We start from the raw sequence: 69,532 nt of genomic DNA on the forward strand, positions 1-69,532 counted from the left end.
TGATTATATTATCTTCCTCCAAGAAAAATTGTGGTTAGAAATAAAAATTTAAAGAAGGCGTCCATTCTTCTCAAAGAGACTAGTTTAAATTAAAAGAAGTATAAAAAGACTCAAAATCTCGGTCTCAAAGTATACAGGGTGGGCCAATGGAAACTTCCCACCCCAAAGAACAGACTCTATAACTATATTTTATTCCGAAGGAATAAAACACAGCATACTTTTTGACAATGATTATAGTCAACATTATAATTTATTATTAATTTTTTTGAGACATTCTTGATCAATTTCAAATTACCAATATCTCTAAAATGACCTTAATGAAAATACGTTTGGTAACGTAATGTTTGTCGGCTCTGTCATATCTTAATAATTGAGTCATTTGATCTTTGAACTTGTTCCGATTTATTCGTTTCTGTCTTACTAGCTAATATAGATCAAACAATAGTTTCTTCAAATAATACTTATATTGACTCTGAAATTATTATTTATCTAATTGTTAATAGAAAATTCTTAAACAATTATTTACAAAATGTAGACATGCAGTTCTTGGCACTTTGAAATATATTGTTAATCGTTTTATTTGTCATATTTAATTACCGAGTTGATTACATTTCATATTTTCATGTTTCTGTTTTAAATAAAATCACGAATTTTATATTTATTATATGAGTAATTACTATATTGTTCTTTTTACAACAAATAAATATGCGCCTTAAGATTATTTTTTTAACTCTGATATCATCAAAAGATGCAACAATTCTGTTTTTCATTAATTTGTGGAATGAATTCGAAGAACAAACGTCTTAGTCATCGTTAATTTAAACTAAGATGCTTCTCTATTACCATAGATTTACGTAATACATTGTGGCAACATACGGCATGTAGGCAATGCTTACTAATTTGTCGTAGGCCACAGAATATTCAGAAATAAATAATAGTAACAGTAATTAGCAATTAAAAAACATATAACATAAACATATATATAACCTATCCTCGCTGTTAAAGTATCATTTAATCTACCCTTACGGTTAAAGTACTATTTTATCTACTATTTTTGATGCAGGCAATTTTAACAGTTGCTATGGAAAAAAGCCTTTATTTTATTGAGTGTTTTTATGATCTGAAACAGCCAACTAGGAAGAAGAATCATATAATAAAAAAAACTCTTTTAATATATGTATAGTTCGTTGATTCATTTTCTAAAATAATATATAATTTTTATATCTTTCAGAAAATTTTATCCTAAATAAAATAACTACCTTTTGATTTTAAATCTTTAAAGATGCGGAATAAAGCTTCATATGGAGATGATGCGGTTGATGTAACATTGAAAACAAAATGACGTATATGTGCAGGAGTGTGATTTTAAAAGCTGTTCGAACTTAAGATATGTTTGGACAAGAAACTAGAAATATCTCTCCTTTTCTTCGAAAACTTCTACCATTTTCTTACTCCTGAAGTTATGACCGCGGTCTTACAAGCACCGAGAGGAAGGCGGGGGAGTTGGTTTGTTACTGCCGTAAATCCGTCTCGGAATAAATTTAAAAAGACGTAAAAGCGATCCGGGACTCCCTTCGGGCCGTTTAAAAAGTTCTTTTCAAAGAAAAATGTCGCGCTTAAAAGCGGCCGGCTGACTGACGGAGCCTCCGTAGCAAAGAAGTCGACGAACTTTAGGAAATCTCTCTCCGCATTTTATTCTTTTCAGGCAGTTAATGTTTCAGAAAATGGTTTGTGACTCTTGCGCTGCTGCAAAAGCAAAGTTAGTTTTGCAGGTAATCTTGATGTGAAAAGGTGCATTTTGAGTAGGAAGATGAAATTTAAGTAAAGGTCTTTGAAAGAATTAAAATTAATATTCTAGTTCTTTAAATTGTCATTTTTAGTTCAAGTTTATTTTTTTTAAACTCTAGATCAATGTGGGACTAACACTTCGTATGCATATTTGCGCATATTTTTTTTATATTTTCACTATATGCGCATATTTGAAGTGAAACTTCTTACGAACTAGCTATTAAACTGATTTAAAGGACATGTTTGAAAAAGTGACATATAAAGCTTTTTATATGTTTATTACTGCAACACAGAATATGTAACCCAAAGCATATAAAATATCAAATAAATAAAAACAAATCAAAAAACAACAACAAAACTAACTAAATTAAAATAAACAATGTAAATAGAAACATGAACATGTTAAAATTATTTTCCTTGCTTTAGCATGGGCGAAAGTTGACACAATATTACCAATGTCTATTGAACCGGCAACAGCAATACGTAATAAAGTATCTAACAGAAATCTTGATATGGATTTTTTAAAAACTGTGTAAACTATGTAGTTAATAAGTAGCGTAACAAATAAATGAAAATGTATTGTTATAAAATATAACATATTCACACATACAAGAAATAACAGGAGAAATCAAGATTAACAGGACTGTCAAAAGTAAACGGCACAATTTGTGGATATTTGCCATGAGCGATCGATTTGTGCCATTGTATTTTATTCTGTCTCGTTTCTCAAGAAGTCGAAACGCCTTTTCTCTGCCATCGCAACGAATCTGCAGCATCAGATGTTGCGCATACGATTTATTTATCTCTCGGTCGCATCGCGAGTTCAGGGCTGCGAGCAGGCGACTGACCAGCTCTTATCGCTCTTGGCGCAAGGTCGCTAGGTGTCGAGTCTGGGCCGTACGGGGGACAGGTTCTTTGTTTGCATCGCCCTTGGCTATCTTTATGACGAAAAGTACTAATAGGCCGGGAACCAATGACCGTCTACAGTATTTTTTCTTACAAAAATTGGTACAATATTCAAGAATCTGCCTTTTCCGTTTTGGTAAAACACTAACCCACATAATTCGCAAACACCGTGAATTTTAAATACGATCAAATTTTCAGACAAGCTTCGATATCCGTTTTGATTCTAACGTAGCATATTTTACAAAAATGTTTTTTTTTTTTATTTTTAGATTTTCTTTTCAGTAAATTCTAATGAGACTCAGCCTCTTTATTCTCGAAACTAAATATATTATAAGAATATATTGCTAGTACTGCATTTACACAATGACTGGAAAATGAAGCCAGGAATAGAAATACGAATATCAATCTTGCATAAGTCTATCCTTTCTGTTCAATAGGATTTTCGTGCGCACGCGCCGAATAAAACGATCTGATTCGTCTACTTCATCGCTGAACGCTGTCACCTGCGCGCGCACAATTTTAAACTCTAACATTAATAACGTATAATATATTATTTTATTGGTGTGGTATTTATTTCAACCTGTTATTTCAGATATACATCATCTCTATCCGTTTCTTTGTTTTATTTTAAATATGTCAGAGACTAAATTAAAATTTTAAAAGTTAAGGAATAGTCAGACGCTAAACTGATTTACGTGGTAGATATAGAAACTTGGAAAACTACTTCTATTGGTTATTATGAAAATAAATCAACTAATCGCGAAGCATCTCTCACGCTTGCGTAGTTCAAAACTGTTGAACGAAGAGGACCGACTTATGTAGATTTTGTATTTTAAGTATACTTCCTATCTCAAAAATTACTTCAATTTCTGTCTCTTACTGCGTATAGTCTTATGGGCTACATTTGTTGGAAGTCATAGACCTGAGCATTTACTTCTTCATAGAAGTGGAAGATATTCATAAAATTTTATAATTTAATCCATATAAAAATTCCAGCGCCGTGACTCTCTGTTCGCGTCGAATTAAATCATTTGTAATGGTACGTGATGATAAAGCAAAGCAAGAATTTCCATTAACATACAACTGGATAAAATTTTCTCATTTATGTCAGCATGAGAAAATGGCGATATTATTATAAGAACTAGGTAATATTTGAGGGGTAGTTTTATCTCCTTGGAATTTGACTTTCCAAAATCCGTTTGCCAAAAATAAGTTTTGTACGTCAAGCAGTTTAAGTAGAATCGTGGTTATGAAATTACCCAACTTTTGAACACCCTGTAAGGATTTTTTAAAAAATTTCAAAATACAAAACTAAAGGAAGTATGCTTGGTCCACTGAAAGACTAACTGTTTTTTAAATAACAAAATATTGTAATATTTGAGTTTCTAACTTTGAATTTGAGATTCGAGAAATCCGTTTGCCAAAACGTCAAGCAGTTTACAGAATCGTTGGCTACTCATTGGTCATATTTATGAAACAACCTGTATAAATTTATAAAATGAAAATATGTAAAACAACAAATAAAATATACGTGTTTAAGAGTTTCTTCCGAAAAACTCACCGGTTTCTAAATAAATAATATTTAATATTTGAGGAGAAGTTTCATTAATTCTTAGAAGTCGAGTTTCGAAAAATCCCTTCTATCGAACCCTCTACACCCTAAAATAATCTATTTCCAAAAAAATCTGTTTTTTACGTCAAGGCTTTAAGCAGGATCTTGATTAACACCATTAGATTTTCAAAAACACTTGTATACATTTTAAAAAACTTTAAAAATACGTTAAAGAAACAAAATAAATATCTGTGTTTGCTGTTTTTCGGAACTTGACCGTTTTTAAATAAAAATATTGTAAATATTTTTTTTTATTTTAATTGATTTTTGTTTGAATTTCCAAAAATCCCTTCTTATCGAACCCTCTACACCCTAGAATCAAATAACCCAGCGCCAAAACCGGTTTTACGTTGAGAGGGCTGCCTGGTTATGGATCTGGATTAATCAGTGGCATGCCAAAATGCTTGCTGATCTACAATGGCCATTTCTATGGATCATAACTCACACTCTTTTGCTAATTGTCCATGTTCAGTTCTTCGTTAGATACCGCACACTTCCTCTATTATGCTAGTCTACCTAGATTAAATATTATTTTTTGGTATTTTTTTTTTTTATATTTAAGAGAGAGTATTTCTAAATTCTAAAAACATTAATTTCCATAGAATCTATTCAAAATGAATACTTAATTTGAATCATTTAAATGAATTCTGTAATAAGCTTCATGCAACTTTTCCTCTAAAAAATGGTTACTTTTTCACAATATTTAAAATCTACATGGAATTTCACGTCTAGATCAGAGCCAAATTAATAATGATATGAAGTTTATAAACTAAAAAACATTTTGTTTTCACCTCTCCGAACAAAAGAATCCGACCGAATCAGAATAAAAAATAGGCGATTTCGCAGTACAGAATAAACATCTTACAATGCGCCTTTCGACGCTCTTCTTCCGCACAACATTCCTCTGGCCAATTCTCGAACTCCAAGAAAAAAAAAAACGGTCAACATGAGTGAGAACCAGTCTCCCTTTCCCTGGTACATATAGTTTAAGTCAGTGGACAAGTATATCTTTTTAATAGAAAACCATCACTCGGCGACTTGAGCTCGGTTGGTGTTGCGGAATTCCCAGAAGATAGGAAAGATTAGATACGGAGGTTGTTGGGGAATGCAACCAGATATTCTTGCCTCTCTTATTACTTTCTTATCACTCTACCTTATTACTCTGATTTTATAGAAATCCTCAATCCAACTGAGTTGTAAACCTTCATTCTAAAATTCAATTAAGATTTTTTTAAAAAAAAATTCTAAATTAAAGATAAGCAAACGTTGGGGTTCAAACTCCAGTGCATAAAGATGTGGATGTAGCATTGAGTCGTTTACTTGCTGTTCTGTTTAGTTAAATAATTCTTGCTTCAATAATTTCTATGTATTAACAAACTATATATAAAACTGTATAATACGTACATCTGAATACTTTTAATTAGATTTCTCCTTCGTCGAAGAAATTGTCGTTCCATTTGTTCCCTTCATCAACTGCACAGTTTGAAGTCATTTTAAGACTCTCCCCAGATGGTACATCCGGGTTGCATTGGTTCTTTTATAAGCTGGTCGATGTCAGTTCACTAAATCTGCTAGTTTATGTCATGTTTTGATTTCTTCTATAATTTTTATGATTAAATTGTGTTTATTTTAAATAAACATAAAAAAAAATATTTTGTTTCTTTAGTTTTGCTATTAGTTTTGTGAAGTTTTCTTAATTCCCTTTGGCTGCCTTGATCTCTGATTTTGTTCTAGTTTCGTAAGTGTGCATTTTGTTTATTAGTTGTCAAATATAGTTGTTTTTATTATTTTTTATTTTTGATTATAACATTTTATTAATTATTTATCTTATGTTCAGTTCTTTTGTTTTTGGTATACCTCCTGTTGGTCTTAGTCTATGTAGATTAAATATAATTTGTAGTATTTTATTTGTTGTCTCTTGTAGCATGTTAATGCTTTTTTCTATCGTATCCACGTATTAATTAAATATTATATTCTTAGATGAAACTAACGCATTGTATATTGGTTTCTTAAATTTTGTTATAATATTTGGTACAATATTTTTTTATACTCTTAACTTAATTAACTTAATTATTTTTTTATGTTTCTTTTTAGTCTCTTTATATGTGTGTCCCATTATAAATTTGGCTCTTATTTGGTATATCATTGGTATAACGTATGTTTAACAGTGGTGGCAAGTTACCATCTTGAGGTAGGCCAATTTGGAGCTATGCTACTGTTACTTTCTATGTCTCCATGCTATTTTGTAAAAAAATGATCTATAAATTTTCCAGTGACTTCAAGTTTCTTCTAAAGACTATGTACCTTTAAGTAATTATGTTTTTATTCCTCTATAGAATTTTAGATTTCTCAGACAGAACAAATTCTCGCATGTGTTCTAACCCAGACCCAGTTTTACGATCGTTTCTGTAGATCACTGCCCGTTTTATTGTTCTTAGTCTTTATTACAACCACACCATGCTATGCAGCTATTAAAAACGCAATGGTTCATCACTTGGTATACCATAATATATTTTATTTTTTTTTATTATTACTTGTTTTTAGTATATTAATAAAGGTTTTCTGTTATTATAAAAATCCTATGGGTACTTAGAAGAATTATAATTTTATTCCTCTCCCATCTGATCAATTAGGTTTCATGGTCGTCATTTACCACATTGTTCTTGTGCTTATATTTTTTTTTAAATGTCACCTAAATAATCCTAGCATCAATTCAGATACAAGTTTTTTTGCATGTCGCTATGATCAAAAGGTGTTTTCTATGCTATGATCAAAGTCTCACTTATTTATTTATTTAAGGTATGGTATATTAAGATATTAAAAGTAATGTATATGACAAAAAGAAAGAAAAAATTACAAAACGAACATTAAATCAAAATCTCTATATCATCTATTGATCCTTGCAGTTGCCAATAGGAAATCTTTTGGTCTGCCGTTATAAGCCGTTTCAAGGCATTCCTCCACGATATGGTTTGATTTTTGCCGCACTCGCAGGTGGGGCTTGGACTTTAAAGTATAGGCGCATCTGCCATGCTGCGTTCTAATTCTATTTAGCGTGCACCAGGTTTTCCTGAGTAAGTCAAAACCTGGTGGTGGGATGGTGATGGGGCATGTTACTGTTTTGTTTCGACGTCCATTCCTGATACCAAGCGTCGGTGATGCTCCATTCGTCTTCAATTACATTTAGCAGTTTTAGTCCGTATATTCAAAAACTTTATCTAGCGTCGTTTTTAGTTGAGTAGCTTAAACAGTCCTTACGTAAAATATATTCTAAAATCAAATAATTCACACAATAATATCTGGTCAAAATAGATAATAGTCTTGGAAAATTAGACAAACATTGTATTCTCTCTTCTATTTTCATCCATTTTTCTGAAATGCCTCATATGTATGGAATTGTAGTTGTATACCAGGGGTTCTCAAAAGTGTCTCACCCATATAATTTTTTATTTTTCAGATAAATTAACGAGGATTTGGTGTTAGTATATGACATATATTAGGATTAATTGATGTATTCACTTTTTTCAGTCACCCTGTTTCACCGGAAATGACTACAACTTTTGATTTTAAATGACACCTCGGTATACTTTACTTTATTTGGTAGAAAATGATTATTCTGAATGAATGTTCAATTTCCACTCTAGCGAGCCACATGGCTGCGTTAAAACAATTAATTTTTATCAAGGAGCCTTGGAAAGTAGATTTGATCGTCTAATGTTTTTCTAAGTGTTTTTCCTGGCTGATTAAAATATATCCAAATCGTAATTTTAATCATATAACTCAATTTTTCAAATAACGATAGCTTATTAGCATATTTAAAAAAAAATTACGAATAATTTGGTACCACACACTTGGTATTTCGAGTCAAACTATCGTTACATTTAATGGCCATAGCACTCTATATTGAAATTCTAAATGCTATATTTTTAAAGAAAATGTCAAAAGTTTAATATATGATATGTCATTCTATTCCAGAATATAATTTCTAAATGGAGTAAAAAAATACCGAGTCATTTAAAATTAAAAGTTGTAGTCATTTCCGGTAAAGCAAGCGACCGGAAACACTAAATACGTCATTCGGTCTTAATTTATGTCATATACTAACATACTGAATCTCGTTTTTTTTTTATCTTAAAAATAAAAAAGCTAATTTTAAATTTCGTTTAATGTTTTCTAAATAAAAATATGGTTTGTAGCGTTTTAATAATGTTTCTATTTTCCTGTTTATAATTGTCCAAATAATCAATAAAGTAATTTTTTTTCATTGATGAAATACGTAGGCTCTTTTTAAGAAAGCTGTAAAAGACCTACATCCATTTCAATACGGATTATCATTTTCAAATACAATTACTCAAATAAATCATTTTAAGACGAACTTCCATCCAAGTAAAAGTTAGCCAACACAGTTCGAAAGCGAAAAAACTACGTCATTAAGCAGACGTATTAAATAACCAATAATATGAAACTTGACATTGTTTAATTAGGGACTTCTGAATAGCTCCTCGGCCCATTAACAACAACTTCGAAACTGAGGTTAAGAGCGGTCTCTCGAACCACTGCCGACAATCAATTATCATCAATTAAGTCCGAAAAAACGAATAGTGAAATCGGTACTTTTCGTGACGGAGTCGAGGTCTCGCGAACCGCCTAACTGTAAATCATTTAAATTGACTGCTAAACAATAAGAAAAAAATGATTAACCAGTAATAATGTTGAAGCCGACCGTCGTCGACGACGATGGTGTTTGAAGAGGCCTATAACAGTCGTCGACTAGTCAAATTAGACAGCTGAATGTCAACAATAGTAAATTTAAAACGACTATATGGCTTATACAGATATGCTTGGATAATAGGTGTATATAAAAGTGATTTATTTGTAGACAGAAAAGATGCAATCTTTCTTCATATAGGTTCTTAAACAAGAAAATAGTAATAGAACCTTGCAGAACGAATTGCATTGGCTATATAAGGGCCCTATTATGGCTCAGCTGTACGCTATCGAAAGATGATAGTCAAGCAGCGTTAAAAGCGATCAACTCAGTATCAATCAATTCGAAATTAGTCAAAGAATGCATAGAGAAGCTGGAAGAAATTAGGCAAGAAAAATAAAGTCCCCACTCTGGGTGCCTGCTCACCAAGGGTTAGGCAATGGAAAAGCAAATGATCTAGTTAGAAAAGAAGCGAACACTCCACTAACTGGACCAGAACCGTTTTGTTTCAAGGGTAACCAACTAAAAGTAGAACTAAGAACTTGAAGACTCCATCTTCGCAACCTGAATGGGAATCTTGCAACGGTCTAAGACACTCGAAGAAGTTTCTGAGGGCTTACGTTCAAGAAAAATCTGCCTGGATTTAAGTAAGAACAATCTTCGGAATTGTCACGGAGTTTTTAACAGGACCCTGTCTCTTCAATGAACATCTCAGTAGATTGTGCCATAGAACAGATTCTATGGGGAAAAAATGGGAAACATCTCAGGAACACCTCACATCCGACTGAGTGCACTGAGACGACAACCATTCGTGCCATGAACTTTGGTCGGACTGGATATTGGAGATGGAGAACTACTCTCTGTAAAACCCGACTTTTGTCAAAGCCATTATCAAACAAGAAACTCAAGGTATGGGACACACAATAGATCTGCAAGGTCGCAGTGATTAAAAAAAAATAAAAAAAAAAATTCTAATTCTAAAATGGCTCAGCCGCAGTAGTGTCTTGTGTTGTGTTGAGTGGCTCTACATTGAGAGACTACTGAACACATGCCCCTCCCATGCTGTATTAACATTTTCGGACAATGTTATTACACATTTTGAAATTGTCACACCAATAAAAGCAAACGCCCAGTTCAACTCCTTTTAACTACAGATAAGTAAAGGACCATTTATCTCATTAGATTTTTGACAATGGAAATACGTATGTTACGTGGCTAAAATTGATACCTCTTGTTTTGCTGTTATTTTGTTGGTTAGGTGTCAGTTTGTGGTGGTGGTTGTGCTGTTTGTTTCTAAAATAGCTGGCTAGTTTTAAAAATAAATTAAAAAAAAAAAAAAAAAAAAAAGACATTTTATGTTCTTTAGAAACTCCTTGATGATTAGATGAATAAAATAAATTACCGTTGGAAATTATTCTCAAAATATCTGAAAGGAATTTATTACGAGGCGCTTATACATATATAAACATACATACCTACATATATGTCCATATAGAAAAAATACATGGTAATTAGATTAGCACTTCACATTATTTAAATCTGAACCATGCAAATATTTCCAAGGATGTATTAAATTTTCCTTATGTGACAAATTTGTAGGCCGAGTCCAGATGTTCAGCGTTTTTCTATGAACAGTTTGCTAAGTTCCATTTTATTTAATCTATTATTACAATATTCCCACGTAATTATGATATAATGAGGCCCAGCAATGTGTCAGATGTGTCAAGACATTAAAAACAAGCTATTAAGTCGTTTTAAAAGTTTTTATTCTTGTTCCTATAAATTAAAAATATCGAAATGTTTGAAATGAACAAATTAAGTTTTAAATTACAGGAGACTCAATGATTCTTTATCTTTTTAAGTAAGATTTTGAATGTATACCTCTCTATTTGTTATTGTTCTGTCTCTTTATTCTTTCATTGTAATTTTATTGCTATATTTCACATAACTCACGGAAACCATGATTTGTATACCTACTTTAAAATTGATTGGTGTGGGGCCAAATAGAAAATTAATTTAACAATACTTAGTTATATAGGTACCTTCACATATTAATTTTTCAGTGGTTCTTAATTAAAATTTGCACTTCAAATCAATCGCAATTCTACTAAAAGGTTCTCTGTCACCTACCTGTCTCTTCAATGAACAGCTCAGTAGATTGAAGCTTTTCAAGAAACAACGGCAAATGGTAGATTCTGTGGGGAAATGTGGAAAACAACAGAACACCCTCATCAATGAGTACATCTCGGGACGACAAATATTCGTGCCAACGACAACATTCGTTGGTACGGACTGATATCGGAGATGGAGAACTAACCTCTGTAAACTGTCTCAGATAATTGTTGTCTTTTTAAAAAAAGACCTAGGACCTGAGACTGTAGGATTAGTTATAACCTGTACAGTAAACAATAAGTCTGTAAGGTCTTGGTAATTAACTTTCTCCCTCATAATACAACTTACTACAATCTACAACAGAAAACTAGAAAGAAAACATAGACCATTATCTCTTTCATACTCTGCCTACAATTTATTGATTTTGGTGTACTAATACATCACATCTAAGCAGCGATTTATATAATTCAGTTTATGTATTTTTGAAATACATTGAGCAACGCACTATTCATCACCCTTGTCACATCTTAATTGAGCCATATGCTCCTTGAATCTCAATATGATTGATCGATTATCTATCATTCCACTCTGTATTTTGATTCTTCTAATGGAATTAAATATACAATGTAGTATAATCGATCCGATAAGAAATCAAGTGTTCAACAAACACTATTCACTTCTCAGTTAAAGACTTATCAGTTTATGAGAAACCCTAAAAATCTCTGTCTATTTTTGCGTGAGCAAAAAGAAGTGTGCACCCTGCCGTTAAAGTCTGGCCCAGGTACTTGAAAAAAGTAATATATCAGTTGGTATTCAATAGATAGAAAACAGAACGTCAACCGTAGTTCATTAATTTTACGTCAAAATACATTTGTCTATTGAAAGTATCCTGTCAAATGTGACATATTGTTTTCATTAACCTTAAACAGTATGAGACAACTAGTATTCTACAAGAAATATTGACGTAAAGCCTTTTAGATAAGTTTAATAAAATATGTAAACACCCAAAATCAAATGTTGGTATCTGTTAAAATAACAAAAAAGTACCTAATATAGCACTAAGTAATTATTATCTATTTTAAGTATCTCTATTATGAACGATTTAGTTTCAGTGATAAACAGATGTTAAAAACTCCCCAATGATGCTTGATTTTAGCTCTTTAATAAGCCTCTAACTCTACTATCAATTAGTGACAAGGCAATATGGCAAAGAAAATCACAAAAAGAATCTTAAGGGTCTATTACGCTGTACTGTTCTGGTCGCTCTTAGGGGTCGGGTAAAGTGGGTGTGGTATTGAAGGAAATATATATATTTCAGAAATCTGGCCTTAAGGTTTAGCCCTATCCTGTCGTCTTAAGCCACATTCAAAATTCCAAACACAATGCTTTGGATTAAGGCTTGATTAAGGTTCGCAGAGTCTCAGCATTTGCCATAAAATAGCGAGCAATTTGTTACAAAACCATATAAATTATATATCACTGTAATCACAAAACTTCAATCTATTTCGTATTGCAACGGAATTTTAAATTGCGTTCTTTATTTTCGAGAAAATTTCTTCCAAACATAAGGAATATTTTATTGACGTTTGACCATCATCAAAATCTTAAAGATAAAGAAGTTGTCTAAAAATGTTCTACAATACGGATATGGTATAATCCTTTATCTCTTTTAATTCCCTTCGTCATTTGTGTAAAATATCTAGCCAGTTTGACATAAAACGTTAAATGCCGAACGCTTATTTTGCTAATATTTCGGACTAGTGAATGGACTCTTTAAGTTTTTACTCTTTATATTACAATATTAAAACCTGAAAATATAAAAAGATAAACTTTATGATCTACTTTCTGATTTTCTTTTCCTACACATCCTATACATATGTACTGCTAATGCAAGTACGTACGTATAGGTATCTAACGTAAATATTAGCAGAATTCATCCACTTGGAAAAAATCTGTATATTACCACAATTCCTTGCTGCCACTGTTAAACATATACTGTTTCTTGTACACGAAAGTTTTATTAGCTGGAATAACAAATTATAATACAAAAAATTTTTTTTTACAAAATAGAAAATAAACACACATCACCTCGAAGCAAACATGGCAATGTCGACTGTAGAACGCTGCATCGGACGATTTTAAATTGTACAGCTTTCGCTGAGAAAATTGTACTATTACAATAATTAGTATACAATAGAGCTTGAATACGTAAAATAAATGACAATGTACAGTTGGCAATCATGCTAGTTGGGTTGTTTTTTAGAGATTGTTCCAATGACTTACTACGGCTCAACTTTCGTTTAGTTGAAATCTGTTATATAAAAAATGACTTTTTTAGAAGGCGTCAGGAGTACAAATATACAAAAATTTTCCTGTGGAAATGCGTCATTTTCATTTTCGGACTTTAGTATACCCGAAATCTGTTACATCAAAAATCAAAACTAATCTTCAAGGGAATTTTTAGACATTTTTCTAAACATAAAACACAAAAAAGTGCCTGCGGAAATTTTATTTCTATTTTTACATAAAAAAATCGCTTTAAATCTTAGAATAGCCGAAATCAGCTTTACATGAAAATGAACTTATATTTGTTTTTTTTTTTTTTTTTTTAATTTAAAGAAATACAAAAAATTCCCAGAAATGTGTCAATGTCATTTGGTGCACTTTGTTTTTCACATTTTAGTTTAGAAGCCATGGGACCCTGGAGCGAATAGGGGTGATGGGTGGGATAAAACATCTTTCAAAGGAATAACAATTCTTGTAGAATAGAAAATATAGGTTCTTGTAAAACTTAAAGGACCTCGGAATGTTGCACTTATTCTTGTTTTTTATTAAAGCTTTACGTAAATAAGGCTGATTCAAAACAAAAAAGCATTGGATCATGTAGTTTTCTTTTATATTTTAATAATTAACTGTGATTTTGCAAAATATTAGATTGGTTAGCATTTGGGTTGCTTTGGTTAGCTTTTCTTTGTGGATGGTGTTAATCTGTGGTTTTTATATTTTAATAATTAACTGTGATTTTGCAAAAATATTATTAGATTTTATTATTAGATTGGTTAAAGGATTTTAATAATCTTTTAATTGATTTTTGGTTCAAAAAGTGCTTCATCCTAAGGATATTTTTCTTTAAACTGTTCTATATATTGCGGGACTTTCTGCCACAAAATGCTAAATATTGCTATATTCGTGGCTACTTATATTTTACAAAACCCGATAATTTAATCAGAAAGTTTTTATTTTCCCCAATTCGTGAATGCTTCTAAAAGGCAAAAATATATTTGTTTTTTATATATAACTGATTTCAGCCATTCTAAAGTCTAATAAATTTCCTTAGAAAATGAAACCAGCTTATTTCCGCAGGGAAATTTTGTGTTTATATGTTCAGAAAATACACACACCGGAAAAATCTAGGGATACTCATTTCATTAAAGCTAAAAATAAATGTTTTGAATAAAACAAACCACCATATTTTTAGGCTGATTCTTTCTACTTCGATTGAAACCAAGTAGTCACACTAGTTATTTCTAAATTTGGATATTTGCAGAAGTGTTTTGTGCATTTTGTCAAAATGTATAAAAAGCACCTAGTATCAATTGTTCGAATTTAACTTGTACTGGCTATGTTTTTCGGATAACTGGCCAGAATTCATTCAAATAACACTGTTTAGTATTAAACGACATTATGGAATGTAGACATCTTAACAGAGACGAAATGCTATGGGCCATGGGTATGCTCGAAGTTGGAATGCGCCAAATCGACTTAGCTAGAGCATTAAATGTAACGCAAAGTGTAATATTTCGATTAAGTGCACTCTATCGTGAAAGTGGTGATGTTTCTGAAAGGCACACAGGGCATCTTCGCATTACTACCCCTCAGTAAGATCATTTTTTACAAATAAATGCTCGACGCTGACCGACTCTTACAGCACCAGAGCTTATTTTAATTCTCCAGGAAACACATAATATAACAGTTAGTCCTGACACTGTTCGTAATAGATTAAGAGAGGTCAACTTAAGAAGCAGACGCCCTGTATATTTCCAAACCTTAACGAGAGGAAATATTGTTAGGTAGAGAGTTACGATATTTGTAGGCTCAAGATCATCGCTTGCTCAAGTTCAGTGGTCGAATGAAAAATGGGCCAATATTCTCCTCACGCATGAGTCACGCTTTTGAATTCATCCGGATTCGAGAAAGCTTAGGGTATGAAGAGAACCAGGAAATCTTATCATGTTCACTAAGTGCACCCTTATCGAGGTGGAACAATTATGGTCTAGGGAGGAGCCCAGTTAGGCAGAAAAACCGATCTCGTTTTCTTGAAAGGTTTCTAACAGGAATCACATCGTGATTTAATTCTTGAACCTGCCATGTTACCATATACCAATGATTCTGGGAGAAACTTCATTCTCATGCATGACAATGCACGGCATCATACAGCCAGAGTGGTAAGTGAGTTTATCAATGCTCATCAATTAAATATCATACCCTGGCCGGCACAATTTCCTTACCTCAACCCCATCGAGTACGTATGGGACGCGGTCCAAAGAAGAATTTTGAGAATGGGTACGCCTCGTGAAACTCGTAGGGATCTGGTTCGGGCCGTGAATGGAGCGTGGCAGGCTGTACCCCAAGAAGAGATCGACAACCGGATCAGGAGCATGGAGAGACGATGTAGGCTGTAATGAACAGTAGAGGAGGCTATATCCTTTATTAAGTAAAATTGGTTTTATCTTTTTTTTTTTTTTTTTTTTTTTAAAAATGTGTATTTTTGGAGTCCAATAAAAATCAAGGTAAGTTTGAAAAATTCGGTAAATTTCCCATTTTATTTCCAATACGTCCGGTAAACTATTTGTTTATTTTTAATTTTATTAAATTCTATCAGAGATGCACAATGGGTATCACTGACGATGGATAAAATTAGAGTATCCCTAGACTTTTCCGTTGTGTGTATTAAAACAAACGCAAAAAGGTATTTTTTATAGCAAATTTCAGTTATTCCCTAGGCAAGGAAATTTGGAAATACGTGCATTTCCGCAGGAAAAATTCCTGAAAATTCCTATGGTTCACAGCAGCTTTTAAAGACAAATTTTTTTTTATTTTTTTAACAGATTTCAGCTAAAACGAAAGCGACCTTGGCTATATCTATTCCTACTAAGTCAAATAAAAGACTCCTTTACAATACTATAGTAAAAATACTATAGCAACGAAGTATGGCCTATAAAACAGAGCAAGTAAAAAATTATGGTAACAACATAAATAGATTTTTGGACGAGAGCCGCTGGAAAATCAACGAACAAACGTCAAGAATAAACGAATACGGGAAATAATGGGAGTTAAATTTACGATAGTTAATGATATAAGAAGCAAATAGTTGATATGGTACGGACATGTACAAAGGATATCAGAACACAGTTTTTCCAAAACATCTGCTGAAATGGATATCCCAAGGGAAAAGAAAATGAAAAAGTAGACCCCGAGAATGCCGGAAAAAAGAAGGAAAGGAAATGTAGATTTTAGACACTCCCTTGTGTAGGGAAACCCTTGTGTAATTACCAAAGGTTCCAACCTACTAACTGTAGTCTAATGTTGGAAAATATTAAGTTGTTGTTTTGTTTGTATTGAAGTGTACCTGGCAGTCGAATATTGCAGGTGTCTAGTATATCCTACAATCCGATTGTTGTACAACAAACAGTATTATTCGTCATTGTGCAACAGCCCTAGATCTCGTAGCGAACCAGCGAAGCCGCGATCCGCGCGGAGTACGTTCACCCGTCGACGTCCTAAGGCCGCGTTCACACCGCTGGCGCCGTTTAATGGTCGAAAACGACGATGGTCTAGGTCGCCGAGGACGCAACGAAGCCGTTTTAATTGTCGAACGGTCGTCGGCAAAGAGATAAATCGTCGGCGCTAGCGAGACTCTTCGATTGCGTCTTGTCGTTCCGTACAAAGCGTACACGAACGTTATTGTCTTTGTTCGGTACTGCGCTTAATCTTGCGACGCGCGTTTTCTTCTTCTCATCATCATCGGCGTCCTGCGAGATAATATCACGTTCGTAGCTCACACTGATAAATTGCAGTTTTAATACGGCTCTATAGATGCTATTTCATGAGTCGCTCCCTCTCCTGGGAAATTTTAAAGGATGATGCATCTTTGATTCTTGGTGTCTCTGAAGCAGTTTGTTTGTTCTGGTTTGGATTACGCATCAATCAAAATAAGCGCTCGGTATATTTCTAATAGTGATGGATAACCGTTGAGCGAAAATTCGCTAGAATACTCGATTATTGAAATAACCGACATCGCTCGATTATGAACGAGCGATGCAAGTGACGAAAGCGACGAAAGCAAGCGATCCTAGAATGAAATAAATTGATTTTCGGTTTTAATGTGACATACTCGATAAAAAGCCGAGCGAATTTTTTACATACATTGCAGGTAGCAAATTTATACGACGTTATCCGTTGCGTATCTGAGTGACAACCTACTAGTCGCTGGTCGCTTGGTACTTGCCATTCAGCACTGAAAGAATATGTTACGAGTACAACAAGCGACGAGCGAAAACCCGTATTTTTAAAAACGAGCAATATTTCGCTCGAGCGATCGCTCAATTATTGAAATCGCTTGAAACCCGAGTACTCGATTATTGAAATTAATTGTTTTTTCCCATCACTAATATTTAGTGCCATACCTGCAGGCTTACTTGTTGGAGGTAGCAAAATACTTTTAATGTAGAAAATGTAAGATTCAAAAAGTTAAGAACAAGAAATTATAACTTAACTTTTCTTAATGCTGCACCCTGTATATTTTAGGTCTTTTTTTTAAAAAAGACCTAAAAAGGTATTTTTTCCAATTTCAAATATTATATCTACTAGTTCATATGAAATTCCCATTTTCCCAACAGAACCTGCAGAATCTACTGAGGTGTTCGTTGAGGAGAAAGTGTCCTGTTAGAAACCCCGTGACAATCCGAAGATTGTTCTTACTTAAATCAAAGAAATCTTGATTTTTCTTGGTCACATATATACAGGGTGAGTCTTAAATAAGTGCAGATATTTTCAGCGCTGGTATATCTCGATAAAAGAAATACATTTTCTCTTTACCGTTTTTCAAATAAGTCCAAAATAACAGAGTTATTTTACTTTGAAAATTTCCAAAAAAAAATTTTGCCAAAATTTTGAGAACCACTAGATCTTTTCTGGATTTTCTTTCTTATAAATTTAATCTACTACCTATGTTGCCATCATGATACAATAAACGGAAGATATTACGCATGTAGTGGGCGTAGCTTAACAGAAAATTACTACACGGGTGACGTCATGCGCGCGGAGAACAGGTTTGCTACCGCCAAGGAGCTTAACTTTCGTTTATTGTATCGTGTGTTGCCATATTATCAAGAAATTATATTTTTTAACTAAAAATTAAAAAAAAATTCCAAAATTTTTTTGAGAAAATTCAAAATTTTCGATTTTTTTTGTTCGGGAAAAAAACCTCATAATCGTGTTTCAGAGGACGAAATATACAACCTTTAAAAATATTTGCATTTATTTAAGACTCGCTCTGTATAATACATACAAGTGGAAACGTTGTGTAAAAATTCAAGATCAAATGTCAGTTCAAGAAGATATTATTTTACATTCGTTTGTTCTTGTTGAAGTTTTTTGACACCGATCGCGCGCGCTATTTGTGATATATTAAAAGTCCTGAAGGGGGCGATTTCCTAGCGACGGCGACGTCTGGCGTCCACGTCTCACCGCACACTGGTTCGTTTTTTGGACGTACGTGGCTCAACCTGTAGGTATATCAATGAAAAGTAATATATCGCTTTATAGGAACAAACCAGTGCGCGACGTCGCTAGGAATATTAATTCAGACCTTTATAAGCGTTAAAATTACAATATAAAACATATAAATAGTTTTCAAAACAAGAAAACATACTTATATGGAACTGTATTTAGAACTGGAAAATGAAAAATGCAAACTTATTTTCTTATAGGCGTCTTTTTTCTTCTACATTTTAATCGCATGCTCTTCTATATAAAATAATTATGAGCGTAAAGGTATTTAAAACGATTTCTTTTAAACATTCTTTACTTTGTAATAGCGCTTTTACGGTCGCGCGTATACAAAAAAGAAGCATTTTACCGCGGCCAGCGGTATAAAGCCGCCTTTACAAAGTCGCACGGCCAAGCGACTTTCCTCAGATGGAAACGACGAGTTTCGAGGAATTTCGTTTACAGCAGTAGCAGGCCACTCGTACAAATGGGTCTAAAGGACGCGGCTACTAGGGACATTCAAAAAAAGATCGATATATTGAAATGTCGATACAGGAGTATAAAGTTTTCTTTTATACGCATTTTCATATTTGACACTACGGAATATTCTTAATAATCTGTGAATAAAAAGATTAACGAAGGAGCATATCAAAAACTTAGGTCTGGTTTATCAGATATACAGGAGGCTCGAACTGTATTCCGGAAACTTCGGCAGCATATTCTGCAGATAAAAATAAGTCAAAAAAGTTCGTACAAATGTATGTCCTAAAATGCTTAGTTTCGGAGATACAGGGTGTAGAAGTTTTCATTTTATTTCGATTTTTCCAAATAATTTCTGAAGTAACGTCAATATTTGGATGAAAATCGGTGTCTGGGAGTTTTTTGGCATGAAAATTTTGATTTTGATGTCAATATGACTCCTCTACTTGAGGGCGCCACCTACATATTTTTTTACTGGTTTGAAGAGTATTAACTTTTCGTCAGTACCTGTATAAAACTACTGAGTGAAAAAAATATACATTTACGACTTTTTTTCCCCCAAATTTATAATTCCGTCAAATAACTACCAACTCAACATGTTTATTTTGTTGTCAATAATGACATGTATTGACTATTTCCATTCTATATATCTTGAGTACTGTTGCTCGTAGCGATTTTTACCAAGAGTCATTTTATACGTAAAAAATCACGGAAATGTATATTTCTTCACTAAGTAGTTTTATACAGGTACGGACGTAAAGTTATTACCTTTCAAATCAGTTAAAACACATGTAGGTGGTGCCCCCCTACAAATAGGAGTCATATTGACATCAAAGTTCAGAAATTATTTAGAACGACGTTACGTTACTTGATGGCGTTACTTCAGAAATTATTTAGAAAAAATCGAAATAAAAATGAAATTTCTATACCCTATATCTCCGAAACTAAGCATTTTAGGACATACGTTTATACGAACTTTTTTACTTATTTTATCTGCGGAATATGCTGCCAAAGTTTCCGGAATACAGTTCGGACCACTCTGTATAGACTTAAATACTGGTTTATCAGTGCCGATGCCGTTCTAATTTTATTCAAACGTTGTTGTATTATTTTACGTTGTCAATAAATGTTGGTCGTTATTAAAATTCCTATAAAAATATAAAATTCTAATAAAAAATAGTTAAGTTATAATAATTATTTATTAAATTAACTCAAACATCCGATATGCTACTGAAGCAGGTAAGTCAAAATGACGTATCTAAATTCTTTGACGATCTTTGACAAGTAGTAAATAAAAGCAAAAATAATGCATGAAAAAATATGTAATTAGTTAATTTTAAGTGAATTTCATAAATGGTCGGTTTACTACACGTATGTATATTATATAGTCACGTACTAGTGAAAAGTTATTCCATTATTTCCCTCAATTTTTTGACTGAGATCTACCGCACGCTACACAACCAACTATTTTACAGTCTTTTTTCGATAAATCGCAATAGTAGCATTTAAGTTCTGCCACAAAAAAATCTTTTACTAAAAAGATTTACTACCTCTAAACAACTACCAGTTGTAGAATAAATAATAAGTAACATAAAATAGGCTGAGCAAAGTCTGACAAATCCACAACATTTCAAATCACATTCAAATGTGTCAAATGAATCGTCAAACAGAACTGCCAGGGATACCTACCCTAGGCCCCCATCTCCGTCTACCATGCATGGTTAGCATTATACTCATTCCTTAATCTTTTTATTCCAGTAAATAATAGCAGAGATAATAGGTACATAATATGTATTTACTATACAGGGTGACCAGATTTGTTTGTCCTGGGTTTGTCAGGTATTGTGTTTTTTTTTAATACTTAGGACATGAGATCGGTATTAGAAGGGATAATCAGACACGAAATTTTACGAAGAATAGGTTTGTCGTGGACGGCATTCATGAACTAAAGCTGGATTCAAGTGGCACAAAATAGAAAGAAATGGCTAGAGTTAAGGGATGCTTTTGTTCAGCAGTGGACGAAATAAGCTAAATGATGATGATGATATAGAGTCTAAAATATATGCAAATATTTTAATGGCTGGTAGATCTCGAAAAAAGGAAATATATTTTCTCTTTGTCATTTTTCAAATAAGTCCAAAATAGCCGAATTATTGTATATTGAAAATTAAAAAAAAATGATTAATTAAATTTTGAAAAAACAACTGTTTTTTCCTTCCATTAGATTTAATCTACTAGATATATTATTGACATGTTGTCAAGATATTTGATGTATTAAGTGAATGTGTAAATGCATTACAAAATTAGCTTATGTGGTAAAATATCGTAAATTGAAATATCGATATTTTCCTCCTGACAGGGACATTCCTAATAACTACCGTCTGCTTCTGTCGAATTTAAAACGGGTCGATGGTATGTTTTTTTTGGTTTTCATGGGTGGGTACGCCGTTTAGCCCAAGTTTGATTGACGGGTTCTCAAGGACGGGGTTAAGGACGAGAACCAGAATTACTGAATGACTATAATTACTTGGTGCTTATATTATTTATTTTTAATACGAAAATGTATGTAGATACAGTTTATTCAAAGCCAGTATACACCAGACAAGTACATGAGGCATTGGTAGGGTTCCCAACTTGAGCATCGGCGATTCCGGGACAATTATTTTTAAGCTTTTAAATAATTGAAACAAAACAGTAAATATTAGAAATTAAAATATATTATGTGTGTAGTGTGCCCCTTTATTAGTGCCCAGGTCCCGGCCAAAGGCAAAAACTTTCGCCGGGACAAACTTTCTGATTCCTGGTTAATCCCGGCCAAACCGGGACGGTTGGGAACCCTAGGCATTGGACGTAATACACAGTAATACTACAATAATTACTATTCACCTGCAACCCTCATATACCCTCATATAATTGTTTGCATTTGGTGCATATTGGGATTGAACAAACTTTAGAGATGTAGATGCAAAATTGAATCGTTTAAGCTAGCGGCTCTCGTCACACTGAACACTGAACTGCTTAGATCTTTTTGTAAAAGACTATGTGTATAAATTGTTCAATGACACCAAAGTTGTTATAAAGCTTGGTTTACGATCGACTTCACCTCACTGGGCGTTAAATTAAAATTATATACTTTCAAAAGATTTTTGCCATGCACATTCTAGATGCATTTCTTTAGTCTACATGAATTAACGTTCTAAACTTGTTGGTTATTTTTAAAACATTGAAGAGATTGAAATAAATTTCAGTACACAATTATACCGTACGATTAAAAAAAAAACGGCGTTAGATGGCTATGACATGAATATCGCTCTCATTTTATATGTAAATTTATATGGAAAATGTCATCGATCGTCATCGCCAACTGGACACCTTACAGCTGGCTATACTGGGTGTTTCAAAAAACATGTGCCATCTCTTGTGGGGAGATTCCTCACGTAAAAATAAGATTTATTTTTCGTATCAACATAGGTCCGATTCTGCTTTGTTTCGTAGCTACACGGTGTTAAAGTTTTAATATTTTTTTGATTTCTTATAATTTTCTTCCAAGTACTTTTAGCGTCTCGAATGAAATTCTGAGGGTAAAAGTTACTATAAATGCGACATATTTTAAAGCTAAAAAAGTGTCGACATATTTACCAGGGACGTGCATATGGGTTATCACTTTTTGAAAAAAGTATGTACGCCACTGATATTCTCTTGTTAGCGAAATAGTGTAAGCAGTTTAATGCCGATTAAAAAGTGTCTCTTGATATTTTGTCGATTTCGGCTTCCTTGATGGGATAAACACAATTTTATGAATTTGCCTTGATCCAAGTCTAATAGCAACCTTTGAAAAATTTTAATTTCATTAACTTGCGAAACTTTTAAATAAATACTCATTGATTCCTCATCAAAAAATATGAAAAAAAGTTCCGTAAACATGGGTATGAACATACCTAATTTTAGAGTTACAGGATTTTAAAAATTTTTATAATTAGTTTTTTTGTAATTATCTTAAACACCATTATTTTTTTATTTTAAATTGCTGTAGGTTGGACTAATAGTAATAATATTTAATGAATCAAGTAAAATATATAATTTATTATTTTTATTTTTATTTTAATTTAATTAATCGTGATTAATACATTATGATCCATTTCTCCCCCAATGTTTTAGCTATTTTTTTAACATCCTTTCTTCATCTATTTCAAACGACCATGAACTTAAAAACCACACTTCCATCGCAAAAATTCGTTTCTGCTCTTACATATATTACGTTTCAACAATTTTCGCACCGTGGTGTGAATTAAATTATGCAAAAATCCTAATAGTGTTTTTTCTTTCAGATGACCACTCAGACTACGGCAGTACAGTCAGCGGCAGCACGGGCAAATCCCCAGGACCCATATTCCCCGCCCCCACGTTCACGTTTCCTGGTCAGCCGCCCCCCGGAGCGGTGCTCACCCACAAGGCGGCCGTGTACTACCATCACCAGCTCAGTTTACAAGAGGACCAGGGTATTGACATGACACAGGTACCTATTTGATATCAATATTTACTTTACTGTATATACAGATAATAGTTACCTACTTGTTTGAGCTTCTCCATTGGTCGGCACAAAAAACGGACACACCTTAAAATTTCATGTTATTTAAAGTTCAATCTATTTTGTTCTAATAAGGATGGCTGCAACGACGTCCCGTAATCCTGCGGTTAAAACATAACCAGCTGGTTTTATACAGGGTGTTTCAAAAAATATGTGCCATCTCTCGTGGGGCGATTCCTCGCGTAAAAATAAGATTTATTTTTCATATCAACATACGTCCCATTCTGCTTTGTTTCTTAGCTACAGGGTGTCAAAGTCTTAATAATCTTTCGATTTATTATAATTTTCTTCAAAGATCTTTTAGTGATTCGAATGAAATTTTGAAGATGAAAGTTACTATAAATGCTACATATTTTAATACTAAAAAAGTGTCAATAAATTCATGAGGGACGTGCATATGGGTTATCCCTGGAATATTTTTCAAAAAAAAACATGTGTGCCACTGACTTTTTTCTTTTGATATTAAAATTATGTAGGCTATTTAATGCCAATTAAAAATTATCTCTTGATATTTTGTCGAATTCGGCCTCCTTGATCAGATAAACGCAATTTTATTAATCAAAATTAATAAATTATATATTTTGCCTAATTTATTATTAAATATTATTACTAGTAGTTATTATTACTATTAGTCCAACATACAGCAATTTCAAATAAAAAAATAATGGTATTTAAGATAATTACAAAAAAACTAATTTTAAAAAGTTTTAACATCCTGTGTATCTAAAACTATGTATTTCCATACCCATGTTTATAGGAACTTTTTTTCATAATTTTTGATGAGGAATCAACGAGTACTTATTTAAAACTTTTGCATGTTAATGATAATTTGAGATTGTTATTAACTTGGATCAAAGTCCATATTTCGCTAACAAGAGAAAAAAGTCAGTGACGTACATGTTTTTTTAGAAAAATATTCCAGTGATAACCCATATGCACGTCCCTGGTCGTTTAAAATATGTAGCATTTATAGTAACTTTTACCATCAAAATTTCATTCGAATCACTAAAAGATCTTGGAAGACAATTATAATAAAGATTATTAAGAATTCGACACCCTGTAGTTAAGAAACAAAGCAGAATGGGACATTGTTGATAAGCTTAAGGAAAAATAAATCTTATTTTACGTGAGGAATCTCCCCATGAGAGATGGCACATCTTTTGAAACAAGGTATATAAAACCACCATGTTTTAACATCAAGATTACGGGACGTCGTTGCACCTACTCTAAGCCTATTTTGATATGATTTTTACGCAATATATAGCTAAATTATTTGCCTTTTTAAATTAAAAATTAATAAATCTTTGTGTCTATTATAAGAGGAAAACGTTATTTGAGCCGCAAAGTTTGAAACACCCTGTGGAATGGTTTAACAAAGTATGAATTTAAACCATTTTATCATCAAGGTGCATCTTTTTTCGATGGTTCGTTTTTGATTTATCTTAGTTACTTTATTTTTTATTGAGATACTTGCTTTGAAGAAGACATTATCGATTTATAGCAATTTCAGAATTAAAAGCATACCTTTGATTTTGATCCTCAAGTTAACATACCTATGAAATAGTGGTTAATGCTTTTTTAATGTCACTATCATTGGAAATGGCATATTATTACTGTCTGTTGCTAGCATAGGTTGCTAGTTGCTCTAGCAGAAATGGTTTTAAGTGCAGAAGTAGATCTCTACCATGTTCAATTAAAACAACAATATCCCCGCGTAACTTCTGAACTTAAAGCCTCCAAGTAAACGCTGCCAGAGAACTGCCAATAACAATAATAATATGGCTTTTCAATGACAGTTAACATTACAAAATAAATAAAGACTATTTCATAGGTATATTGATTACAACCAAAAGCAAAGGCATGCGTTTAATAAGAAAATTGCTGTAAATCGTTACTAGTTTTTAAATATTTTTAACAAAATGAAAGGTCGGAGATGATTAAAAACAAAGTATCAAGAAAATATGCATCTTGATGATAAACAAAAATAACAACATTTAAAATTGACTAAGTAAAGAAAAAACTCAATTTTAGTGAGGATGCAGTCAATAATCGCCACATAGGCTAATAAAACTTACTTTTATTTCATTTAAGCTTGAGAAATTTATTCCCATCATCTGGATAGTTTCTAAAATGTATAAAAAAGGCATTAAAATTTTGCAATTATTGTATAAAAACAAACTTACGAACGAGTCAATTAACAAAATAACATCGTTTGTACAATAAGACTTTACAAACTAACATCATTGAACATTGGAATCACAAAGAATTTCCTTTATAAAAAATATTATTGAAAAAAAAAAAAAAAAAAAAAAAAAAAAAAAAAAAAAAATAAATTGCTACATTGCTGTTTCGAGCTCGATCAAACATTAACTAGAGTAAGTCTACTAACTAAGACATAAGGCTCGTGGTATATTTATTAGTAAGAATTACACACAAAACTCTTGGATTATTTACATGATGTAACTTATCCTTCCTTCTAGTCCCCAGGTCGAGATAGTCCAGGTTCTTCCAGTGGGAGCGCGGGTTCTGGGTCCAGACATAGTACCGCTTCCCTCGACAGCGGCAGGGCGTCGTACCATCCTCTGAGCACGGCAGGGAGAAGTACCATAGGTTCTTCGAATAGCCCCAGGTGTTCTTTTTGAGTTCGTGATCTGATCGGATCTGATCCAAGGCAGGATAGAGAGAATGATCCATCAAGGAGTACCAGTACGTATTACAATCAAATATTTACTAGATATGGATTATATATAAAATAGATATTTTGATGTTATTGATCTATCACCCAGTTATTTATAAAAAATATACTAAAAACTCTGTTTTACTAATAACCTAAAAATTTGGGTTTTTCAGGGCAGAAAACATACTTAAAATATATTTATTAAGTGAGTACCAATTTGGTACAATTTTCTGCCTAACTTTAAGCGGTTTTTTTTCTTTTATAGCGTATAATAAATGTATATCTAGGTACAGGGTGGGTCAAATTGGAATCTTTTAAAAGGAAACACTTTTTTCTATAGGAGATAGACTAATATCGGTGTCTGGTGCTCAATTTTTGTCAAAACATGATGGTGAAAAAACATTCGTTACCGGTTAAATGCAGATTTAACAAATCGTTGTGGTCTTGATATGGAAAATTTTGAATTTTATGAAAATATTTTCAAAGTACCTTTACGTAGAATTTAATGGTTTGGGGCATAATTTTTTAAATTAATAATTTAAGAATTATCTACAGAAAATATATTTTTTTTTTATATGGGACACCCTGTATAATTTTAATTCATTAAAAAGACTTAAAATAACTTTTCCAAAAATATAGTATGCTTTCAAAATATAGCATATTTTGTTCGATTCCTCTTCGATAGATTTTTTAAAAAATTCGCCCACTTTGAATAAGTAGGCTTTTAAATCTAACGGCGCGGCGCCGACTGTAATGCAAAAAAATTTAGCTGTGAGCAGCAATTAAAAAATAATAAAAAAAAATATTTGCAATGAGAGATACAGAATTTTATAACAATTTAAACTATATTTAACAACATCAACATATTTAAATTATATCAATAACAATAAAAATTAATAGCAAACCAAGACATGTGATTTTGCTACAGGTATTCGACATGTCAATCCTCGTTAAATGGGACTTGCACATCGAAGCTTTATCAAAGAAACTAAGCGCTGCCTATTTTACGCTAAGATCAGTTTCTAAGGAACTTAACTTATCAACCTCTAGAATAGCTTATTATTCCCTTTTTGAGTCACATCGTCGTTTATGCTCTTCCATTCTGGTGTACTTGCTGTGCAATAAAATTTGGTCGTATTTTCAAACTCAAAAGAGAGGCTCCGATATTTATTGGGCCTGAACAGTAGAACTCACTGCCAGTCTTCTGTTATGGACAGACAGGACCGTTTTTGGACATTTCTCGCGGAATTCATTAACTCAGTGGGAGTGAAAGAATGATACCCTGACATAACCGCTGGTACTTCTAATTTTGTGTCTAGATTATAGCGGGCAATTTAAAAATAAGAACCTTTATTTTTCCGCAAAGATAAAAATCCATAGGCACTAAGTCCCGCGGCCTCGACGGCCAACAACGGCTGGGATCTTGGTTAGCTTATTCAATTATTCTCGAAATTGGCTGCAAAAATTTTTAAGTTGATAACTTCAGCGTTCTGAGGCGTCTTGCGTCTGTGTCATAATTTTAAGTTCTTTCATTTAATTAAAAGCAGGGTGTCCCAAATAAACAATTTTTGTGTTGATAACTCTTAAATTATTAATTTAAAAAATTATACTTAAACCATTACATTCTACGTAAAAAAACGTTTGGAAATGTTTTCATAAAGTACAAAATTTTCCATAGCAAAGAAGTTAAAGCAACGATTTGTTAAAATGTACATTTTTGAAAAACGCCCGTAACCATGAAACGGTACCAGAATCATGATTCCTACCATCATGTTTTTTGATAAAAATTGAGCCCCTGACACCGATATTAGTTCTCGTCTATCTCCTATAGAAAGGGATGTTTCTTTTCCTATAAAATCGTCAAATTTGACCCACCTTGTATCAAATTCTCTTTAAACTTTGTTCCACAAGATAGGGTTTCTTTTGAATAATACCTCTCAACCGATTTATTATGTTTGTAAATTATTTAAATAATTTTATTACTAAAAAAAAAAAAAAAAAAAAAAAAAAAACTAAAATGAAAATTTAATGAACAAACAATTTTAATAAGAAAAATCTCGACAGCGTTATCAATTATAGTATGTCTCGGGAGAGTATATAATTTCGATAAAATGTACATTTTGAATTAAATGATATACAACTTCCACTGTGTTTTTTCGAAGAACAATTTTAGTTTTTGTTTATAAACGAGGTAAATTCAGTTGAGCAGGAACCATTACACCGAATGTATATTGTTTTATTAATGATACAACTTAAATTATTTAAGTTTTTTTTTCAATCTAATTTTTATTTTTAGGACCAAGATATCATTCACTCGTGGCTGGTAGACTTGCAATTCGAAGAATACTACCCATTGTTTGTGTCGGCGGGTTATGACTTACCGACCATCGGCAGAATGACTCCAGAAGATCTCACAGCTATCGGAATTAAGAAACCAAATCATCGGAAGAAGTTAAAAGCCGAAATTGCCCAGTTGAATTTACCTGACAACTTGCCGGAGTTTATTCCTGTAAGTTGATTTTTTCAAATCTATGTTTTTGCTGAATATTTTGAATATATTTAGATTAGATTTTATGAGTTTGTTATGAACTACCTTGATAACCATTTTACCAAATTATAAGTCCTACAGAACCTTCAGACGAAACAATTGGGCGCATAGATTTATCCGGCTTATGAATTTTAGGCAACACATACAATTTTGGTACTGAGGGATTGGATACCTGCAGTTTTCTTTTTAAAGGAAGATCAATATGAATAAGATTGTAAAAAAACTCTAAAACAATGTAACAATGTTTAGAATAAAATGATAATATGATTTCTCTAAGGCTATCGACTGTGTAAATCATAATATCTTAATTAACAAATTGCAATACTATGGATTCAGGGGAGTGCCGCTCGAATGGCTTAAGTCATCTTGGCAACAGAAGGCAGCTTATGAGGATTGTTACGTCTATGTCTTCTTGTCAGCCTATAGAATGTGGTGTCCCTCAGGGTTCAGTACTTGACCCTATTTTGTTTCATGTGTTTATCAACGACATTGCAAATCTAGACATTAGCGGTAAAATCTGCCTCTTTACGGACGATACTAGTTTCACTTGGAGCGGCCCAGATGTTACGGCACTATATAATACTATATCCAGTGACTGTAATCTCCTATGCCTCAACCTATCAAGAACTAAAGTTTTGTCATATAAAAACTATACAACTTTTTATACTTAATAACACCACTATTGACGTCGTGGACTCTGTGAAATTCTTAGGACTTGTTGTAGACAACTCGTTAAAATGGGACTTGTACATCGAAGCTTTATCAAAGAAACTAAGCGCTGCCTGTTTTGCGCTAAGATCAGTTTCTAAGGAACTTAACTTATCAACCTCTAGAATAGCCTATTATGCTCTTTTTGAGTCACATCTTCGTTATGCTCTTCCATTCTGGTGTACTTGCTGTGCAATAAAATTTGGTCGTATTTTCAAACTTCAAAAGAGAGCAGTTCGATATTTATTGGGCCTGAACAGTAGAACTCACTGCCAGAATTTCTTTAAACATTTCAAAATACTGACTCTTTCTTCTTTATTCATTTTTGAATCCGTTTGCGCAAGCACATATCTGTTATTCCCGAAAGGCCATCTCATAACTATCCACTTAGGAATGCGGACACGATCTTTATCTGCCAACGTGCTCAGAACTAGTTCAATACTGTTCAATGCCAAAAAATGTACAATCATCTGCCTTTGAATATCAAGTCGCTTTCATTCTTTCCGCATTTCGCAAAGCTCTGAAATCATACTTACTGGAGAGAGCCCTATATGCGGTAAACGACTTTTTTGTTGATGTTTAATCATGAACAATTTTGAATTTTAAAATTTTCATCATCTCACACACTGGTCAAAGGTCGAGTATTTAATATTTTATAACTCTTAAAATTATATCCATTTACAATTTTCCTATTGTAAAATTTTATTGATACGCCTTTTTTTGTGTTCTGCAATTGTCAATTATGTTATATTTGTAATTTTAATGATTTAATTTTTTTGAATTGTATAATTATTTTTTATTATTTGTATATTTTTATTATTTGTATATTGTTTGTTTTGTAAATGCTTTGTCAATGAAGCTATTTTGGCTTTTTGCACAATAAAGCGTTATTTATTATTATACCGATAAAACCTTTTTCATATCTTTGACAACAACGACCCCGTATAATTAATAGTTAACCTGAATTTAACACACGAAAATGTGTCAAAAACAACCTCTATCAACTTCTATTTATAATCCTTCCAAGAACCTTCAAAATCCATATTTTGCGGTGGATTTTTATTTCAACATTTATTAAATACTTAAACAAAATAAAACACAAGTTCGCCCCAATATCCCAAAACACTTTAACACTGAACGCGCGTTTTGCTAGACATATTAGCATCATCAGCAGATAATTAAAACTGATGTGTTAACCATTAACCATGAGCATTATCAGCAGATAATACTGTATAGAAATAATACTTTCTTTGTACTATAGGGCTCATTAGAAGAATGGTTAAATCTTCTCCGTTTGGACGAATACCTCTCCGCTTTCATCGAGCAAGGGTACCAGACAATCGATGATGTCGCTCAACTGACCTGGGAAGACTTGGAAGAGTTCGGCATAGTTAAATTGGGCCATCAAAAGAAGGTCATGCTGGCGATCAAGCGGATCAAAGATATCAAGGCGGGCAAAAGGATCAACTCGGAATCCAACAGGATCTATTCGACACAAGTGAGTGCGGCTTTATAGTTTTTAACTTTGTTAGATGTCCCCCTCACTATGTTTTATTTTCTCGGTTCCATTTTTTCATTCGTTCAAGTTTTTAAGCCTTATGAAAAGTCTTTATGTTTCAGTAGTGTCCATTCTGAATTTTTTCATGATATTGGTGCTTATTTTGAAGTATAATACTTATACCAATTTCCAACTACATTATTAAAGTTGAAACTAAAAGAATTTCGGACTTCCATTGCCTTTATTTATTTTTTGATTAACACAAAGTTTGGCTCAGAAGGATCGCTGACCGTTATCAAGTGTAAACTTTTTTTTCAGTTTATACCTGATAATGGTCAGTGATCCATCTCACCGAAACGTTGTGTTAATCAAAAAATAAATAAAGACAACGGAAGTCCGAAATTCTTTTAGTTTCAATACTGAACCATAGTCTATCACATTCATTTTTAAAGTTGATTCATGTGCTATGGTATAATAAACCTATAGCGTCTACAAAACTGCTCTATATAGTTATCACTTACTATATCTCAAAATTATTATCGTCTAATCTAGGGCAATGAAATTTTTTTGAAGTGAAGAACTACTGAAACGTAGAATAGTATAATCCTAAAAATGTGTTGCCAGGTTTGTTTAGATAATATAAAAGTATAATTGGGATGGTAATTTTTCAATTGATTTCACGCCCTTTATACGTTTTGGTCTCTTATTGTACCTTAATATCTTATAATATTACATGTTCTTAAGCGGCCCATACATTATCAAACAAATTGCGCAACAAAGCGATGCGCAACGTTGCGTTGCACAACTGATTCAGCGGCCCATACATTGTTGCACAAATGCATTACCCATGCACTTGGTAAAATTTTGATCAAACTTTTTATTAAAAGTTGTGCATTGTTCGAGAAACAATCATGTCCTCAATTGCCATTACGTCAATTATTATCATATATACCCTAGATGATGTCGATGATACCAAAAAAACGAAAAAGAAATCATAGAATTTGGATGAAAGAACTAAAATATTGCACAACGAAGCTCAACACACACATACACTACAAAACGCGTTGCGCAGAGTCCTGTTGCACAAAAGAATTTAAACATTCTTGAGACTTATCAAACAATTGCGCAACGTATCAAACGTTAACATACATTGGCAACTCGTTGCGCAACAGCCTGTGTTGCGCAATTTGTTTGATAATGTATGGGCCGCTTTAAAGCGGCAGCCATATATTACTAACGTCTACAGATGCCTGAACAATACGTTTACAGCGCTTTCAGATGGAGCGGAGCGTCAGCGAGTTCCATGAGTTTAAACTTTGGTTTAAATGAACAATTTTACATGGGTCGCGTATGCTCCGTCCGGATGATTTCGTCTGACGGCTATCTCTTGAAAAAACAAGCAGCACAAAAACAGCGCGTACGGTCCGCGCGAACGCTCCGCTCCATCTGAAAGCGCTGTTATTTATATCAAACTGTATTAAAAATGCCTTATTTTTCGTTTAGAGGCTATCACTTTTTTCATAATAATTTTTGCGTTGTTAAAATCTACTCTATGCCCTGTGTCCCATGAATGCTGACAAATCTTAGATTTGCGAAAATCGACCCTTTTTAAATAATCCTAATTAATTATTAACCTATTTGTTCTTGATTATTTTTAAAAATAACTATTTTATTTTGTAGACTTTCTTACAATGTAAGTGGCGAAATACCCACTGGACATTTTTGAAGAGATTAAAGGTTGATTCTCACTATACCTTCCGTTTCCATTCCATATTCGTTCCGTATTTTTATTGTATTGACGCTATACGTAAGCTTCCGTTCCGTATCAGTTCTATACTTTTTATTGGACAATTTATATCATTACGAAAGTTTTATTTTAAAAATTTGTATCTTTTGAATGATAATTGATTTAATTAAGGGTCGAAAGAATAAATAAATATCAGAAAAATTTTCACAGAGCTGGTACAAATATAAGAACTTGACCGATACGCTTCAGTCCGTCAAAAAATGTATGGAAGGAAAGGATATGGAAAGGAAAGGGAAACGGAACGGATAGTGTGCATTGTCCTTAACTTTGAAGTTTAAGTAAATTTTAGATATAGCGTGTTTGACATAAAATTGTCAAATTTACAGGGAATTTAAATCTAAAGATTTTTCAGTGAGTTTCAAATATTTCAGAGTCGTATTATATTGAAAATGTGTTTAAACAAGAGGCATCATCGTAAGACAAAAATTCTATATTAATGTTATGGAAACTACATCAGTAGTTTCTACAGAGTAACTTTCTACAATTTAGACTTATTATCCTATATGTTGATAATTATTTTTAAATTGAGTAAAAATCCAGAGGAATCTAACGATTTTAGATGAGATAGTTTCATATACTGTACATATCTGGCAACACTAAATTGTATCGAATTATGATATATTTCAGGTCTATGAACTAAGGCTTAAAAATCTTTCTTTTACTTTGAGCATGTTTTCATTCTGTTCACGAGTCTTAGATCGTTTAGATGATTAGAAACATCGACTTTGCCGTTAGAATAGATGTTTCACATCCAGCATCCGAACCTCTAGTTGTTTCGGTTAATTTGCTACACAAATCACACTACCTACATTAGTTTTTTATTTTTTTTTTATTTTCTAACACACTCCCTAGCAAACATGTTCAAAGTAACCGTATCATTATCATCGATTATTTTACCGATTATTTATTAATTTAACCACATCTGTAATGTTATCGTAACGACTAAAAATAATTGGGCTGCATAATGGCGTACCATTTCCACTAATTTTTTAATGGTTCAAAACGGAAACACGTGAGATGTGAAACGTCAGTTTCATGCATTTACGTTGCACCCTGTCCAAATAGATGGCCAGCAAGCTGTTCACACTCCTCGTTTCTATCTGTCACGCCATTCAGTGATGCCACTGTCTTTATTGTAGTTTGATTTATTTTATTGTACGCTTCTACTAACCATTAACCATCTCTTAATGCATACATTAATTTATTGCTGTATCTATCGGTTTTGTCATTCGAATCATTCAGTGTACTATAAACATCAACAGATCAATTTATATTTTTGATTTTATATTTTTTCTAATCTATGTTTTGTGAATGTAACAACGAAATAAAATTGATGACAATTTTGGCCAGGCCAATTCTAAATTATAGAAAGACTTTTAAAAAGCATAGAACGTTTCCAGACACCACAAATCTTATTTTCTAAAAAATATTTCTCCTCGAATTTTAAACTAGGTAATACCTATTTAAAAAATAATGTTTACTCATTATAAAAATAAATTAGCACCTTCTTACCAACTTGCAGTAAGCGCATTTAGTAGGCTTCAGCAGTTTGGACCTCGCCATAATTATCATTGTTTGTCATCATTCAGTCGTCTTTGACGCATTTTTTTTTCGATCGTATGGTATTATGATAAATGTTTTTAATAATGATGCGGTTTGCACAAACCTGTTCCATTACTTCGTCAAACTGAAGATGCTGTAAACAAAATTTTCTATAGTTTTCGTTTCTGAGCTACAGGGTCTTTTGAAAATTTTGCAATTTGGGACACCCCCGTATTCTGTTATTATGAAAGGTATCGAGAAGGTGAAACTGATTCTTGTAGAACTTTATGTAAAATACGCAATGGCGTCGTGGTATTTACTAAAATAGTCATACATACGCCAAGAATACATACCATACCAACAGGTATGTTAGGCTATTAAGATCGGCAAAAACCTGGCGCCTGGTAGGCCACTGTTCGGTTTGTATATGATTCAAAAATAAAAAATATATAAATTGTAAAATTAGTATTTTTTTAATGGCCATAATGGCGTTCTTTCAAAATCATCGAACAACTAAATCATTTCCATAAATCCAGTGACGTACCGTGATTTTGAATTTTGAGACCAAAAACTGAAGCAATAATTGTCAAAAAATGATATTACAGCTATATGTTTTATTTTGCATAAAAAAATGTTAACTATCAGTTAGAATAATTATAATTCTTCCCTACCTAAGTGGTTTTATCGCTAACTTTAACTAAAGCTAAGTACAACACCAATCTTAAATACGTGGACTATTATAACAACAAATAGGTACATCGTAAAAGACTATTTTGGTAGCATTCTGAACTAGAATTGCTAAATGATTTTAGAAAATAATTTAAAGGAAAAATGTTCAGTTAATATTAATTTTTGTCTACTGCTCAGATTTATCTGGTCTTCTATCATATATTTTGGAAATTAGAGAATTACCTGAAGATTTTCATCTAAAAATTGGTATTGATAGTGGTGGTGGATCACTTAAAGTTTGTCTGAATGTGCTCCCTGAAAATGATCCTGAATATTTCAAGAAATGTAAAAGTGCTGGAATTAATAGTAAACTATTCATAATTGGCTTAGAACCAAAGTTGTCTGAATCTTATGCTAACATTAAAAGCCTCTTTGAGACGTTAGATCTGCAGTCCATATGTGGAATTTGTCCTATACTTTTGCCGCTGACCTTAAGCTTATTATGATTCTCCTTGGTCTTCAGTCAAATTCATCCATTCACACTTGCCCATGGTGTGATGTAAATGTAAAGGAAACGGAAATTAAAGGATTATTCAAAACTATAAAAGTATTACATAAAATAATTTAAAAAAAAAAAAAAAAAAAAAAGAAATATAACAAAAGCCAAAGATTTTAGTAAGCGTTTTTGTTTGAAATATTTTTTGTATTTTTTAAACTGTTGTTCGATGAACCATATAAAAAAGGGCAATTATTTTTAGAAAATGTATAAACATACCTTTAATCATTGGCGACGAAGCAACACCTGTCTTAAAGTATATTCCCCTCCTGAGCTTCACCTTTGTTAGGTGTGGTTCAAAAACTATTTGATTGTCTTGAATTATTGGAGAATACCAATGTTCATCATTATGGAAAATGTAACGGAAATAACGCCAGACAACTTTTAAAGAAAGTGGATATTTCGAAGACGATATCGCCCGGTAAAGAATCCTATTCAAAATTTTTATGTGCCAAAAACCTAAACATCTTTTTTTAGGAATAAATATATTGCAGTGTTTTCTGTATCTTCAATCAACAATTCGTTGAGTTGTTTTGGTCAAGACCAGGATGTAAACATATTGAAATTATGACATCGAACAATTTAGATTGGAAATACTTAACTTAGGTATTAAGATAACTCCAAAGATTCATGCAACTCTGCATCATGTGCCAGAGTTTATAAAAACAAACTAGAGCTCTAGGATTTTACTCGAAACAAGCATCGTGTCTTATTTTTTCTTTTAAAATCATTTTCTAAAAAAGTTTAACTTGAATCCACGTTCAGAATGCTACCAAAATAGTCCTTTACGATGTATTTGTTGTTAATAGTCCACGTATTTAAGATTTGTGCTGTAATTTTATTATTTTATAAAAAAAAAAAAAAAAAAAAAAAAAAAAAAAAGAAATATAAATTATTCTAACTTATTAGTTAACATTTTTGCAAAATAAAACATATAGCTGTAAATGATTTTTTGACAAATTATTTGTCGCTTTTGGTCTCAAAATTCAAAGTCACGGTAAGTCACTGGATCTATGGAAATGATTTAGTTGTTCGATGATTTTAAAAGAACGCATTATGGCCATTAAAAATTACTAATTTTAAAATTTATTATTTTTATTTTGAATCATATAAAAACCGAACAGTGAACGGATAGTTTCGCAATACTAAAATATAAAGTTAACATTGTACCGTGATTTTGATTGATTTTGGGAAGAGTTGAAAGAATTTTTGTTGCAATATTCATACACTTGAGGCCGTGTTGCTACACAATATTATTACGATTTTTTAGTTCTTACCCTCCCATACCTCTTACCAACCCCCCAACCACACCAAAAACTAACGGTCAGATTCTCGGGTGCCACATTTGGTTAAAATCGGTTCAGTGGTTTTTGAGTTTGAACCAAAATGAGACACCATGAAAATAGTTTGTATTTAGGTCATTTATAACCCAAGTCATCTCATTTTTGAGTGGAAATTAAAAAAAACTTTTTGCCGATCTTAATAGCCTACCCATACCTATTGGTATGCATATTAGGATCAGCAAAAAAAAGTTTCTTTAATTTCACTCAAAATTAGTTATTTGGGTCATAACTGACCTAAATACAAAATATTTTCATGGTGTTCGTCTGTCCGTCTGTAACACGATAACTCAAAACCGCTAAACCGATTTTAATTTGGCACAAAAATACTGTGGCACCCGGGATGCCATTTTTCTGGCCATTAGTTTTTGTGGGGTGGGAGTTGGTATGGGGGTATGGGTGGGGGTTAAAATTTTAAAAATCGTAACTCCAAAATTACAGTAGCTAGCGAAACGCGGTTTTCAATTTAAGATTTAGGAACAATATTTGGCAAAATTGGTAATAACATCAAAATCAACAACGTCGCAGTTTTTGGAGATAATTTATTTATAACATATTTTAGTATGGGCGGCTATACGTGTCTCCCTTCGCCCAATTTTTTTTATAACGGGATGGGGTTTGCAAATATCTTAAAGCTTGCCTGATAGCATTTTCCAGGTCTTAGGCATTGTTGTAGTTGCTACAATATATTTCCTTATATTTCAAAATCCCTTAAATCAGAATCGAGAACGGACAAATCCAGAGATCAGGGTGGCATCGTATGGGTCCATATTGGTCTCAATTCATAGATTTGGGAAATAGCCATTTAACAAAACTCGAATATTTTCAAAAGTCAAAGTATAAGTATTTCATGTAAATTAGCTAAAGGAGTATCTAAAAGTTCCGGTACGATAGCTTCCAAGATTACAAATAGCGGTAGAGATTTACAAATAGCGGTAAAGAGTTAGGTTTCCCTGATAAATAAAGAATTTATTAGTGGCTCAAAAATTATACCAAGAGATAGATGGCAGTATATTTTTAATAATTCTTGAGTTTCTTTTATTATCAATCATGGCCTACTACTACTAATAATGATGTTTTAATGAAAACTTTTAAATATTGTGGTAAAATAGTGGAAACTCAAATATTGAGTCATATATAGTTTTAAGAAGCTTATAGCAAGCCCGATCATATAATTTATAAATATACGGGTGTTCCATTTAAGAAAACATAACTTTAGTTCATTATTCTTTTCGTAGATTAATAGATTACGCCACTCTACTCTGCGTTATAAGTTCTACAATAAAGAGTTTTCACCTTCTCGATACCTTTCACGATAACAGAGATACGAGGTGTGTCCCAAATTGCTAAATTTAAAAAGACCCTGTGGCTCAGAAACGAAGAGGGCTATGAAAATTTGGTTTACAGCATTTTCCGTTGGAGAAAAAAGTGGAACAGGTTTGTGCAAACCACACCTTCTATCTTCACTAATAGCGGAGATATCGTCTGATTTCAACCAAAAATGGGACACCTTTGTACTGCGGTGGGTCACCCGACGCTTTTAAATGAAACACCGTTTTCTTATAGGAGATAGACAAAAACTAATATCGATGTTTGGAACTTAATTTTTGTCAAAAATATGATGGTAAAACCGCATATCGATATCTGTTACTGTTTCTGAGTTACGGGGTGTTTTTCTAAAATATGCATTTTAACAAATATCAAATATAAACAAAAAAAAAAAGTATTTTTATGAAAACATTTCCAAAGCATTTTTACGCAGAATTTAACGGTTTAAGTATAATTTTTTTTAATTAATAATTTAAGAATTATCACAGAAAATTTGATTTTTTTATATGGGACACCCTGTATATTTAATTTATTGAAGAGAATTTAAAATTACCTTTCCAAAAAATATAAATGCTACTTGATATTTTGCTCGATTCCTCTTCGAGATATAGAGTATATAAAAATTCGCCCGCTTTAAATAAGTAGGCTTTGAACGGCACCGGCTGTAATGCAAAAAGTTCAGTCAGAGCATTGAAAGGAAAATAAGTTTATATGAGAGATACAGAGTTTTATAACAATTTAAATATATTTAACCAACATCAACACATTTAAACTATATCTAATAACAATAAAATATAGCAAACCAAGACATGAGATTTTGCTACAGGTGTTCGATATATCGACCGTCTTCTGTTATGGACAGAGACGGGGCAGTTTTTAAACATTTCTCGCGGAATTCATTAACTCAGTGGGGGTCAAAGATACCCTCTCATAACTCCTAAGTATTTCTAATTCTTATTTCTTGTCTAGATTATGTGGAAGAATAAGGAACCTTTGTTCTTCCACAAATATCAGACGGCCAACGGCTGGGATCTGGGTTAGTTATTCAATTATTCTTGAAATTGGCTGCAAAATTTGCTGACAACTTGTGGTTCTAGGCGGTGTGTGTTATCGTCTTGCTGGAAAAAATATGTTTTCCAGTTCCATTAAGGGTATATCATCAATAAGGGGTCCAAAGCCTACTAGTTAAAAGTGGCGAACCTTTAAAAATTCTGTATTTCGAAGGTGATTATACCAAAATATCAAGTATATTTTGGAAAGGTAATTTTAAATTCTTCAGTTAATTAAAATATAGAGGGTGTCCCAAATAAAAAATCAAAAAAAAAATTTTTTCTGTTGATAACTCTTAAATTATTAATTTTAAAAAATTATACTTAAACCATTAAATTCTACGTAAAAAGCGTGTTTTGGAAGTGTTTTCATAGAAATACGAAATTTTCCTTATAGCCAAAAAGTTACAGTGATTTGTTAAAATGCACATTTGAAAAACACCCCGTAATTCCGAAACGGTAACAGATATTGATGTGCGGTTTTCACCATCATGTTTTGGATGAAAATTCGACCTCCAGACACCGATATTAGTTTCGTCTATCTCCTATAGAAAAGGGTGTTTCCATTTGAAAGCATTTGAATTTGGACTCCACCCTGTAGTCTGTCTAGTTGATAGAATTGTGTGATACAGTGATTAGTTGTTGGCTGTCATTTCAAGTCAAACGTGTTTTTTTTTTTTTTTTCTGTCATTTTTTTTGGGTGTCATCTGGCGAAATCATCCTATCTCACATAGAGCAAGCTATAGCGAAGAGACATTAAAAACTTTTTAGTATTTCACATGAACTTCTTTACTGTTAAATTCATGTGTTTTCGTGTATTATCGTTACGAGACACCATAAAGAAATATATAGAAGTGTTGCTATACTAGAAAACTATAAAGAAACTTAATCGTATTCACACCCACCAGAAAATATATCGACTTTCAAGAATGACAGAAAATACTAAATACCTGTTACTTTGTCATAGGGTTATTTCGTAGATTATACAGACATTAATTTAGTTGAATCTAAAACAGGACAAAACAAAACTTTGACCAATTGAAATGAAGATCCCAACAAACCTCTGATCATTATAAAACCCTTTATCATATAAAAGCAATTTAATTAATAAATAAATAAAACACTGGGGCCGTAGAAAAAACTAACATTACTCGAAAGTGTAAAATAAGAAAGATGTTGACAAAACTGCCGAACCAACCTGACCTATTGCTTACGCTGCATGTTTATGTATGTAAGGACGTGTTGGTACACGTACCCATGGACCTCCCCTCGCCCGGAGCGCCCCCTCAGGTGCACAGTACGTTCCGCTCGTTCCACCAGCCCTGGGAGATCGACCAGACGAGGCACATGACGACGTCGATGGGCCCCACTACCAACCCATCCTATACCTATTCAATGTATTGCACAGATATTGTGCCCATCAAGGTATTTCAAACTCATTTGCATGATACTTTAGATGTATAATATCGAATGTTACCTGTTAATAATTGAAACTAACTTATCCTAAAACTGATTTTAGATGTATAGTATGTCAATATTGATAGCTACTTTTCTAGATCTGGCTCCCAATTAACAAAGCTTATGACTAGTTTTTAGTTTTCATACGTTTATAGATACAGATAGTATTTGTCAAGTGCAAATATGATTTTATAAAAACCTCACCGTAGTGTTTGTTTATATTTTAAATTATTTTAACTAAAAAAAAAACTTTTTTTTTATATTATATTTCAAAGATTACACTCAGATGCAATAATTAAAATTGAACTGAAATCAAATTCAGTTCTTTTATAAACTTTAGTATTGGGCTTTATTATACAGGATGTATTGGGCTGTATTATACACGATTTATCGAATGGTTGTTTTTGCCTTAACTTTAAAACTCTGTGCAATAATTTTGTGAGCAATCTTAAAACATTGTTTTTCTGTCAGTATCATCTCTCTTGAGCATTTTGTCTCTGTTTTTTATGTCTCAAACAACACATGCCTGGTTAATTTTTATATGAAATGAACTTGCCACCAAGAAATTGTACCTAGGTTCTGTACCCAAGCGAAAATGGGAACCCCTATTAATCTTGTATATATTCTTAAAGTTGTTCAACCGACTAGACAAAATGTGCTGCCATCTGGAGAACAAATCGTGAACCTTTCAAGGCGGAGTCAAAAATATCGATTATTTTCGTTATTTTCTCAGAGTAATTTAAAATAATAATATAGCCCCCGGTTTCTGCGAACTTTAATAGTGATCAGCTTATCAGTTAGAAATTTAAAACAAAACTTTTATTTTATTGTAAATTGTGGATTATATTTGCCTGTTATTTTAAGAATTCTAAACTGTATTAACAAAGAAATTATTATTTCAATATGTTGGTACATTATTTATATAATAATTTATAATAATGCTAATGGCTATTAATTAATATTTAAAAAAAAGTTCAATATACTCTATTTTAATTTTGGATTTAATGTGCAGGTATAAAAGAATCATTTCATTCTTAGATTTATTTTATTCTAAATATTTTTTTTTTTTTTTTTTTTTTTTATTTTTTGAAAAACATAAAACTTTTTACATTCTTGATGCCAACTAATTGGTATGGTATTATTGGTATGGAAATTGACAAGAAAAGAATTTTACATAACTTGACAGGCTTTAGAAAAAAAAAAACAGAAAAACAGAAACTCATTAGGTATGTGATTATCTACAACATTTGGTGTGAAAAACTTTTGTTTAAATATATGATCGAATAAAAACGGCGTCAGCGATGGCTATGAAATAACGATCGATGATATTCCCATAGAATTCTTACATATAAAATAACAGTGATCTTCATTTCATAGACATCGTTGACGCTGTTTTTATTCGATCATACGGTAGATTATAATGGAATTAGAGACAAAAGTTTTAAAATAGCCGAAATTTGTTTTTTCGAAATATCTAGTAAGCCTTGAATCTCTTCGAAAAATCCGAAAGGCGCCATATTTATGGACCCCACAACACTGCAATTCTTTCATTTAACCGACTCTCTATCTTCAGTCTCCAGTAGTTTCCGAGATGCCCATAGAGAATATCGTAGGAAACTCACCCCTGTGTAGTATTTAGAAACTAACTATTATTATTATTTGACTAGATTAATTTTGATTAATAAAAAAAAAAAAAAATCTTAATTTAAAATAAATTTGATCAGGTTTTTTTTCGTATATTCTACTACCAGAAAACCAAAATCTATGATAATGCACTTTTCAATGAAGTTGAAGGAAGATATAGTGTATCTATCACAATAATTAATAGAATTACTACAATTAGAAGAAAACAAAAATACAAATACCCAAATACCTTCACCTACTACTCATCTACAAATAAACTAATATAATCTCTTATAAAAACACTACACAACTACTTTTTGTATTCTACACTGAAAAATTATCAAACTTACTAATTCATCAAACAAAAAGAAAAAAAAATAACCAAATTTTCCCTTCACCTACTACTTAACTGCTGTAAAATATTTAAACTATAAAAACACTACTAAACTATTTGTGGTATTCTACACTAAACATTATAATTAAACTTAATAAAATTAATCTAATTTTACACTACAACTACTACAAAGAAATAAGAAAACATTTTTTAAAACTAGAAGAAACAGAACTCCGATACGTGCGACCAGTATAATAGATCAAGCGGACAAAAGAACAGTAAAAATACTTTGTAATGTGCATTCAGAAAAAAAATATCTGAAAATTATTTAAAATGTAAAAAAAACATTTTTTTTCTCTTATCAGTGAAAAACAACGACCTCGTCGGCCTTGCGGAATTTGTCGGGTATTTACAATGGTCCGCAGCCCTGGTCAAATTGTATAATTACCAGCTTTATAGCATATCTAATAGATAAAAAATATCTACAGAAACAGAAATAATAAACAAAACCAATAGATTTTGTAATAATTACTATTTTTATTTTTCTGTTTTTTATTGGTCTCTTCAAAATTCAGAGTAACAAAAAATATTTTTCTGTAGTAAAAGACCCCGCCATCTGGTGCTTTACATCCATAAACGTCTTAGGTTGAGCTAATTTAAAAATCCATATACAAGGCTATTACTAAAGGTGTACGCGCACTGAATCGGCACCAGTCCGGCGAGAAACGGCGAAGGCGGTGACTCCACTATCGTAGATAGGTAGAAGTAGGAATCTGGCCTCTACAGGCCGAAATGTTTTAGTGGACGCCGGCGCTGTCTATATGTACGATGGTCGCAGTCGCTTTTGCTGGTCCGATCCGATGCAGTGCGCGCCCTCCTTTAGACTTCGCTATCCGTCCGTCCGTCTGTCAAAGGTCTATCTTATGAACCGTTATAGCCAGACAGTGGAAATATTGTATAGATAATGTATCTATGTTGCCGCTATAAGAACAAATACTAAATGAATTAAATAAATATTTATAAATGTTACCTTTCACTAAACATTATCTTTAAGTAAGAATTTTTACATAGAATCTTTCAAGTCCTCGGTGGTCGCGTGGGTAAAGCGTTTGGGCTTTACGCTGCTATGACGTTGAGCCGTAGTAAGGCAGGCTCGAATCCTAGTCAAGGCGACTTTTTAATGTTTTTTTACCCTTACATATTTATTTTTACTTTTACATATTATTACTGATTAATACAATTTTTAGTAATGCGCTCTTCATTTTTTTAATTACTTATACGCGCATTCAAATTTTCTCAACTAAATCGCAAAAAGTTTATAATAATATAGTGTCTAATGTTGTATAGATAATGAAAGGTACGGAACCCTTCGTGCACGAGTCCGACTCGCACTTTTTTCAATCATCATTACTTTGATGTTATTTTTTCAATACGACGAGGTGGCTTTGGTGACCATTGTAATATATCATTGGATACTATACACTAGGTTAAAAAAATGTTAAAGGCTAAACTAGTCCTGATATTAAAAGAAAACACACACACACACAAAAAAAATAAAAAAAAATTGTAACAAATACCTAATACTTTGTATTGCCTCCATTGGTTGCTATAACTTTCCTAAAGGTAGGGTGAGTCAACGATAAAGTAAAGTCCATTATCTCATTTGTTTCTGAGGTTTACAAAAAATATTAATGTAACACATAAATATTTACATTTAAAAAAAAAAAATTTAAAATTATTATACAGTATACTGGGTGCTTCAAAAAGTGTGGCGAATATAACATATATTTTTAAATGCAACACCCCATTTTATTTTATTTTTACATTTGCGTAAAATTTCATAACTTTTTTATAATAATGTTATATACCTAAAGTTAATAGTTTTTGTTATATTTCAATTTGTTTAAACAAATGTTAGATTGCAGTGTGATAAAAATTGTCGCTGATGGCTGATTCTAGTTAGACAACTAACATTTGGTAGGAGAATTTTATAGAGATACAGGAAAAGACCTATGTAAAGATATTTTAGTTAGATGTTACAGGGTGTTCAAAATATATTTAAGAATTTCAACTACTTAAAATCAAGAAATTTCAATTTTTTTAAATGCATTTTTACCTTATATATTATTATTTTTCTGATAGATTTTACAAAACTCTTCAACTTTTTATTAAGTATGTTATATACCTATTTTATTAGTTTGCGATTTATTCCAATTTTTTCTATCTTTACCCATATTTTTAATACACTTACGCTATAACATCATAGTCGCCATGATAAAAAGTACTAATTATTACAATTTCATGTCTGTTAAGCAAGTTAAGAACAAAATTTGAATTTCAGTTAAATTTGTTGTAATGAGTATAAATGGTAGAGATATTAGTTACAGATTTTCTTTGGGAAATGAACTAGTCAATGTTACTGATATACACAGACAAGCCTAGAAAACCACATTTTTTGGTTCAGTATTATAGCCTTATTAGCTAAAAGTCACCAACTTACTTTTTATTACTTACGAGAAAAAATGCGTCTTAAAAAAATGAATTGCATTGCATAAAAATGTTATAGAAGTTAGTAACTATTCTGGTATTAAAATAAAATGATAATAGCCAGAAATCGTAATTAATGACTTTTGCAATCTATTCTCCACTCGTTATGCTTAGTGATTGAATTTGCTGTTCGAAAAAAATGTTAGTTAGTGACTTTTGGCAGCAATAGGACGATATTATATAGTATTTTGCTAACTACTATAAGAATAGATATATTATCTAGAAAACATCTTCAGCGTGCAATGGGACGGTTTCGCAGCAGTAGTAATATTGGCTTTACCAAATGATTTATAAACCAGAATTACTACGAGAAAAATCTTTACTGTATGTCGAAGAAAATTCCTATATCAGCAGTCTTCAGCAATTAGGTAATCCAGTATTACCCTAATCTGTGGCTATTCGCGCTGACGAAAAATCCCAAGTGTCATCTTTCATAATATAGAAATACACCAAGAAATTCACTACTGCGATTTGGTTTATTTGAGTAAAGTACGACTTAACCATTAGATACTCCAAACTTCAGAAACAATGGCATCACTGACAATTTTTACTACACTGCAATTTAATGATTTGTTTAAATAAATTGAATATTACAAAACTATTAATTTTAAGTATATAACATTATATATAAAACAATTATGGAATTTTACGCAGAATCTAAAATAAAATAAAAATAGGTTGTTGCATTTAAAAACATAAGTTATAGCCGCCACATTTTTTTGAAGCACCTTTGTACACTATAATAATTTTAAAATGTGTATAACCATCCCTATAACTTTTATATTAAACATTTTTTTGTAAACCTTGAAACAAACGAGATAATGGACTTTACTCTATCGTTTACTCACAATCTTGTAGCAGCTGTAGATGTCCGTTTATACTGCTAATGAAGCTGCATATATCACATTGTGATATGTTTTCCCATTCTTTAAGGACCAAGCGAAGTTCATTTAATGAAGCTAGTGTCGCTTCCCGACTTCTAAACCTCCTGTCAAGTATTTCTCAAATGTGCTCCATATGGTTCAGATCTGTCGAACATGCTGGGCAATTCGTTGTAGTATATAGTTCACAATAATCACCAAAGCCACCTTTGTCATATTGAAAATATCATCAAAAAAGAATTGATAATTGAAACAATTGCAAATTGTAGGTGGTAAGTACATTTCGCTCTTTAAAATTAAATCTCAAGGCATGTACTGACATGATCCAAAAACAAAATGCTCAGGAGGTTCTGACCGAAAATAATGCTTTAGCGAAATTTGTTAGCGAAATTATTGCTCAGGGTATTTTTATAGTTAGTAAAAACAACCTTTCTTGATTAGCCTTATATGTTTTCAAATACTAAAATTTATAAAAAACTGAATTTTTTTTTTTATAATAATAATTATATAGTTTGCAAAAACCCTACTACCAACTAAAAATCAGAAAAATAGGACTAAAAATGTGAAAAATATAACATTAACGGACGAAAAAAAAATTTCCTTTGCGTTTTTTGCATCCGAGTGATTGCTGTCTACAGCAGGTCATTTAACTTCGTCGTTTAACTTTATAAATACTAGTTTTATTTCGTTATGTTTGTTACCACAGCTTAATATTTTATATTGTATTATATGGTACTACATACTAAGAATCTTGGGGTACAGCAACGTTTAGCCTAGACATCTAAGCTTTAGAGGATGAATATGTTATGAATCATTTGTGCTATACTATCATAAATACAATGATTAATATTAATAATATAATAATAAACATGGCAAGAACGTGAAAAATTACAGGGTTGTTCACCACATGACACGGAGTATTGTAACTAAACGATTAGATTATTACAAATTGTAAAGTTTGTCTGTTACGACTATTAGAGCTACAATTTAAAAATATTTTTACAAGATACAGAGTGTCCCAAATAAGTAAAAAATATTATAGTTGTATTTTTTTAAATAGAACACCCTGTATATTATTCTATTTTTAGATTCTACGATTGAAATAAAGGTAAATTTTGATTGGTTGCTTTATCACACTTTAAACCTTACTGCTTTTTGAAATATTTTCAATTTTATGAAATTGCAGCAAAAATTTAAGGCTTTATTTCTCCAAGGGTATCAAAGTTTTTAATACTAAATATTTACTGAAGATTATTTATTGATCAGATGTTGTGCTGCAATAATAAAAATTTTACGATTTTTTTTTTTTTTATTTAAAAATTTGATATTAAATAATTACTAGCTTTAAACGGCAAATAACTCTGTTTAATTTAAATAGAACACCCTCTATATATTTTACGAATCAGATGCACAATGTAATTGTCTATCAAATTGTATTGTTCCATTTTTACCCACCTCTTCGCTTTCATAGAAATGCATTTTCTTATAATTTAGAATCTCATTTATCGCTATACACATGGAATATTGACATTTTAGCTTATTTTTAAAGATATAACAAATTTGCAAAGGGTACAGATACTAATATTGTCGATATATCTAGTTCGCTTATTTAATTAAAAAATAAAAACTGTTTAAATATTTTTGTTAAAGAGGACCAATTAATATGATCCCAAAACTAAATCCAGCATTATTTTGACTGTTTACGTTGTAGTAATAATTGCTCCAAATACTAAAAACTGAATTTTGTGTGTATTGGAGTCAGTGTGGTAAAAAGCAACACCTTATAGATTTTACTTCATTTATTAATGAATGATTATTTATAAAAACACAGACATTCATTTTATAACTTATTATTATATTGATTTTTCTGAGCCAAATCCACATTTATTTAGAATAATTTTTTTAATTAAAACAAATTTTATAAGTATGTAATTAACTAATTTTTGGTGTTTTGGTAGGAAATAATGATGGTATATTTAATTGGTATACTCTTTTAGCAAATATTTAAATAGTTTATTTTGTATGCCAATGGGCTTGCAATATTTACCTCCTGTACATTTTGTACATATTATGGTGCTATAAAAATCTGAAATGTCAATATTCCATGGGTATAGTGGATAAATGAGGCCTAAATTAAAAAATGCATTTTCTACGAAAACTTGAAGATGTAAAATGGTATAAATAAAATTTGATAGGACAATAACATTGTGCATCTGATTTACGTAAATATATAAGGTGTTCCATTTAAATTAAACAAGTTATTGCCGTTTAAAGCTAGTAATTATTTAGTATACATTTTTGACACTCTGTATAAGGTAGTAAAATTTTATTATTACAACACAATATCTGATCAATAAATAATCTTCAATAAATATTTATATTTAAAAAACTTTGATACTCTTTGGAGAAATAAAGCCCTTTAAAATTTTTGCCTGCAATTTCATAAATTGAAAAATATTTCAAAAACGGTAAGATTTAAGTGTGATAAACCTTAATCAAATTTACCTTTATTTCAATCGTAGAATCCAATAGAATAATATAGAGGGTGTTCCATTTAAAAAAATAATATAACTATAATATTTTTTTACTTATTTGGGACACTCTAGTATTCAAAACATTTTTAAATTCAGTTTTATATTGACCTCTCATCGAACCTCGAACTTACAATTTGTAAAATCTAATCGTTTAGCATAATATCGTGTCGTATGTGGTGAACAACCCTGTATATGCAAAATATAATTGTACCTTATGCTCATATTGAAAATAAAATTCTGTATTTTTCAGTCGAATCTGTAAAATCAAAAGTAGAGTCTTATTCTTGTTTGTCTATTTTGACTTGTCATTAGAAAAGTAACAAATGATAAAAGCAAATAACAGCAATTTACTATAATATTCAAATTAAATAATTGTTGACGTTAACATTTCGGTACATAGTTGTTTTTTTCTTACTCAAATGATATCCTAATACAGTTTTTGTAATTTCCTATTGTACCTCACTGTTCCAACCTAAATCGTATTTCAAATAGATGACAAAATAACATTCTTTACTATAATTAGTATTAATTAATATTAATATTTACGACAGAGACCACAACCACCAAGCGACCTAAAATATACGTGCTTTTAAATAAAATAACCGACAACAACTGTCATTGTCAAGTAGTCTCGGCTTGGAGAGACTATAGATGTTAATAATTGAACAACAGCAAACAATAATGTTAGATAATATAATGTTATAATGCCACAAAGATACTTTTACATCTTTGATAAAATTATATGAAAAATAGACAGTAAATTTAAATAAAATCAAAACTCCTTCTCTTCGTGATTATTTGTGTAGTGTATGCAATTCTTTGATCAAACAAATTTTACAGGGAACACACACAGTAATATTTTACAAGAGAATATTCTATCTATATACGTTGATAATTTATTAGCCACCATTATACTTACATTTCTTTTTTTTATTTTAGTTCTGTGTGCCAATGGTGCTGTAACACCATATAAACATTTCAGTAACATTTCATTAGTTCATAAGGTTTTTGTTTTACTTTTTTGCTGCTATTTAACTTAAGCAATTTTACTTTTAACTATTTATATCGTCCTGACATTAGCCAAAGTCACTAACTTACTTTTTATTACTTCCGAGAAAAATGCATCTAAAGAAGAATTGCATTGCATAAAGATGTTATAGTTGGTAACTATTCGGTATTAAAAATAAAACATAAATAGCCAGAAATCGTAGTTAATGACTTTTGCCATCGATTCTCCGATTCAAAACATAGTTAATGATTGAATTTGCTGTTCGGAAAATGTTAGTTAGTGACTTTTGACAGCAACAGGACGATATATTAATTATATTGAATATTAAAACATATCATAACTACGACGGCCTGGTATTATGAGCCATGTCTGAATTTCTAGGCTAAAATCTAATTATCTAGATATATTCTTTTCTAAAATTAAAGAATTTAATAATTTCAAAGAAGAAAATTCTACTTTTTTGCTCACTGAATCCATTTAAACTTGGTACCACTGAAATTGTACATTAAATCCTCGCTTGGTTTCCCCCAATTGAGGGAGATTAAAGAGTTATAATTTTGCTTTTTAGTATTAATTATTCACAACATATTTGATGAAAATTAGATCCTCTAAGCAAGTTGTTTATTTTATTGCCGTTAAAAGGTCTGTACGTTTATTTATAATTGAAGTTAATCTTAATAATAACCAAATTAATTTTGATTAGTGATTTAATAATATACATATATCATTACTTTTTATATATATTTAGGGCAAAAGTTGCAAATAGAATAGGATTCGCAAATAGTTAATGTCGGTAATATATCTTTGCTTTGTGAATAAACACGTAATTTGCCAAGTACTGTGGCACTATAAATTATTCGAGAATGTAGGTCGCTACTTAAATAAAGACAATAGTAGCGACTCATAAAAATACATAAATTATGTCACACATATCTTTACTAAATCGTACTTTCTTTTGAATGGAATAAGACAGTAAATCTATTTCCTTTTTAGTATATACCGAATTAATTATGGTAAATAAACAAGTAAATACAAAAATGCCAGTCAGAGCTAACCCTACTATTTTGCTGTATGAGATATGAAATTTTCTTTATAATGTGACACACATTATGATCAAGACATATTTTGTGACTACCCCCTAGAGTTGCTGATATATAGTCTGTATCATTGATAATGATATTACGCTAACCATGTTAAAGGTACTCGTTAACGAAATGTGAAAAAAAGCAGCCTTGAATAAGTTTTTTCATTGGCTAGCCTTTAATAAGAAATGAAGCAAACAGAAACAACACTAAAAATAAATTATACTAAATCTCACAAACATCATTCTCTAATAATTCAAGGCATACCCTGCTGGCAAGCGAAACCTTGGGTCGGCGTTTACATGTATATGAGTGAATCGCTATGGCAATTTAGTAAGTCGGAGAGAGCAAAATAAGAAAGTATATAACAAAATTTAATCTGACGCTAGATTCCATGCGCTTGGGAAAATACTTGCCTGCTGTCTATTCAGTACATCTTATTATGCTAAGCTTGTTGACTGTACTCTTCGTACACACAAAAATAAGTAACTCATGATCAGAAATGCCAGCCCTGGTATAAGGATATTGTGAACTATGAATTGCAATAAATATACTTCCAAAAAAGAGGAGTAGAATAAAACAGCAAAAAGTTATCACAACTTCATTGTACATGATTCACATTTTGTGATAATGGAGAAAAATTGAATCTTATTTAATTCAAAATTTTTATTTAGTAAGAAGTCATATCGAATTTTCAAACATTCAAAAAACTACGATAGTCTGGTTTTTAAAACAGGTCTGGAATTCTATGTTATAACTATTTAAAAAATAACAATTATCAAGAATTACCTTTATAAAATAATCTTTTCTGAATTTCACTTTTCAAGAAAATTTACTTTTTGTTCTGTCTCTTTTAAACTTTAAAGGACTGAAATTGTACATTAAATCAAAGGTAATCCCACATGTAATGAGTTTTTTAATGGCTAGATTTCATTTAGAGAGACACTAAACAACAATAAATATTTAACCATCCGATTAATAAGTGAAGTCTAGGAAACCCACTCGGTAGATCGATGACAAAAATAATAACCAACTGATATCATGCAGATCGCGATAGGTCAAGAAAAAGGTCACAAAAAACCTGTAGATATATGAATATTTTAGGCTGTCTCGTAGAAATAGGTGCCTGTTATAAAATTTAAATTAAGTACCGTATAATCGAAAATTCGCGTCAAAGACGGCTGAGAATTACAATCGATGATAATGAGAGGCAATTCATTAGCATATTTGCCAAAAGTTGACAAAACTAACACAAAAAGTACCACTAGTTATAGAAGGACTAAAATAGGATAGAATGTTTCCAGACACATAAACCTATTTCAAAATAAAATATTTTTCCTGAATTTAAAAACTAATCATTTAAAAATCATTTTTACTCAATACATAAATAAATTACGATCTTCTTAAGGCCGACTGGCAGTAAGCGCCATTAAAAAATTAAAGAGTCGTGGCCAAGTAATGGTGTATAGGGCTCGACCTCGTCAAAATTATCATCCATTTTCATACTCCAGCCGTCTTTGACACCGTTTATTTTGTGATCATATGGTATAATAATTATTGTGCGCATTCCATCAGAACATGAAATCGCCATTGACGGTATATAACTTCAACTGTAATTTTTCTAACGTCTTAACTTAGTGATTTTATAAAAAAAAATCTACAATTATAATTAAAAAAGAGAACATTAACTTTAAAACCATTTCAATCACATTGATATAGTTGGGTAACATGAAATAAGTCATAAAAACAAAAAAGTACTTGCTATATTTTAAATAATATTCGATGAAAATGCAATTTGATGCGGATATTGTGTGTCACTGTATAACGATAGAGTAGAATAATTTTACATGAATAATATTCTAACATTTGCCAATCGTTTTCAGATCCGTACCGGCCGGGGCAAATCCCTCGAGTCCCTCGAAGACCCCAACGAAAGGACGCACCACACCTTCTCCGCCGACAACACCCAGACCTTCTACTACCAGCAACCGGTCGGTTGGCGCGTCAGATCCTACGACGACGGCGACTTAACGCCCACGAACGAGACCGCCCTGCTATACGAGGGCGGCGGTACCCTCCCCCGCCCCCGCGGCATCATCCGGCCTAGACCTATCGCGAAAATCACGGCCAAAGCACGGGAAACCTTCCCCGACTTCGAGAAGCCCCAGTTCAACCCCGAGAAGTACTCGGCCGGGCCGCAGTACAAGCCGGTGCCGAACGCCTACGCGCAGTACGGCAGTCCGATGATGGGGAAGAAGATACCGCCGAATCCGCCCAAGAGGAGGGATAGCGAGTGCGGGTCGGAGGAGACGACAACGGTGGAGATCCACCACGTCCAGACGTCGAGTCCGTTGCCGTTGCCCGCGTATCCTAGTTCGGATAGTTTGAGTATATCGTTGGATAGCGGGGGTGATTTGCCTTTGCCTCCTCCGCCGGCGCCTGGGACGCCGCCTGGGAAACTGAATTCGTCGCAGAGTTGGGGAGCGGAGGAGCAGGAGTTGATCAAGACGCTGGCGTTGCAACATCGGAACGGGTCTGACGCTAGTTTTAAGGTAACTATCTGTTTTATCCAGACCAAAATATACTTAATTTTTTCAATGAACAAATCGCCTCTACCTTCAGTGGTGAAGAAATCTAAGTTAAAATAATAGTACTTATGCGATATATTTATTTGAGAGAAAGAAAGTTGTTAACTGGAGAATTATCAAAATAGATACGATACGAAGGAGAGTATTCATTATTGAAAATAAGTTTCTAGTCTAGAAAGAACACCGTCCGTAAACACAAAGTGTAAGTCGCGTACAATTAAGTTATGTTGACATTTTATATTCTAAGAATTAATTATACGGTTCACTAACACATAATTTATAGCACTGTATTTTTATATAGCGATTGTTTAAAGAAGGACTAAAACCACTTTTTCGTTTATATGGTTTTCCATCAAAATAGCCAGTAAAATTATAAACTATTCAGCTAGTCTATATCATAGACAAGTAAACACTTTATCTGTTAAATATATATTTCGTTCATCGCACAATTATCGATTAACTCCACTGTGGACCTTAATTTTAGTGTAAAACATCTTGATATATTCATGACACTTTATATTTATATTTTTCAAGCATTAGAGAAATGGTAACCTCTGATGTTTGGAAACATTTTATAAATATAAAGTCTTCTGAATATACTAATACTAAGTAGTTTTTACTTAAACTTTAAGATTAATTCAAAAGTAGTTTAAACCGAATTGTGTATGAATTAGGGAATAATATACTAATACATATAGTTAATACATAAATACATATTCCAAGAAATCAACACAACTTCACTGTATATGATACTCGCTTTCTTTTTACAGACAGAGTTTAACAGACTGACCTTAGTATAAACTTCAGTTGGTCTAGAAACATATTTTCTAAAAAAAGGCTTTGCATTATGCCACTGACATAGAAAATCAACGAGAAACACAGTGCTGGAATTAATCGAGTAATTTATCTAGGTTTTAATAGATGTCTATAGTAAACAACTAAAATGTTTCCGACATGGTTAGATTTAGACATTTTAAATAGTTTTTCTCTGTATTCTTTTTGTTTTATCTTGACTATTACTGACGATGGGAGGGATATAACCAAGGTTATTAAATTAAACAGGTTTTCTCGTAACTTGACATTAGCCGCCATATTGCGCGTCATCGTGTGGTACTCAGCAGTTTGTTTGGCTAAATAATTTTTATATTGTTTCCTGTATTGCTTACTATAAGGCAGTTTTAGTGGATATACTATATTTTGTTTAGTTTAGTGTACTTAACGTATTAGAAGTTTTAATAATTGATGAAAGATATTTTTTTAAATTATTTATCACATTTTCCTTAGAAATAGATATCATTCCTACCTGTAACAGTCAATAATGTCTAGTATTGCTTTTGCTGAGTGATGTATTTGTATAATAAATTATTTTTTTTTTTTTTTCTTTTATCAATATTAACTATTTTTTCAAATAAAGTAGTGCTTAAAAAATGTTAATGTCAAAGCAAAATTAGAGGAAAATAGATAAAGATTTTATAGAACAATTTAACTAGTGTAATTGTTATTATTATTGAACCTTTTGTTAATAGGTATTTTAAATGTCCCGCTAGCTGACGTAACCGCGCCAACCATCGTTGTCAATCTGTTTAATTAATAACCTTTGGATATATCCCCTAAAACGTTAAACATTTTTTTTTTGTTGATTTCTGTTTCAATGGCAAAATAGCCATTCTAATTCAGATTATGTAGAGTAAATTAATCATAATATGTGTACGTTGTGAATGGGTACTTAAATAATTACAGTCGTACACCTGCTTATATGCAATTTAAGTATAAAGGCTGATTCTCACTATACCTTCCGTGTCCATTCCATATCCGTTCGTATTTTTTGTATTGACACTATACGTAAGCTTCCGTTTCGTATCGTCTCCATACTTTTTATCGTACAATTTATATCATTATGAAAGTTTTTTTTTTATTTCTAAAAAAATTTTATCTTTGAAAAAAAGGTGTTTTTTTTTTATTTAAGAGGTGAAAGAATAAATAAATATCAGCAAATGTTAACAGAGCTGGTACAAATAAGAACTTGACAACGCTGTTTCGCATTGTTTCAGCCCATCCGCCAAAAAATGTATGAAAGGATATGGAACGGAAGGAAACGGAACGGTTAGTGCATTGGTCCTATTAATTTTACATGTTATAATATTTTATGTAAACGGAAGGGAAATAGATAAAGATTTATTAGGAAGGTAGCTGATATGGAAGGTATAGTGAGAATGAACCTTAACTAGCACGGTAGCGCAATAGTTTACTTCTAATTTTATGTTTTTTTTTATTTATTATTCTTTTATACTTATCAAATTGAGCTAAATGTTATTTTCGGTTTCAGTCGAGTTCGAGTACAGAATCCGATTCTCTACCTTTTGCTAACGAGAACGCCGGTACGATCCGCACCAGAGCGGGTACGGCCGGCCGCCAAGCAGAGTTCTCATCGCCGAAGCCCAGACCCGGACTTCCACCGCATCCGTCCCCGACGCCCAACACGAGCAGAACGCCAAACACCAGTTCACGCAACAGGTAAATAGGTTAAATAGTGTAATTTACCCTCAGATTAAATATAGAAAAGCAATAACATTCTCGGAATAAAACGCCAGCAAAAGACACAATAGTATGTTTAGCGGAGTGCACTAGTCTATTGGTCATAGCACTAAACGAGTCAACGTCCATACTCGAAATGCAGCTATCTAGAGTGGTCGCATTTAAAAAAAACAGGAGCGTCAATATTTTGATGAAAAAAAAAAAAAAATATTTCGAAATATTTTACAGCATCAAATAAAAATATCTAAGTTTTACAAGGTTTTTGTCAGATTGAAGGACCCACCAAAACTATACATACATACTGCCATTACTCGCTGACGAATATTATTCGACACGCATCAGAATATGATTACGCAAGTGGTTTTCTTTCATGAGCTTATTTTCTGTGACTGAAAAGCCCGATACGTGATGTTATCTGCTTACCGCACTCTGGACATTCAAAAAATCTTAGTTGCTTGGATGCCTTCTTTACTTTTTGGTTGTCGCTGTTAACTGAGTTTACAATTTTCTCTCCATTGAATTCTATTGTGAGCTGCTTTTTCCCACTCATCTGCATGTTAATCCCCTTAAGTTTTTGTGGAAAATGTCCTTGTATCTTTTCAGCTGTCCACCCGGCCTCCTTTAGCATTCTACTAAGCTCACCGTAAAGCAGAGTTTTTGGTATGCGGTTTTCTGCATTCTGCATACGTGACCAGCCCATCTAAAACGGGACTTTGTAATCATGAATTCAATAATCTCGCAGTTAGCTTTTTCGAGGACCGGATACGTTTGAGACATGATGAAACCACCGAATTTTTGGTGAGGTTGTCTAAGGTGTCCTTGTTGCAACTTGTTTAATGCGTTCATGTGTCGGCGGTACGACACCCAAGTTTCACTCCCATATAACAATGTGGGGATTATAATTGCTCGGTACACTGCAAGTTTCGTTCTTGTGCTCAAGTCACGATTGCAAAAAACTCTGTCTTTTAATTCCCAGAATGCTCTTGAGGCTAATTGCTACTAATCCTGTGCTGAATTTCAGAGTCGCTATCAAAAGTAGCTAGTTCAAAACTATCCTGTTAAAAGGGCATCCTGTTAAAGGGTAAATCTCAAAACAGAACAAACAAAGACTTGTTCACTCACTAGGTGATTAACGTAGAATGATCGCTTGCTCTTCCTCGCACTTGCTCGCATTTTTGGTACATACGTACCTTCAACTATAATTTTTCATCCTACACTGAGGCTAAAAAACGGAAAAAATTTTGGTCAAGTTTAAAATGTTATATATTTTTTTTTTTTATTTTTTAGTCTTATTTCCTTGATATTTTTAGCAAACTGTATATAAATATATCAATTTTAATTCTTTGTAAACTCAGTTTATTATAAACTTATTATACAGCATTAATCGAAGAGTTGTTTTTTACCCTATATTTCAAACACCTTGTACAATGATTTCGTACAAATTTTTTCTAAAACATTATTTTTCGGTCACAACCGTGTCTCCTGAATGTTTTCACTCATGTCAACACATGCCTTAGTTAATTTTTAAGGAGCAAAATGAATTTGCCACAAACATTTGGCATTTTTTTTAATTATCGTTATTTTTTTATATTATTCTTTTTTTTCTATTTTGTTAAAAATCTAAATAATAAAAAAAAAAAAAAAAAAAAATTCTTTAATTTTTAATTAGCGTTTAAAATCAGACAAATACAGACTCACACACACATTTAACATGCATGTCCGGGGCCGGATTCGAACCGGCGACCTTCCGTCTACTAGAAAGCGGCGCAATAATTTCGACCACAAGGCCGGACTATATTATTCTTCTATAATGACGTGAGGTGGCTTTTGTAGAAGAATGAGAAAAACATAAATACTAATATCATATTTGCAGCCTCATTAACAATATGAACCGACGTCTGATTAGACAGTTATAGTAGCCGGGGAGGCAATACAAAATACAAAGTATTAGAGTATTATTTACAAGTTTTTTGTTTGTTTGTATACTTATTTATTAGTTATTTTTGTTAATAGCCTTAGTTCTGTTTCTTTCTGTTAGTGTTATTAATACCCATAAAAACCAAGCCTGTATCAAGTTAGGTTAGGTTAGGTTTCTGGGGTTTGGGATCATGTTTTATCCTTCTCTCGGAAGCCTTGGACCCAATGCGATACCCCTGTATTATTATACCAAACTTTCCTCTCATTCTTTCTTTGCGGTTAAAGCACTTCCAGCAAAGTTCCCGATGTCGCTGATGTTGGCTTCTGCTTCCTCTAGTCCCTAAAAAAAATAATATTTAAAAAAAAAGTTTTAAAGCGTCGGAATTCCAGTGCCGGACACAGTGGCACAGCAGGTGCTCTAAGCTCTATTCTTCTTATCCTTCGTATTTCTCTGCAGTAATCGTCGTCGGAAACTTTCCATCTCACGAGGTTAACCCCCGTGGGACAGTTTCCAGTGACGGCACCTACTTTCATTATGCAAAATTAGGTCCCTTTTGTGCTCTAGTGTTGTTTTGTCTTTTTGCTATCTATCACTGGCCAGGCCATAGTCTTCGAGCTGTAGCGCAGCCCTCACGGTGTTGCCACGTCTTTGGTGCTTGGCTTTGATGGCACCCTATAGCTTCCTTCTGCGTTGATCGTCGCAAGTGGTGAGTCATCTGCCATGGCATCTCCCCTGGCCTCGTCTTTGGCGAGTCTGCTTCCTGATTGCCCACCACATTGCTGTAGCCTGGCACCCAACACAGCTCACTGGTGATGCTTCCTAAAGCGGTCAAGCTGTCAGAATATACCGTATATTCCTATTGGTCTATCAGCAATTTCTCTCGTGTGTGCAACTAGCCGCTTCCTTTTTTATGGCATAAACCTCTGCTTGTAGAACATTACAGCCATCCGATAGCCGTAAAGATCGTCGAATGTTCAACCTTCTTAAGCCCGTATCGTTACTTTTTAACGTTTTTTAAATTTAATATAGAGTTCTAATCAGTGTCCATATGACATTACGACAATAGTTACCAAAACCCACCCTCGAGATATTAAAAATAACATTATAAAGTAATAATAATTGAACAAATTGCACATTGTTGATGGCAGTCTATTTCGCTCTTAAAATTTACCAAGGCAATATTGTTGACATGAATCAAAAACAAAATGCTCAGTGACATGGTTCTGATCGAAAAATAATGTTTTAGTCATTAATCCTGTATAATAAAAGCCCAAATACTACAAAGTTTATAAAAACTGGGTTTATGAATTGATAAAATTTATACAGTTTACTAAAATTCATGAAAATAGGTTAAAAAGTAAAAAATAACACTTTAAACTTGACGAAAAAATGTTGCGTTGCGTTTTCTCTGCCTGACTGTTCTATAAAATCCAGGAATTCAATTTCAAAAATTTGAAACTAAAATTGTTTTAGGGCCGAACAGCCAGTGGACGTACTAAATGATATCGGAAACATGTTGGCCAACCTGACAGACGAACTGGACGCCATGCTGGAAGAAGAAAAGAGACAGCAATAGAAGACTGAGCGCGCTATAGCCAAGAAGAGATAGAATACAAGGTGCGCAATGGCAGATTTCCTACACTAGGGAGACATCCAACTCGGACACTGATTAGGATTTATTTATGCTAGACGCTATTTCCAATACGGTCACTGTCCAAGAGGGACGCACCGATATATTTTTGTACAGGTGTAAATTTGTAAAGAATCGTTTACATTTACATCGGAAACGAGGCAGAAATTAGAGATCTCCCGCGACAGCGCAAGTGTATTCACGTCCATCGTTCACGTCTTTGTCGGACGTTTTTTTGTACATACCCACGAATCTTCCTTAAACAGTGTAAGGAACTTTATACAGATATACTGTTTAGTATACGGGCGTGAAAAACAGACATTTAGAAATGAAATAGTTGGTGTTTTTATTACCTTTACACCGAAAGAAATTATGTTATTTTTAATGGTAGCGGTAAGTCTCAATTGTTTTAAGTTTTTTCTAACGAGTCATTCTCAGAAGACTGGTAGAGATCTACGTAGAGTGGTGTTTTTGAGCCCGTCGTTTTTGTGCCATAACTAAGTAGCGTTTGTGTCACGGAGAGGTCTCAAACACATCACTCCTATAATCGTTTTTGATTTTATGATGGTTTCTAGACGTTTTTTGGTTATGTCCCAAAACAAAAAAGAAAATTCGTATTTTCTCCCTCGATTTTAGAGATGTGCTACTTAATATGTTTTATATTTGCAATTATTTTATTGTATACTATTTTCCTATTTACTATAATTATAGCTGTTATATCCAGGATGTCATGGAACGATCGATATAAGTTTATTATTTCTAATTATATTGGTTAACTGTTACACTATAGATTAAAATAATAAAGTAAATTGGCATTAATTGGTGTTGTTTAATTTCTCATCTACCTTGTATTTCATTTAGCTTTAGCAGATCCTATACTGAAGTGGCTGACACGGTCAAAGTGTACTTGGACCAAGTCACTCTAGGGAAACATCCAACTCGGACACTGATTAGGATTTATTTATGCTAGACGCTATATTGTCAGTGTCCAAGAGGGACGCACCAATATATTTTTGTACAGGTGTAAATTTGTAAAGAATCGTTTACGTTTACATCGGAAACGAGGCAGAAATTAGAGATCTCCCCGCAAGTGTATTCACGTCCATCGTTCACGTCTTTGTCGGACGTTTTTTTGTACATACCCACGAATCTTCCTTAAAAACTGTAAGGAACTTTATACAGATATACTATTTAGTATACGGGCGTGAAAAACAGACATTTAGAAATGAAATAGTTGGTGTTTTTATTACCTTTACACCGAAAGAAATTGTAATAATGTTATTTTAATGGTAGCGGTAAGTCTCAATTGTTTTAAGTTTTTTTCTAACGAGTCATTCTCAGAAGACTGGTCTCTACCAGTCTAGATCTCTATCTACGTAGAGTGGTGTTTTTGAGCCCGTCGTTTTTGTGCTACAACTAAGTAGCATTTGTGTCACGGAGAGGTCTCAAACATATCACCCCAATAATCGTTTTTGATTTTATGATGGTTTCTAGACGTTTTTTGGTTATGACCCGAAACAAAAAAGAAAATTCGTATTTTCTCCCTCGATTTTAGAGATGTGCTACTTAATATTTTTATATTTGCAATTATTTTATTGTATACTATTTTCCTATTTACTATAATTATAGCTGTTATATCCAGGATGTCATGGAACGATCGATATAAGTTTATTATTTCTAATTATATTGGTTAACTGTTACACTATAGATTAAAATAATAAAGTAAATTGGCATTAATTGATGTTTAATTTCTCATCTCCTACTTTGTATTTCATTTAGCTATAGCAGATCTATATTAAAGGCTGGTTGTTGACATGGTCAAAGTGTACTTGGACCAAGTCAACTGGATGCTGCCATATAAATATACTATTTACCTAGATGAAGCGCGCGTTTCACTTTTACGTTATATGTATGGTCTCAATTGTTTTATGAAAGTGGTGCATCTAAGGAATTTGGAAGCCAGCCTACTTACTTTAGTGCAACTTTGATGTTAAAAAGCCTTCCAACTCAACTTGGATAACAGTCAATACCATATACCATACAAGCAGCGTATAATACGAGTGTGTAGCATTATTATAAGTACAGTTATATAGCGGCATCCAAGTGGCTAGCGTAATAAAGAATAGTTACTATGTTCCACTCATAGACTTAAAATAAAATATAGACTGAGCATCTCATTCATAAATAGCTGGAACATGCGGTCAGACACTGTCTTGTTATTGTTGTGTTATTGTTTTAGGTTATAACGAGTGCGACACGAGCGATAGATAGGTTGTCTCTGTCGTAACGGTCGTTCCCTGACGACTCTGCCGAGAAACACAACACTGTCTTTCGTTTCTCAAGTACACCTGAACTCTCCGTATCATAGCCGGGTAATTTTTTTATTTTAATGAAGCTATAATTAAATTAAAAATATATCGTATTTAAACTTTTTTATATTTTATTAAGATTTTTTAAATAAAAGTTTAGAAAAAACAATTTAGAGTCCAAAAAGGATAAAAATAATAAAATACACGTTATAGAAGAAATTTTATCATCGAAATTAGGTAATTTTTGAAATTAATAATAAATTATTAATTTTAGTCAAACATTTACAACCCCTAATATTAATCAAAACAGGATCTATTCCACAGATATAATAGAATCGGCAACAGGGAGAGAAAAAAAATATGATTGTTGTAATTTTTTTTCTGGTTAAGTGATGTCTTATTATGTAAATTAGAGCAAACATAAATCTGTTCCATTAAAGCAAGGAAGGTGATAGGAAGTGGATAAAATAAAAACTACATTTATAACTCGGTACTGTCTTTATTATACCGGGTGCGTCTCAAAAGTGGCTCATCCCCATAATTTTTTTATATTTTCAAATAAAAAAAACAAGATTTAGTATGTTAGTATATGAAATAAATTAGGATTGATTGACGCATTCAATTGTTTTTGGTCACTTCCTGTTTCACCGGAAATGACTATAACTTTTAATTTTTAAACGGCACCCTCGGTAATTTCTACTTTATTCGATAGAAAATGACACTCTGAATAGAATGACATATCATATGTCAACTTTTGACATTTTCGCATATGGTTTAATTGTAATTGTAACACGCGGTTCATAACGACAATTTGACCTCTCGAAATACCAAGTGTGTGGTATCAATATATTCATAAAAAATGCTTTTTTCCAAATATGCTAATGAGTCACCCCTTGTTCCATTTGACAAAATTGACATATGTATGATTAAAAATACGATTTGTACATCTTTTAACCGGCCTAGACAAGACACGAAACCTATTAGACGATCAAAACTATTTTTCAAGGCTACTTGAGTTAAAACTTAGTGGACTGAAAAAAAACTGGATTGAAATTTTAAAATAGGATATGTTTTTTAAGCGACAATGTCAAAGTTGACATATGATATGTCATTCTATTCAGAGTGTCATTTTTTATCGAATAAAGTAGCAATATACCGAGGGTGCCTTTAAAAATCAAAAGATGTAATCATTTCGGTGAAACAGGAAGAGACCAAAAACAATTGAATACGTCCAATAAATCCTAATTTATGTCATATACCTACTAACCAGCGTTCGGAAAACTACATGTTGCTTTTAAAAACTACATAAACTACATTACATGTAGTTAATGTAGTTTATGTAGAGGGTGTAGTTTATGTAACTTATGTATGTAACTTTCAAATATCAAAGGTTTGAGGTGAGGTTTTAATAAGTTGAAGCTTTAAAAACACATAATGTATTTAAGAAAACAGAAGAAATATGGCTTTAAAAATATAATATTTACATCATATTATCTCTATTACACCTCATACAAAGGAAACTTATTCATAATATCAATACATAGCTTATTAACGTAGTTTTCATGTAGTTAATGAACGGGAAAAGATGTAGTTTATGAAGAAAAACTACACGTAGTTAATCAGGTAAATTACGTCTTAATTAACTACTTCCGAACCCTGCTACTAACATACAAATCTGTTTTTTTATCTGAAAAAATAAAAAAAGTTATAGGGTTGAGCCACTTTTGAGACGACCCGGTATATTAAAAAATATTGTTTCATAATGTAATATCATTTTAAAATTCTTGTATGTTATTTTAGATTCTGAAGATAATTTTAGAATAAACCGGAATATATTTTTAATAAAAACATTATTAATTATTAACAGGGTTATAATTATGATTTTGTTACAATGTAAGTAAGTAAATAATGTAATGTAAGAGAAAAAATTCAGATTTTACATTTTACTAAAATATTATCTAAATAAGCGCCTTTCTACAACAACGCCACTGACTCCCAATGGGTAAATTGAGAGTTGCCTACCGGTCAAAAGTCGTTTCAAGACTTAAATGGATTATTTAAGTCAAATTTCTTGCAAATTTGGCACTGGCGAACCATATTTTATAGTTCTTGAACAGAAAAAGTCAATAAAATAAACACTTAAGCACTACAAGCTAAGAAAATGCGTTAATACAGCCGGGGAGATAGCGGCAACAAAGCTTTACCGCACACGTGCGACACGTACTACAAGGTAATAAATGAATGAATAGGCTCCCTCGCCTCTAATCGGTGTTGTCATATTGTAAAGAACTTATCCTTTTTAAACAGTATCCGACTTATAATTTAGTAGTATAAGGACTATTTAATACATCTCTGGAATATTAAAACCTACTTTATTAAACTGTAGTATTAATATCTCAATATATGTGTATAACAAGAAAAAAAATATTGATAATATTAAAGACGTGACAACATAGGCTGGATGAGGAAGGCTCGGTCGACTGTACCCAGAAGTAAACATGTGTACAAAAAAGGTTGTTTGTCCGCGTTGAGATGTAAATAGTGTAGTCTATATTTTATTTTAAGTCTATGGTTCCACTAGTCCCTTATTTCATGATTTTCAATTGTTAGCTAAACTAAAGACGTTTATTTTTACGGTTTATTTTAAAGTTGGATTGTTATTTGGTTTATTTTTTTCGAATGATTTACGTCAGTTCCGCATGCGCAGAAACGATACTCGGTCGGGTATTTTGCGTGCAATCTAAAAAATACCCCAGAAACCAAGGCAATCAAAACATACATACGGCGTATTTTGATTGTTATTACAGACAGCTGCAAAAAAAAATAAAAAAATAAAACAGCTGTAAAAATATAAAAAAGTTTCTATATTTGTGGGACACGAACCTCGGACCCCTTGATCCCGAAGCGGCCGCCTCACCCCCGGAACCACGGGCTGCTTTCGTAACCAGGCTATTGCTAAGCATTATTTAGTTCTGCCGTTCCACGGAAGATAAATACGCATGCGGAACTGCGGGTTGTAAAGTTGCACGGTCCGGCTAGAATGTAGAATGTTTAGGAGGGGAGTTAGTCACCGCGACTTTACAGATCTATGTGTTTTCCCCTTTCTTGAGTTATAACGAGTTGTAACTCATCCTACAGTCTCAAGGCTTTAACAAAAGCCAGTATCTGAGACGGCTCCACAGAGGCCAGCTCTCAATCCTTGACATCAGCCGTACCAAAGTTCATGGCACGAATGGTCGTCGTCTCGGCGCACTCAGTGATGAGGTGTTCTGGTGTTTCCCCAAATTCCCCACAGAATCTGCATTCGCCGTTGTTTCTCAGCTTCAGCCTACTGAGGTGTTCGTTGAGGAGACAGTGTCCTGTTAGAAACCCCGTGACAATCCGAAGATTGTTTTTACTTAAATCAAGGAAAACCTTTGATTTTTCTTGGTCGTAGGTTCTGAGGAACTTTTTCGAGTGTCTTAGACCGTTGGAGGATACCCATTCTAAGTTGCGGTTGGAGTCTCCCAGATTCTTCAGACGGTCCGGCTAGACGCAAATCGTTCTAACAAAATAAACCAAATAACAATCCAACTTTGAAATAAACCGTAAAAATAATAGAGTGAAGGCTCGTATATACCCCCCATCCCCCCCGCCGTGGGAATTTGTGAGCTAAATATTTTTTGCTTGGTATTGCCATGTAGTTTAAGATTTTAGCTGTTTGCCTAATGCCAATTACAGCATAGCCCGGAAAACTTAGAAAACTGAGGAAAAATAAAAAAAATAACCTTTAAATCTTTTTTTATAAACTAATTTTTTAAACAAGACAAAAAAACAAAAATTCAGTTAATAATCAGCGTTTATATAATTGATGGCATGGCCCACTTTCAAGATCTTAATAACATTCCAGAAACCTTTGGTGAGCTTGCCGAGATAATATTAAGTTGCTTTCCAAAATAACATAAGGATATATTTTGTCACAGATACTTACTTAGATATATCTATTAAAAACATTGAAAGCCTAAGAAGAGGTTGTGGGGAAACATTCCTAATAAAAGGGTCCAAGACCAAAATACCTCGCGATTGGAAAAAAAACTTCAGTAACGGCAAAAACAAAGAACAACTGGTCAACCTTCTATATAATGAATGGAAACAAGACAAATATGCCCATTATTTTCATGGTAAAAACGTTTAGTTATCACACAAAGATCAGTGCACGTTGTTTACTAGCGAAGACGGTTTAACTGTAAATTGTACTGTACAAGAAGAGCTATGTTCTTCGCAAGAGGAAACGGATACTAAAATTATTTTACATTGCTTCCATGCTTCTCTGTCTTTTCAAGATAAATTGCCTATCAGAATTAGGTCACCAGACACACACACAGATGTTTTTATGTTGCTGTTAAGGTACGCCAACGAAATTGAAAATGTTTTACTGTTTGATACAGGGCAGCGGTTGTGTGCAAACAAACGAAAGGTCATTAATGTCACCAGTATTTCTGGGGATTTAGGTGCAGCAAAGAGTCATGCTATGTTGAATATGCATGCATTATCAGGATGTGACACCACCAGTTCTTTTGTTCGGCGTGGAAAGTTGTCGGTAAAATCTAAATTAAAAAACTCTTGAAAACCACATCCGTCTTGTAAACTACCAGTGCTACATATGGAATAATGCCCACGTCGCTAAGTCCATAACACTAAGTCCAGTGTGACATGGCTGGAAATTGGAAAATGGACAACTGAAGATTGATTGGATCAAAGGGGATCTGTTGTCACCCGAACTAACTGATGTTTTGAAAAGCTATCATCCAGATGAGTTTGAAGATGGAGATGAACCAGCCTTTAACTTTACTGATATACTACATGAGGATGATGAAGATGAAAAAGAAAGCTATTGACAAAACAGCTATTGATTACAGATGGAACTTTGGAATTTTCTGATTCGTTTATTTTCATATGCATGCATCTATAATTTAAAATTCTGTGTCTTTTTCATGTTATAAATAAATAAAATTAAGAATTTGGAACATGATGATCTACTTTTTTAGTTATTTCCCCAATAAACACACCATCACAAACTAAGTGAAAAATTTTACCGTTTTTCTGCGGTTTTCCGTGTTTTTCCGGATTATGCTGTAATTGATATGAGGCAAACAACTAAAACCTCTTAAATTATATGGCAAAACAAATAAAAAATTCCCACACACAAATTCCCACGAGGAGGGGAGGGTTGTATATTTGTAACCCATGGTCTATAAACGTCTTTAGTTTAGCTAACAATTGAAAATCATGAAATTAAGGGACAACAAACGGCAACATTGTTGGGTGCCTGAGTAGACTAGTGGGACGTAGACGCTATTCATCCAAGAATACTTGGATGAATTTCTTTTCTTGCAGTGCAGTGGCGAAATACCCATAGGATTTTTTTGGAGAAATGAATCCGCCACATAGGTATAGACCTTTTTTACAAGTATACTTGGTCGAAGGACACTTGGACCGTGTCGACTCGCTCTAAAAGCGTAGTTTACACGGGCAAGTAAATTATCGCAAATATTTGTCTGAGAGCACTTCTACCGCTTCTACCAAACTTGCATAATGTAAACAGTATCCTAAAGCACTCTCCCAGCAAATCACAGAACTGGCGGGGAAGTGGTTGCGACGAAAGACGCTTGAAGTGTAAACAGGTTGGGAAAGTGCTCTAGCAAGTTAAAATTTATTTCCGTCTTGTTGAAAGTTTTTGGTGCAAGTGATTTTCGAAGGCGTGTTAAATAACGATATTAAAATGGAGTATGTGGTCGAAAGAAGATACCATCACTTTGATTAATTTATTTGAAGGATTTCTGGAATTGTGGCAAAAAAAAATCGAAAATTTATAAAGATAGAGCTAAAAAGCAAAAAGCAATCACATTTATAGCTGACAAATTCAACACAACTGAGGCTGAGATACAGCGGAAGCTACATAATATTCGTACCCAAGCAAACCAGGAGTGAAATAAAATTATAAAAAGAAAAAGTAAAATCGACTTCTGACATTCGTAGAAAATTGTTTAAATGCTTTGGGTCTTCATTTCTTTTTTTTTAATAACATCGCGTAAACTCCATGACTAGGCCTTCTGGCAATCCATTCTTTAGCCCATATTCTTTTTCTAAATTTTCTTGACTGTTTGCGTAAAATTACAAGAAGAAGAGCAGTGGCTGCAGCTCTCTTTTTACGGCGCGACATTTTTTTCTACTAAAAATATACTTGTGCAATATACACCATACCGTGTATACGTGCATGCAATTTCTTGCTCAAAGCATATACCTAGAAAGTACTTGTTGCAAGAAACTGCTTTAAAATTTGCTTAAATAACTAACACTACTACTAACTAAACACTATCGCAAGTTACTCTAGCAAGTTCTATCGCAATTTTCTATCCCGTGTAAACTACGCTTTAAGCGAATCAAATCACAAACTTGCTAGAGTAACTTGCGATAGTGTTTACATTTAAGCAAATTTTAAAGCAATTTCTTGCAACAAGTACTATCTAGGCATATGCTTTGAGCAAGAAATTGCATGCACGTATACATGGTATAGTGTATATTGCACAAGTATATTGTTTAGTAGAAAAAATTCGCGCCGTAAAAAGAGAGCTGCAGCCACTGTTCTTCTTGTTGCAATTTTACGTCAAACAGTCAAGAAAATCTAGAAAAAGAATATGGGTTAAAGAATGGATTGCCAGAAGGCCTGGTCTTGGAGCTTACGCGATGTAATTAAAAAAAATAATAAATGAAGACCCAAAGCATTTAAACACTTTTCTGCGAATGTCAGGAGTCGATTTTACTTATTCTTTTTATAATGTTGTTCCACTCCTGGTTTGTTTGGGTACGAATATTATGTAGCTTCCGCTGAATCTCAGCCTCAGTTGTGTTGAATTTAATTGCTTTTTGCTTTTTAGCTCAATCTCTGTAAATTTTCGATTTTTTTGCCACAATTCCGGAGATCCTTCAAATAAATTAATCCAAATAATCACCAAAAACTTTCAACAAGACGAAAATAAATTTTAACTTGCCAGAGCACTCTCCCAACCTGTTTACACTTGCAAGCGTCTTTCGTCGCAACCACTTCCCCGCCAGTTTTGTGACTTGCTGGGAGAGTGCTTTCGGATACTGTTTACATTATGCAAGTTTGGTAGAAGTGCTCTCAGACATATACTTGCGATAATTTACTTGCCCGTATAAACTACGCTATAGATAGCGTCCAACTGACACACTAATCAGGATTTATTTATACTTCTCCGGAGGCAATTTTTAGTCATTGTCCTAGCGAAGGCACCGACATAATTTTCAATGAACAGGTGTACAGAATAGTTTCCCCAATTTTTCAATGAAGAAAAGGCAAAATTAGAGAGCAATACGTAACTGAACGAAGTATGGAG

The 69,532-nt window shown here is 32.6% G+C and overlaps 1 protein-coding gene across 2 annotated transcripts; it reads left to right on the forward strand.

Annotated features, from left to right (window-relative positions):
- Nucleotides 1–26,620: 26,620 nt before the first annotated feature.
- Nucleotides 26,621–60,192, forward strand: LOC115883824 (caskin-2-like). Of its 2 annotated transcripts, XM_030902229.1 has the most exons (7): nt 26,621–26,670; nt 28,938–29,150; nt 31,159–31,395; nt 40,924–41,112; nt 53,039–53,707; nt 56,070–56,257; nt 59,670–60,192. In XM_030902229.1, the coding sequence occupies exons 1-7, from the start codon at nt 26,650–26,652 to the stop codon at nt 59,770–59,772; spliced, it is 1,620 nt and encodes a 539-aa protein (XP_030758089.1). In that variant the 5' UTR covers nt 26,621–26,649; the 3' UTR covers nt 59,773–60,192. The 2 variants fall into 2 exon arrangements, with proteins under 2 accessions (XP_030758089.1, XP_030758090.1); XM_030902230.1 differs by lacking the exon at nt 40,924–41,112.
- The last annotated feature ends 9,340 nt before the right edge of the window (nt 60,193–69,532 follow it).

Source organism: Sitophilus oryzae, unplaced genomic scaffold, assembly GCF_002938485.1.
Source record: "Sitophilus oryzae breed Bouriz unplaced genomic scaffold, Soryzae_2.0 scaffold_1_pilon_pilon, whole genome shotgun sequence".
Classification (NCBI taxonomy): domain Eukaryota; kingdom Metazoa; phylum Arthropoda; class Insecta; order Coleoptera; family Curculionidae; genus Sitophilus; species Sitophilus oryzae.

Bases quoted from the DNA above. Each gene is read 5' to 3' on its own strand.
- LOC115883824 (XM_030902229.1), top strand. From the start codon at position 26,650: ATGATCCATCAAGGAGTACCA. The intron at 29,151-31,158 runs GTAAGTTGATTT...TTTGTACTATAG, and splicing joins ACTTGCCGGAGTTTATTCCT to GGCTCATTAGAAGAATGGTT. The intron at 53,708-56,069 runs GTAACTATCTGT...TTTCGGTTTCAG, and splicing joins GGTCTGACGCTAGTTTTAAG to TCGAGTTCGAGTACAGAATC.